The 65345-nt window shown below is 30.8% G+C and overlaps 5 protein-coding genes across 11 annotated transcripts; 4 read left to right on the plus strand and 1 right to left on the minus strand.

The window, feature by feature from the left end:
- Positions 1-2440: 2440 nt before the first annotated feature.
- LOC137829580 (protein REVEILLE 8-like) lies at positions 2441-8936 on the plus strand. 3 transcript variants are annotated; one of them, XM_068636410.1, is made up of 9 exons: positions 2441-2860; positions 3713-3770; positions 3867-3990; positions 4080-4238; positions 4346-4471; positions 4563-4672; positions 6121-6180; positions 8316-8442; positions 8524-8936. In XM_068636410.1, exons 1-8 carry the CDS (start codon positions 2712-2714, stop codon positions 8418-8420), a joined length of 891 nt encoding a protein of 296 aa, XP_068492511.1. In that variant the 5' UTR covers positions 2441-2711; the 3' UTR covers positions 8421-8442; positions 8524-8936. The 3 variants fall into 3 exon arrangements, with proteins under 3 accessions (XP_068492511.1, XP_068492512.1, XP_068492513.1); XM_068636411.1 differs by having other exon boundaries at positions 8528-8936; XM_068636412.1 differs by lacking the exons at positions 8316-8442; positions 8524-8936 and adding an exon at positions 6900-7181.
- Positions 8937-11261: 2325 nt separating this feature from the next.
- On the minus strand, positions 11262-13604 carry LOC137829579 (large ribosomal subunit protein uL4). The gene is made up of 2 exons (XM_068636408.1): positions 12409-13604; positions 11262-11512 (listed from the first exon to the last, which is right to left on the minus strand). The coding sequence occupies exons 1-2, from the start codon at positions 13510-13512 to the stop codon at positions 11399-11401; spliced, it is 1218 nt and encodes a 405-aa protein (XP_068492509.1). The 5' UTR covers positions 13513-13604; the 3' UTR covers positions 11262-11398.
- Positions 13605-24809: 11205 nt separating this feature from the next.
- LOC137829581 (probable LRR receptor-like serine/threonine-protein kinase At1g67720) lies at positions 24810-31657 on the plus strand. The gene is made up of 15 exons (XM_068636413.1): positions 24810-25211; positions 26154-26682; positions 27114-27619; positions 27773-27905; positions 28086-28157; positions 28241-28309; positions 28391-28462; positions 28639-28707; positions 29392-29549; positions 29643-29881; positions 30113-30239; positions 30312-30380; positions 30519-30705; positions 30803-30938; positions 31137-31657. The coding sequence occupies exons 1-15, from the start codon at positions 25121-25123 to the stop codon at positions 31452-31454; spliced, it is 2775 nt and encodes a 924-aa protein (XP_068492514.1). The 5' UTR covers positions 24810-25120; the 3' UTR covers positions 31455-31657.
- Positions 31658-33022: 1365 nt separating this feature from the next.
- Positions 33023-36046, plus strand: LOC137829582 (nuclear transcription factor Y subunit B-1-like). The gene is made up of 7 exons (XM_068636414.1): positions 33023-33189; positions 33328-33558; positions 33641-33770; positions 33924-33929; positions 34039-34113; positions 34228-34278; positions 35700-36046. Exons 2-7 carry the CDS (start codon positions 33341-33343, stop codon positions 35742-35744), a joined length of 525 nt encoding a protein of 174 aa, XP_068492515.1. The 5' UTR covers positions 33023-33189; positions 33328-33340; the 3' UTR covers positions 35745-36046.
- A 10795-nt stretch (positions 36047-46841) lies between these two features.
- Positions 46842-55571, plus strand: LOC137829583 (E3 ubiquitin-protein ligase UPL4). Of its 5 annotated transcripts, none has more exons than XM_068636416.1 (19): positions 46842-46892; positions 47006-47165; positions 47738-48396; positions 48480-48590; positions 48713-48829; positions 48945-49103; positions 49198-49359; positions 49876-50028; positions 50107-50228; positions 50312-51428; positions 51534-51617; positions 51965-53191; positions 53315-53548; positions 53642-53746; positions 54426-54506; positions 54608-54676; positions 54779-54907; positions 55002-55085; positions 55206-55571. In XM_068636416.1, the coding sequence occupies exons 3-19, from the start codon at positions 47770-47772 to the stop codon at positions 55269-55271; spliced, it is 4647 nt and encodes a 1548-aa protein (XP_068492517.1). In that variant the 5' UTR covers positions 46842-46892; positions 47006-47165; positions 47738-47769; the 3' UTR covers positions 55272-55571. The 5 variants fall into 5 exon arrangements, with proteins under 5 accessions (XP_068492517.1, XP_068492519.1, XP_068492520.1 ...); XM_068636418.1 differs by having other exon boundaries at positions 46846-46892; positions 47761-48396; XM_068636419.1 differs by having other exon boundaries at positions 46854-46892; positions 55017-55085.
- The last annotated feature ends 9774 nt before the right edge of the window (positions 55572-65345 follow it).

Raw genomic sequence — 65345 nt, forward strand, 5'->3', positions numbered from 1 at the left:
ACTATATATCTGTCTAGTTAGTATCTGGTGAAGTTTTATTTAGCTTGGTGTTCCAACATCATGGCTAACTAATCGTGCATCAACTTTATTTTCTCCAATAGTGCATACATTTGATTCAAGTAAGTATGATGTTGTTACATTATGTCTTTCGGTGGTTGTATTAACCCTTTTAGTTGTTTCTTTGACAAAATCTTTTAGTCTCAACCAATTGTTATTGCGTTTATCAGTAGTATGACTTAATGTTAACAGTTGTGTAAACAATGACAAATCTATTGACGTTTGATCTGAATTGTTAATAAAAAAATCTTTTACAACTTAATAAATATCAAAATTAGTAATGATGTTAAAGAAATGAAAGTGTTGGAAAACTCTTCACCTAAATGTACATGAACAATCATAAGGTAACATTGAATTTTTATCAAAACCAAATAATTGATGAGTTGATTTATAACCAATAACACAATACCTATATTTTTGTTTTCAATTTTATCAAGTTTTCTTTCATATATCTTTAATTTTCATAAAAATGAAATTTCAATTACTTTTAGTAAATATTTAAATCTATTTACATTTAAATATTTCATCATGAAATCTTATTTTATAAATTTCTTAAATAATTTTTTTCAAATATTATTAGTTAAGTTTATTATTTTATAAACTTCTTCTATAATTTGTGCTCAGATATTAAATGTTCACCATCAAATATTATTTTCAACTATTTATTTATTATAAATAATTTTTTTAAATATTTTAATTTTTAAATAGTAAATAGTTATAATTGTAATATATTTAAATATTTTTAAATAGTACATTTCTAATTAACACTAAATTTATAATTATACTCAATTAAAAAATTAATGATAATTCAATTATAAAATTTAAATAAATTAATTATATATTCACCTTAATTATTGTTAATTTTTTACTCTATAATTTATTTTAACAAAATTTATTTTGTTTCTTAAAAAAATTCAAAATAACGGTTCAGAATTTGATTTCAAATACCGAAGGTTGGCAGCTTTTCCGTTGCAATATATAAACAATTATTTCATAGTAAAAAATTTGATTTAACACAAAAGTATAAAAGCTTAATTTTTAAATTTTTAACAAAATAATTTTTCTTATAATTTTAGTATTTTAGAAAATATAAATAAACTTTCTAATAACTAAATAAAATTAAATCAAAATTTATTATATAAATATTTTAACAAAATTCATTTTATATTTGTTAAAAATTCAAAATACCATGCTGATATTCAGATACTAGTAAACTGATTACTAACAGAATTTTCTGTAAATTTTGCAAACATAAAAAGTTATAGTTTTTAATCAACAACAAAATTACAAAACCTTAATTTACAATTTTTTTAATCTTTTTAAATATAAATAAATTTACTAATGCTTAAAATAATTTCAATTTTTTTTTTTGGAATTATGTTTTGTTTCAAAAAGATGTCAGACCAAAAATTAATTTCCAAAAAAGAAAAATAAATTGTAGTTGGCTTGAATTAAATTGTAGACAGGCTAAACAGGATAACTAACGCGAATGTAACTTTTTATCAAATTAATTATTTTGTTAATATGCTTTTTTTTTCTTTTACGCTATTAAATTTTTTTTGATCCGTGAGTCAAACTTTAGATTTTTTTTACTTGCACTAAAGAAATTATTATAATGTAAATTTTGTTTTTTATTTAATCCAAATTCTATATCTTCAGTTATTACTTATTTATAATAAAGAAAGTATTAAAACAAAATCATTATTAATATTTTTTCTGTTGCCATAATAAATAAATTTATAACATTAATTATATTATAATAATATAACATTTTGTGATGAATCAACATAAAATAATTTACATTCAAAATTCGTTTTTTACTTAAAAACTCACTCATTCAAATATTTTTTCAATAAATATTTAAAAAGTCTAAGATTTAGACTAGTCATCAAAATCAATTTTAAATAATATATATATATATATTTAATCTTGAATTAATTTATAGATTATTCCAAATTTGTTATAGTACCAAACAAATTGAGTTGAAAAAATGTAATAAGAATTGTGGTACAGCAGACAGTCGGCAGCATACCCAAAAAGGCAGTGGATAGGATGGTTCCACGTGTCGCGACACAGTTGGAGACAAAAAGGTTGCGTAGTTGATGGGTAACAAATAAAACGAGAAGTGTTTGGGTTGTGAAAGAAGGACCACCACAAATAAAAATAAATAAAAATGTCAAATTATTTGGAGCCGCAAGATCCTTGTGGGCCCACTCTGCGACTCCCACCATTTTCCACGCTCCCACTCTCCTTCACCAAACTACTACTACGAACTCCATCCGATGGGTCCCACAATCATATTTTTTCACTCCATAATACAATTTTATTATTAGATTGTGAAAAAACACTGCACATTAAGTAGTAGTTTTAGTTCAATGAAATTGAGAAAATTAAGAATAATAAATAACATTGTGATTTAAAAGTGAAAGAAAATGAGAAAGATGAAGGTATTGTGTCCCGATGGGACCGGACAAGGGACGATGAAATGAGTTTAGTGGAAGTTGTGTTGTGTTGGGACAATTGGTGGCTCTCAAATTCTGCACCGCACATAGATACCCACCCTGCCTTCTCTCTCTCTTTCTATCTCTATCTCTTGCTTTCTATCTCCAAGCACTTGGCTGTAGAGACTGAGTCTATGTTATTTGTGGCGGACCATGAACTCCAACACTTCCATTTCTCAGTCATTGACGGCGGCGGCCAGTGATGCGTCGGGGAAGAAGGTCAGAAAGCCTTACACCATAACCAAGTCAAGGGAGAGTTGGACTGAGGAAGAGCACGACAAATTTCTCGAAGCTCTTCAACTGTGAGTCCATTACCTTCTTCCCCTCATAACTTCACTTCCTCTTTTATTCCTTTCATTCAATATCACTGCGTTTGAGGTTGCTATCGTTAATTGAGTTCTTTATTTATTTATTTGAATTTTCCACATTTCCATAGCATTAGGCTAGAGTTCCTAATTAGTTTTGGTCTCTGCTAAAACCCATTTGATGCTGCATGAGTCCTGAAGTGGACTATTCCAACAGAATTCCTGTGATCTGCAAGGACTCTAACGCTCACATTTGGTTATCTTTGTGTTTCTGACGTGAGGTCGCTTGGGAAATGCCTCTGTAGACAAATCTTAATAGAATTGCTACTTCTAACAAATTCTTGGCCATGATTCCGTGCTTTTCATCAGTTTGGAGGTTCTTCTAGCGCTACAAGGTTATATATATATGTGTGCCCTTCTGTGACCTAGTTATTGGATGTTGGTTATTGAGCCTGTGCATTGGATGAATTTGCTAGACTGAATCTATATTCTTCAAAGAGTGATCCAGAACAAATGTTAAGACCTGTAGGTTGAATAAAACCTATAAGAGAAAGGAATGAATGGATAGAGGATGGGGAGACAGAAAAACTGCACAGTTAAGAGTAGTAGATGGGAAGTTTCAAAGTTGGAAACTTGAAGATTAATTTGATGCTTCGATTGTATGGTATAGAAGAATTAGGAGAGGGTAGAAATAAAATGTACTCATCTTCTTCAGTGTAAGCTGTAATTTTGGCTGAAACTGCATTCAGTGTGTTTCTGCTCTATTTCCAATCTTCTCAACTTTACAATTACTTTAAAACAAGTGAAGTGCTCTGCAATCCAGCCATTGATTTGTTGTGGATTATTCAGATTTGACAGGGATTGGAAAAAAATTGAAGATTTTGTAGGTTCAAAAACAGTTATTCAGGTTTGAAGACTGTTTTTCAGCTCTATGTTCATATTTTCTTTTTCATGTCTATATTCTACTGGGCATTATTTGTGACTAACTCATGAATTTTGTTAGATTCGAAGCCATGCTCAGAAATACTTCTTGAAAGTTCAAAAGAATGGGACTGTGGCACACGTGCCTCCTCCCCGTCCTAAGCGCAAAGCTGCTCATCCTTACCCACAAAAAGCATCAAAAAATGGTTTGCTTCCATTTGAGAGTGATATTCTCTGCTCCTAAAGGCACAACATTTAATGCATCCTCCTGACATGCTACTTTCCGGTTTTCTAGTTTTGGTGCCATTGCCAGCTTCCATTGGTTATGCTTCTTCAACAAATATGCTTGCACACGGGTTTGCCGCATGGGATGAAACCTCCTTGCTGATGAATATAGGAGCTAGTAAATCCTTGACCTGTCAGGATGAACCCAACAATCTTTGTGGAAATGAAGGCATGCATATTTCTTTGTTGTTGTTTGTTTGAAGTCGATAGTGTATGTTTGTTATATTAATTGGAACTGTCCATCACTTATTATGTTATATGACGTTACTGATTCAGCTGATATTGGATCAAAGGGGACAACACAGATTACCAACAGCACTCTTAGTGGTGTTAGAAATTCTACTAGATCGCTACCGACTTCTGAGATACCAAAGCAAGGGAAACAAGCTCCAGTTCTTCATGGTAATTTTCTGATATACTGATTTTTTTTGCATTCATTTTCAGACTGAATTTAGTAACGGTTGATCATTTCACATTTGACCATATTTCTCAGGTTTGCCAGATTTTGCTGAAGTTTACAGTTTCATTGGAAGTGTATTTGATCCAGATACAAATGACCATATCCAAAGGCTGAAGGAAATGGATCCTATAAATTTTGAAACTGTAAGTTGAATGCTTTATTGGAACTTTATCATCGTTTAATTAGATTATATGATACCCCTCCCCTGCGATAGAATTAATTGCAGTGGTGAAACTTTTCTGTAGAATCAGATAGATATCGATTCACTTAAAAAACAATTTGGCATTATGAAAGACCAAATAACTTACAGGATGCATGATAAACATTTGTTCACCCTCCCTAAGCAGAATTAGGAAATTTGATTAGGCCATTTGAGGTTATATATTTACCATGTGAGCATAAAATGATATAGCCTTTCTGTTTGACTGTACTACTGGAAGTGTCCTGATCCTACTGGCTCAGAATAAAGTCACTAAATCATATTTTTCAAGGGAAGAAGGAATTCTATGATAACATTTTTTACTGATTGAGTGTGTCAAAACATGATTTGAAAGGAAAAAAGACATGATCATATCAAAGTGGACAGAATTGAAATCAACTAAATCATTTTAAATGTCCTCTATTTTGCATCTGTTCATATGAGTTTAGCAGACTAAGAACTTTGTTGCTGGAATTTGTCAGTCTTGAATGTACTCTTGACATTCTGAGACATGTTGAAATTTTCCTTTAAGTTGAAACTTACTATTCATATGCCTTCACCTATTAGCATTGAGGGTGGGTTGGCTTGTGCTTTGGGGAAAAAACCTAAGGATAATGGCCTATGTTTAGGGGCATATTTTTCTTTATATAATTTGGCTAATTGATGCTTGGACAAGAACATCCCTCCAATGTTAGGTTCCAAACCTCCTACAAAGCAATCCAGTAATACTTCTTGAGTAATTCCTTGCACACGATTAGCAAGTGCTGTAAATTGCACATAATAATCTTGAGCAGAGCTAATTTGAGTGAGTAAGTTTTGTTGGAATCCCAAATCATCGACTAGAGATAAGTATATTTCACAGTATATAAGAGGGTGCAAATCTATCTTATTAGCTTATCTTATTAGCTGATTTTGTAAGATTAAATTAGACTTAAAGTCCACTTTTTTACTCGGCTGGAAAGCTCTGTGAAAATTTGATAAAGACTTGACTTTTGTGTTTAAAACTGGAAAAACTGTTTGACCAAATTGACATTTAACGAATTTTTTAATTTGCTACCAACATAATAATCATCATAACATGCAAGCTAGATATTTTTTATATATATTTCATCACTTCTAATAATGCATGGAATGGTATGTCTTTATGAATGAAAATATGAGATACTTATTTCAAGGTCAAAAGGCTAATGAATTTACCTCTCCCAAACATTCTTCCAAGTTCCACTTCTGTCTGCATAAATTCATGAACTCGAATTCCCTCATCTCATCTCTTTTCTGCATGCACCAGAAAAGCATAACTGACCTCCCCCAGCCCAGAAAAAAAGACTCTTTCAAACTTTTATTTTTAAGTTATTGGTTACTGACTTCCGTATATTTGCTGTTCTTTTGCAGGTTTTATTGTTAATGAGAAACCTCACTGTCAACTTGTCTAGCCCTGACTTTGAACCCATCGTAAGTTTCGAATCGATATCAATCCAAAGATGACTACATAGTTTTTCCACATAAGTGCAAAATAAAGTTAATATGTTTTAATATGTAAATGAGTTAATATGTTACTATGGTTCAATGAAGGTAAAATGCCAAATCCAAAGATAATACTTTGACTTTTTATATGTAGGTGCACGTCTCCTTGATGTTTTATCTGTGTGAGAAAATTAAACAAGAGCATGTTAATCCTGCTAGGAGTATAAATGTATAATTAAAACCATTTGTGTTTTAACTTAATAGCTTAATCATTTAGGATTCTTGGTTTCTGACATGAAATCTAGAGTTCAATCCTTGTCTTCCCCATTCTTCCGATACAATAGTTCCATTTCACAGAAGGTGGCATTCTTCAAGCTTTAAGCCGAAAATTGAGAGAGGCCATGTTAGAAATATAATATAAAACCATTCAAGTGTCTTTTCCTAATCTTGTTGATGACAAAACCATGCATCTGGGGGTGTCTTAGATATATAATATAAAACCATTCATGTATCTTCACCTAACCAATTGTTGGTTCATGAGAAATCCTTGTTTATGCTTTTGAATTTGAACCTTAATTTTTCTGGATTGTCACATTTTTTGTCATTATTACTACAAAATTGAGTTGCTTATTAGGAGATAGGCCAAAACAGGGAGAAATTCAAAGAGTAGCTTATTCTCACTTTTTCCTTTTCTTTTTGACTAAAAGTGATAGAAAGGGGAAGCACCCCAATATTACTGGGCAAGGCACCAATGGCATGCTGGCCTACCCAGAGGATTACTGCACAGACATAAACGGCAAATAATTTTATCTGTCACAACACAACTACTCAACTAGCCCTTAAATGCAAGGGAATCTTGGAGGCCTCAACATCTTCTCACTTTCTCATTACATGTAATAGGATTTCCATGTTATAGATATAGGCTCTTGTATTAATTTATGATTATCCCCTAATTACTTGAAAAATTAAAGTAGTTTTTAGATTAATAAGTTTGTGTAAATTTTATAGGTGTTTAGTCTGCTAAAACTATGCCAACAAAATCAGGTTTTTATAAAAAAAAAGTACAAACAAACTAAAAGTAATACTCAAATCCTCTCTCTATAAAAATTAGAGTAATATCTTGTGTGTGAGTGTCTTTATTATTTTTTTTAAAAATTGAAAATATCTATCATGTGCATTACATAGACTAAAATATGTGTTTAATAAAATTAATATTTTTAATTATAAATATTTTTATTTGAATATCTTGACTTTCGTACTCAATACTAGTTTTAAGATCTGTACCTAATCCCATATTAGCCCCTTCCACGGGGGTCTAAATACCTTTCTTCATCAAAAGACAAAAAGATGAAGATAATATGAAAATATTTCTTTTTAAAACAAAATTTGCACATGTGGGAAGTGATTGCTCCATGTCAACATAACCAGGGGTGTGGACAAATCTTACATAGCTCAGCACTTGAAGTTTAGGTTTGGCTTATGAGAAAATTGTTCAAGTTTGGTTCATTTATTTGAACGAGTCTTAAAAAAGCTTGAATTTGACTTGTTTAGCTAATTTAAAACTTAATTGTTTTTGTTTTTATGAATATTTTTCTGAAATTACTTTTATTTAATACTAAATGATAATCACATACTGAAATGTGTGCTTAACATGCAGGTACGTGGAATTCAAATATTCTAGATTATTACATTCCCATAAAAGAATTATAACTTTACTGTGAAAGAAAACTTCAAAAACAAAGTTTTAAGTATCTCCATATATAAATTAAAAAACTAGAAAAAAAAAACCTTCATCAATTTAAATAAATGAGTTATTTATGAGTAGCTAATATCGAGCATTATCTTGACCCATTTAAAACTCAATCTCAAATTTATATATTTAATTGAATAAACGAACTTGACCAAACATTTGTTCAGTTGAGCTGGAATTGTTGATGAACAGATCAACTCATTTACATCCCTAATAACAACAACTAAAGAGGTTAAATGAATAATATAACAAGACAACATCAAACTTCACCTCAGTGATGCTTAATCATTGTTACAAGGAATGAACTAGAATGAGAACTTTGTGAGTTTCTGAATATGAAATTTGACTGGTTTTTCATTACCCTTTTGTTCAGAAGAAGGCATTGTCATCAAATGATGTGAATGGAATGGAAGTAGGAGTTGCTGCAGGAATTGATGTGAAGAAGCACACAAATGATCTATCATGTCAAACTGCTTAACCTCTAGCAATTTGTTGATATGGTATGTGTCTTTCTTCTTCTCATATTTTCTGAACTTCTCTTTTCCTTTCCATGCATGTTTTTGTTGTAACATGATCTACAGTTAGGTAGGTCAAATTTGGATGGAAGACAGAAGTTTTGGTCGGCCAGAAGTAGGGCATGGGAATATCTTGCACTCGCTACAAAGCCTGTAAATGTAACCATAGTCCTTTGTAACACAGCCAAAAGTAGTACTAGTATGTGTTAGAAAGCTGAGCAGCACAACATATTTTTCTGTGAATTCAAACATCTATAACATTTGTTGTATTGCAGTGGTTTTGTTGCCTTCAAGTAGAGAATTAGGTTTATAAGATATTCTTACTGATACAAATGTGTCAGCAGAAATTAGAAAAAGGGTTACTGTCTAGTATTATTATCAAAGTGGCCTTTCGTTCCAAAAAAATTGTTTGTAAAGTCACACTTTGGCATACTTCATTTTCGTGTTTCAGTCTTTTGCATCCTGCTTTGTTACTTCAATGACTGTCTTCGTTTGATTAGTTTGATATTTTCAATGTAAAGTACGTCTCAATATCTAAAAAATATTATTACTTTGTCAAATCTGCATTTTGTTTCTTTTGAATTAGCAATTTCAATTTAAATGCATGTAATTAATTATATCAAGAAGTTCTTCCAATAGTTTAGCAAATTAAGGATCAAGTAGAAATGACTTAGGTTTAGGTCACAACAGTGTATGTCAAAGAAACTTGTAAACTAACTAAACTAACTTGTAAACTTTTTAATTTAATAACCTTCAAGTTTATAAGTTAGCTTATCAATCACATTCATATTATTACAATGGGCTGGTTGAGTTAAAACTTGAATGCCTTTCTTCTCACCCTGCTTTACTAAGTTCACCCCAACCTTTAAATATTTTTTAAACAATACACCTTCCAATATATATATTCATTGGTGAATGAAAGTATTCTTTGATAGATTATAATTTCAAAACATACAAGTTGAACCTTATCAACATATCTATGTTGTGTTGCTCCATTTCTTCAACATAAGCCATCCACAACAGTTGTTCTTCACTCTCCACTTGACTTTCTACAAAATTTGTCACTCCTTGGGTGGATTCCCACTAAATATGCCCAAGCTAATGGCACACATAACATTTCTCCGTTACTTTGTCAAAGCTTTGTTTGTTTTTTCGATGACATCTACCTCCAAAACTCCTATTTCCTTTTCCTTATCAAACATATTGGTTTCCATGAGTCACCTTCAGAGCATGTTCTTAATGGACAATGTTACTTGAGTTGTCCATGCACAGGCAGACTGCTTTACAGCTCGTCAATTGACAACAACATATTCATATCTTTAGATTCTTCAATTGAACTCGTCAATTAAAATTTGGTATGATTAAAATCTCTCAAATTTTCACCATTTGTTTTCATCTTGTGGTTGACGACAAGAACACAAGCAATTTATTCGTTCACATATAATTCTCCTTGATGTAAGCAATTTCATACTCCTTTCTCATATAATACTCCTTGATGTGAGCATTCTACTCGTGTTGTTCTCTAATATTTCTGCTTTATAAAGTCTCAAATATTCTTTGACGTGTCTTTGTTAATGATCGTCTCCAAAATAGAATTACGTAACTCTCCTTCGTTAAAAAACACCAATGTTGTTAAAATCACTAAGAAGGCTTCTCTGCGTCATGAATATAGAAGGAATTTAAGGTCATATTACCAATTAGATTACACAAACAATACAATAACTGCACATATGTCGTAAATTATTACATTATACGTGTAATCAACAATTTAGTAATACTGGTTAGAAAATTGTCGCCATCAACTAGATTTTTCAATTCATCGATGCATTGTTCTATCATTGTTCCTAGACTTCTTTACACAGATTAATTACGATGCGTCTTTTGTCTTTGTTCAAAAATCCAAGATCTACTTGATTTCACGTGCTTTTAGGCTATGATTTGTTTTTCTTCTCCCTGAGAAAATTTAGCTAAATGCAAAATGGGAAAATCCATATGAAAGCATGTTCTTTAACACGAAATACAAGATTGATAAATCAAAAATCATCCAAATTTGATATTAAGGTAGGTTCTTAAACTAGAATAAAAGATCAATAAATGCCCTAAATCGTAAGGGGAAGCCAAAATAGTAATAAGAACTATCAAAATGATGTACTTTAAGCCATGCTCGGCTTTTGTGATATACCAAATAAACCTCAGAAAATGCTTACTTGTGCTTTGATTAGGTTTAGATATGTACAATATAAATGACAAGAAAAAAATTTCAAACACAACAGACAGCATTTAAAGATAAATGCAAAATATTGATCAATTATATAGGAAAGGGCAGGCTCTAGTGAAATTGGTGAACATAACCAAAACATGCATAACCAACCACAAGCTGTCGAAAAGAGAAAACAAAGGTGAAAATATGGCATTCAATACTTTTGGAGCACTGCACTTTAATGATCTCTGAAAATAGATGATAAGAAAATCAACGCATCGGCATCGTCCCTTTCAGGGCCAAGGAGAAAGCAATTAAGGGGATGTGAACTAGCAAAAGGTTATAAAATTAATCAAAAGGTTAAAAAATATTAATTAAAATTCGTCCATCATGTCATGAGATGAAGTTGTATTAGGTGAACTGGCATCCCTCTATATGAACATCACCGGTAAAGTAGTGACGACTTTAATTCACGTCAAACAATAAATTTTATCAACCGTCTTTCCCATGAAACACAACATATAACCAAATTAAGAAAGACATACACAGATTAGTAGAAAAACAGAATATAATCGGCGATTGTAAATAAAAGACAACCAGAATGTGCACTAAAATCCAACAATCAAAATTTCGATCTTGTCTTCATAATTATGATAACCTTAACCCGCAAAACAAAAAAAAAACAAAGATATTTAGTTCGAATAAGCATACAAAACAAAAATCTAATGCCAAAATATAAGTTTACTGTGAAACACCCAACCACTTAGAAAAGTTATCGAATTCTGTATAATCAGAATCTGAGACCATGGTGTGATACCATGCCTTTCCTGCAGCTCTAATTGTAGAAGCCTCCTCCTGAAAAGAAGAACGTAACGTCAACTTCCAACAGGGATCAAAATATGAACAATAATAGAAAAGCTAGTCAAATATAGAAGAGAGAATTTGAAATAGGGATCAAAATATACGCTAGTGACACATACCAGAGTAAAATTGAAACAGGGTTCATAATGTAGAAATACAAAGAACATGGATCCAAGAACGGTATAACAATAACATATATTTCATGAAAAAACAATTGAAAATGAAATACAGAAAAAAGTTCTCTGAATCAAGTGCAGTATGATCTTCTAGGATAAGTACTTAATTAAGCTGTTCAAAAGAAATGGACCATTGAATATAATATATCAAAGTAGACCAAGACACCAACAAATTATCCTAAAGCACACGCAAAATGCGGATGGCAATAAGCATACAAATACTTTCTAGTACAACACCGAATAATGCTAATTTAAAAAACTCTAAAGCTTATACACAGGTAACTTCAAGAAATCCTTGGTCAGTAGTAACTAAGGCTTAGTAATTATAAAGAGAGATCATAGCATAATATCGTAGCAGCTCATTACTAACTAAAAATTATTCAAAAAAACACGACCACATTGGTATATTATTACAAAACGCATAACCCAAATAATCAACTTATATTAACAAATCAAACTGGTTCCAATAACATATAATATGCAACTAACATTGAGGAAAGCCAAATAGGAACAAAGTGCACACAGCATACACAATCGAATTCCATAAAAGATCAATAGTAAGAATTAGCATTTAAACAAACAACTTGCCACTAAAAAATTATTCAAATTAACCAATTAAACCTCAAATCATCAATCTTATTGAAAAATAAAAATCAGCAAACAACAACATAAATCGCAAGATATCACATGTAATAAAAATATATAATTGCGTACCTTAGATACAGTCTTCCTCTTCTTGTCGAGCTTCTCCTTCTTGGCCTTAACACGCTGGGCCTCGGCAAGCAAAGCCATCCTCTTAGCAGTCTTGGCATAGGGATTGAGCTTGAGCATGACATTGAGATTCTTAAGAGGGTTCTTCTTGAGAGTAGCCCGAGTCACGTCCTTCTTGGTGGGTCTTACGACGGACTGAACCTCATCAGAATTAATAATTCTGGAGATGTCTGAGTTGACCATCTTGGACCTGGGAAGCACGTAACCCTTCTTCTTCTCACTGGGCTTATCAAACGAGCCATAAATGGAGTCCAATTTCTCAAAAGCAGACTTAGTCCAAATCACAAACCGCCCAAGGTGACCACCGGGAGCGAGCTTAAGAAGGTTGAGTCTCTCAACATTGGCGACCTCAACACCAGGGACGTTACGGAAAGCTTTAACAGCTTTAGCTCCTTCTGTTCCGTACACGATGAGTGGACCCCTTCGAGAGATGTAGCGGCGGTTGCGCATTTTTCCCTTACCAGGGCGAATGCCGCGGCTGTCTTTTGCTTTCTCAGCGTCAGCGAAAGCACCGATCTGTTTCAGGACTTTGATTGCTTCCTTAGTTTTCTCGACGCCTTCAGCAGAGTCACTGACGACGAGGGGGAGTTCGGGGACGGTCTCGATGCGGTGGCCACGAGCAAGGACGAGGGATGGGACAGCGGAGGCGGCGATGGCAGAGACGACAGCGTATCGCTTCTGGTTGACGTTGATCTTGCGGTGCCAGCGGCGCCAGATCTTGGTCGGGGCAAACATGCGTCCACCACGGCACATGTTGCCGAAGGCTCCCTGTCCGGCGCGGTGAGTTCCTCCACCGGGCACACGAGGGATACGGGAGACGGCGCGACCTGTTCCCCAGGACTCGGCGGATGTCTGGTGTCCGGCGCGGCGGCTGACGGCGTAGGGCTGACGGCTGTTCTTGGAAATGTTGGAGTGGACGAAGTTGACGATGTCGGGGCGGATGGAAGTCTTCATGACATCGGGAATGGGGACGGTGGCGGCGGCGTCGGTTGCCATGTCACCCTCGAGGGACTGGACGGTGACGAGGGGGCGGGCAGCTGCGGCCATTGCGAAATGAGGGAGGGAGAGCTACCTAGGGTTTTTGGATTCGAGTGAGTGACGGATTTTATTTATGAGATCAATATATAGTGCCCTTAGAATTCTTAGGGTTTCCCATGGTTCGGGCCTAATATGTTTGGGCTTTAGTTTCTAAAGTCGTACCTCATCAAAATGAGTGTTTCTTCCTGCACCTCCATATTTTTTTGTCATCCCATATTAAATGTGAAAATATTTTTTATCCATATATAATTTAGAATATATTTTTGAATTTGAAAATGTTCTCCATATTTATGAAATATGGAAACAATTTAAAAAAATTTATTCCAAATTATATAATCCAAAATTTTAATCTTAAATCTGAAAATAACTTTCGGATTATGTAATTCAAAATATATTTAAAAAAATGATATTGTAGAATGCATAATTCGGACGTCTTTTCTGAATTTTAAAGGAACTTATTTTGGATTACATAATTTAGAAATTAATCTCATATCAAAAACGGTTTTTCAGATTATGTAATTCGAAAACTAATCACAAATCTAAAAAAGAATTTCAAATTACATAATTTAGAAGTTAATTATGAGTGTGAAAAAAGTTTTCTTAATTATATATCCGAAATATAAAATAAAATTTTATCTTTTTTATATAAAGACCTTTTTGAAATATAAAATTTATGAGAATGGCACAATAATATATGGTCTCCTTTCCCTTTTATTTCTCTTCACACATCCCATCTTTCTTTTTTAAAAATCCTACTATACCCTCTTTATTTTGTTTGGAAATCAAGAAGACGACAACAAGCCATATAACAAGGAACAACAATTGTATTCGATCTTACTTTGGGCCTGTAAGAACATGTTGTAAGTAATATAACTGAAATTAACAAATAAAATTATAATAACATTAGTTCAAAACACTTTCTCCAAATTCACTACCCAAAATAAAACATACATTGCAAGTCTTTATAAATAGATATTAATTTGTCACTTATTATAGTTCACAATTAAAATTAATTTAAGATTTATAATTTTAAAAATACTTTTTCTATGTTATTCATCCCAGTGATAAATTCCACGGTCCACTATAATTTGAAAAATAAAACTGAGTAACGAGTATACTTAGAGACAATTTTTCTATTTTATTAATTTCAATGACTATTTTGATAAATAATTAAATGGGTTCTACTCCAACTAAAGTGATCCGCCTTAAAATAAACATACATCGTAATAAGCTGAATTATATTTAAATATAACTAATTATAAAGAATTAATTATATTTAATTACTGGGCAACATAAACGTGAAATCTTTTAAAATTATATATTATGATTCTATTAACTTTTTTTAATACAATTTCAATAATTAAATTAATTGATAGTTTATAATTTGAAAGATATTTAGTCATGTTATTTACCTTTGTTTTTGAGAATTTTAATATACTTAAATCTTAAGATACCCTTGTTTTAGAAACAACTCTTGCATAAAAGCATTTCCCTATGTTTCTAATTCCATGAGAAGTTCTAAAGCCAAAGTGAAAAAGGGAAGGGCAATAGAAAAACCACCATGATTCTGTGATCTTTTCGAAAGTTAAAGGGCATGTTCATGCTCTCATCAATTTTTTTATTTTGATTTTAAAATTTATGTTGTGAATGAAAGAAAAAGGTGTGTTGGTGGTGCTTTTGAAAAAGGTGTTCCATTCACAATAGCAAAGTGAGTAAAGATGAGAGAAAGAGAAGTGGTATTCAAATTTTTGTTTCATCCTTCATACCAATCTTCTTCTACCAACCATATCCATCTACGTTTGCTATTCATTTTTTCCAATTATTATTTTTTAAATTACCATTGTTCCCAATCTTCTTAAATTTGCTAATATTCTCTTGTTCCCTAAATGGATTAAGTAAAGAGAATGCATTTAAATTATAATTCATTTTTTACGTCTATGCAACATGGTGCTTTTACTTTTATCTTAATTTTTATAGAGTGATTTGTTTTTATAAAAAAATTAAATGTCTTATAATGATTTGGATACAAAAGTTTAAAATAAATCTTTTTTTTAAGAACTAATTTTATCATTTCAAATTAAAAAAAAATAAAATTTTATCTAAAAAGTTAAAAATTCTATTTTTTTTTCTCTTACACTCACGTGTTCTCTCTTTATTTCCTATTTTTTTACTCATTCAGCATCCAATTCCAAATACACTCATAGGGTTTTTCATTTCAAAGTTCAAATTTCCTTCCTAAAATAAGTGTAACAATTTACATGAAACCAAACCCTACACTTATGCTTTCTTTTGATTAAGGTGATGATTTGAAAGTGTAGATTTTAGAGGAAAGTGGGAAAATATAGAGTTGTTTAAATTAAGGTTAATAGAATGAAAAATAAAAAATAAAAATTTATGAAAGTTGGTGAACAATGTGCTAGAAAAATATTTTTTTTTTATTTATAATTATTTTAATTATCTTATTATTATTATTTTATAAATTTATCATTAATATTCTTATTTTATTTTATATATTATTATTATTTTATTTTAATAATAATAATTATTTATATTATATAATTAACTATTTTTATTTTATTATGATATAAATATAAATATTAATGAAATAATAATATAACATATAATATATATTTAATATAATAAGTATAAACATATATATAATAAAACATATAATATATTTTAAAAAAACATAAATATAAATTAAAGTTAAAATAAATTTTAAATTAAAACAAAAACTATTATAAAACCTTAATAAATAAATAAATTTTAAAATAAAATTATATTATAATAAATCATTAAAATTTAATTAGTTTATTTAATTTATTAATTTAATATTTTTATTTTATTTATTTAACATAAAACATATATTAACGAAATATTAAATTTATTTTATTTTAATAATTATTTTAATATTTTTATTTTATTATAAATTTAATTATTATATATTTTAAAATAAAATATAATATTTGTTACATTTTATTTAATAATAATAAAGTAATGTCTAACTTGAATGTGATTCTGTCTTGATTTTTGGTACGTTTACTTGCTATGATTAATGTTTCGTTGATGTTTTGTAATCAATTGAATACTTTTCTTAATTATTGTTGGAAAATCATATTTTTCGTGAAGGGGATGGGTGTACTGATAAGTTGGCTAATTTATGATTTGTTCATAGAGAATCATTCACTACAAGAAAATCATGGAATAGAAACTAATTTTATAAACATAAAATAATTAGTTGATATAGTGACTAAATTATACACCATTTTATAAACTAACAAAAAAAATAGTTTATATTATTGTTAAATAGTTTATAAATTAGTATCTAATTAACTACCAAGATTTTAACTATCAATTATTTAAATTTTAAATTTGGTAGCAAAAACTTTGGTTTCTAATTAGATACCATTTTAGAAACCATTTAACAATAATATAAACTAATTTAAAAACTAAATTTTTTTTTAGTCTCTAAAATAGTATTTAATTTAGTCACTATAGCAATTAATTATTTTTTGTCTTTAAAATTGGTTTTTATTTCTTGATTTTCTTGTAGAGATTTCATTGGTATAATAGACTTCCATTCTAGTATGTTCTTAAAATTCTTTATGAATATGTATAGTTTACTTTTGTATCGTTTTTATTAACACATGAGTTTTGCTCTAGTTCCCATATTTTTGTATTTTTGTATTTTTTATTTTTTTTAATAATAATATATTTTTTTTCATGTGATGGCAGATGATTGTTTTTACTTGAGGTGTCAGCGTAGATGAGATGTTAAGTTGAATAGTGATGCCTAACATGAAAACTTTTATAAATTTTGTTTTTGAAAATAAACTTTCCTCAAATTGAGAAGGGAAAATTTGAGAATAAATTCTTTATTGTTTTGTGCAATTTTTCATTAGTTTTTCTAACTTTCAGCCATTTCATTGCTTTATATGTTTTCAGGACATTAATATCATTCATTGTCTATTTAAATAAAAGTCTCTATAGATGATATAAAACTAAAATAAAAATAAGTTTAAACTCAATAAAAAAAAAGTATGTAAACAACTTGTACAAATATTTCATCTACTATCAATAAAACACTTTTGAACAATCTTGAAAATATCAAATCGTAATTAATATATCAAGATTATCACACTTTTACATCTCCAAAACACCAAAGTACAATACATATCAAAATGTTATCTCTATATAAAATTTAAGATTGTGATAAAGTCACATTAAAAAAATGAAATATTTTAACTTAATATACTATAAAGGTTTAACTAATTTTCCTTATCTGACCATTTCAACTAGTCAGACCAAAATCCAACAAGTTATATTATTAAAAAAAAACTCAAATCTAGAGATTTATTTATCCAACAAATTTCATATACAAACACTTACTCATAGGTATACGATTATACAATAATTCCAAAAAAATTGACAAAGAGTAACTAGCTCAATAAAAATATGTATTTTAAATGAGTTTACCCAAACCCATTTTAATTTGTTATACTTTTTCTCATCTTAAACTTAACTTATTTTACTAGTTTTTTTGTTGATCCGTCGACCTCTTGTGATATACTTATATCCAAACAACTAATTAATTTTGAAATTAATAAACAGTAGTAAACAATTTTTTAAGTAGAAGAAAAATAACTTTAGTTAATTACTGTAAGTTTTTATAACAATAAACGTTGTCAAAATTGAATAAGATGAAAAAAATAATTATAAATATGTTTTTTATACATATAATTTTTTATTTTAGTCTTTATAAATACATTACTTCTTTTATTTAGTTTTTAATAATATTGTACGTTGACATGACAATTTTTATGACATTATTATTAAGTTGACGGTTTTGTTAATATATTATATAATGATATTATCAGTCTCATCATTATTTTATTAGTTTTCACATCATGTCTTAGAATGGAAACTTTTTTGACTAAGTTGACAATTATTTTAACATATTATGTGGTGATATTATCCTTATCATCATTATTTTATTAGTTTTCACGTCATGCCTTAGAATGATACCTATTTTTATGATGAAAACAAAGTTGAGTTGATAATTTTGTTAATGTATCATGTAATGATTAAGATTAAAAAATTAAGATGGACACAAATTAAATTAAAAATAATTAAAATATCTCATTTATAGGATAGAAATTTTATTAGGATTGTTTATCTTAATTTTTATATTGATGTGAAATAAATAAAATAAAATTATATGTTTTTTCTGGAATAATTATCAATATCCAACACATTTTGAAGTAAAGTTAGGAGATTGAAAGAAAGAAAATAGAAAAAGTGATATTTTCTCTTTTAATCAATTATCGTAATTAGTATATATATTGTAAAAAAATATGGACGAAGCTCCCAACCCATAACCTAAATCCAACCATGTATGTGAAGATACATTGGTATATAATAAATAAGAATAGAAAAGGTTTATATAATAAAGTATATAAATAGCCACGGTAAAAGATTAATGCTGATTAAATATAAATATGCGAGGTTATTTAAGCTTTTAGACATACAAATTGTTTAAATTATTAAAAGTAAATATAAGTCATAATGGTGGGATCCATTTTAAAATCCAAGAGTATTTTAAAAACACAAGTTAAGGAGACGTGGAAGTAATCTATATTTTTATTATACCATCATACACGTGAAGAATATTAATGAACTTTATCAGAAAAGTTAACTACTACTTTTAATGATTTTTTATTTATAATATTTGAATTTGAAACATTTATATTTCAGTTTTATTATATACACAAATTTCAAAAAAGAAATTGACTTATAATTAACAAAAAAAATTAATATATATATATGACAAAGTAACTTTAGATTATATATACAATCTTGTAGAATCCCAAATGTGAGTGTGATACATTAATTAAATGTTTTTCTCTTTGTAATATGCAGGTGCTAAAGATAGATTAGAGAGGATTTTTTTCGCTATATGTAATATTTCTTTGTATAACTTGTATCTAGAAGGAGAATATATAAAGTGAAAAAAGTACATAAAGATTAGACAATTATGATGCTAATTATATGTTAATAATTATATGATCATATAAAAAGTCAGGTATTTATGAGATTGATTTTAATATTCTATTTTTCTTTGAAATAATGATAACCTTTCATGATTTTTTTTTATAAATAATATCAATATTTGTTTTTCACTCTTTTGATGAAATTTCTCTCACTTTATACGTCTCATGTTTGAACAGAAATTATGATATGATTGAAACCAAGACATTGTCATGATTTTGATTAATTTTTGTTTGTATTCATATGGTAACATGACTTAGATTGTGATGGCGTACCAACATAATAACTTAATGTAATTAGAATGTAATATTTTAAGGGTTAAATATGTATTTTTATTATATTATAATTTTTTTTTTAATTTATAATTTAGAGAATTTTGTACGTAACAACCTGAATTGTATTATAATATTATATATTATATTATAACATTTAAGTTAACGAGTAACCATGAAATATTTTAACATTTTAAATTACATTAAAAATTTGTTTGTTATATATAAAAAAAAAAAATTGACCATGACTCATTCTAACAATTTTCTTATTACAAGAATATAAGAGGTCTAAAGTTCTAAAATTTAAACTTAAAACAAACAAGTTTAAGAGTATAAAAATAAAAAATATATTTAACTTTTTTTTTAAACCACAATCATCTTTTCTCGATGATAACTCTCAAGGTCTATTTATTTGACATAATTATAAACTTAAGATCATTCATATTTAAGATTATTGGTTAATCTGAAATAGATTTCTCTTGATGCTGATCATTTTGTAATCTGGTTTTTTGAAAGCTAAGCCAATAAAAAAAATGAAGGAAAGTTGGATACACATGCATGCATGCATGTTCTTTACCTTCTGAAGATGCAGTGATTATTGAAAATGAAGCAATGTTGCACAAAGACAGTACCTGCAATTGCCAACCTGGGAGTTTGAAGTTCAATTCTGGAACTTTATGAATTCACCTTTAGCATCTCTTTACAATTCAACCATATCATTTTTTAACAACACCAGATATGTGAACTCAGAAAAGCTGCATGATTCAGAAATTTCACAACCCAGTTGAAATAAAATACACATAATAAAGTATAAATAAAGTTAATTAATAAAAGCTGTTTCTTTATAATTTTTAATTAAAACCAACGGTTGTGTATGTGAGGTTTGAGATTTATATGATATTTCAAAAAAATGTTTTTAAAAAGTTTGACATTACATCTTTTATTTTTGATAAAATGTATACTAATTGTATGAAATGATTTTTAACTGTAGTTGAGTCTTGTTTTATGAGAATTATGTAAAATTTATCTGTTGATGAATATTAAAAGTGTACACTACTGTTTTGTCTTTACCTTAAATTTCATATTGGAGGATGGTGATCAATCATTGAAAAGTTTTTTGGACTATCTCATATTCCATTTTGTTAGACATTTTATTTCCCTTCTTCAAAACTCTGATTATTATTTAGTGAGTAACTCTCAGTTTTTTTTGGAAGTATTCGGAAAAGGAAAAAACCTTATATTTCATATGAAATTTATGAGATCTTGAAGCTTAAATTTTTTTATGAGATGCGTATGCACAACACTGCCAATAGTAGGACAAGAGAGAAAAAACAAAGAGCATAACAAATACAATCATCTCTTGTTAATAGGCGTGGGAAATAGACAAATAGAAAAATAAAAGAAGAAAGAAAAGAAGTGAGAAATTTTGTAAGAAGGGGAGAAGACAAGCAAAACAAAATCTCTTGTAAAACATATAAAAGAAAAAAAAGGAATAAAGCTAAAGAGTTAGCTTATTTTAGGAAAAGAAAACAAAAAAGTCAGAAATGTAAGGTTTTAGTTAAATATGTGTAAGTGTAAAAGTGAATTAAAGGATATGAGGTTTTGGTATTTTATTAGTTAAGTTATAAAATTTATAAATAAAAAGTTTAAGGTTTAATTTAGTTTGAAGTCCCTTATAAATTTAAATATTTTTAATTAAATCTTTATTGAGTGCTTTTTTATTTATTTATAAATTATATATTTTTTAATCAAATTTTGATTACGTGACGTGATTATTATCTTGTTTCATCATTTTGTTTATTTGCCTCCACTTGTTAAGAAACGTAAAGTTTTGTGTTAATATAAAATGATATTGTGATTAATGTAAGATGACTGGTGACTTTTATTCTTTTCAATTTTGTTAAAGTTGCTCGTAAATCTAATATCATTTTCTCTCATTTAATTTATTTGTTTTGTTTTGTTTTGGTGGTTTATGTTAAAGGATGTTGGGAGATATTTTGAATAAAATGTAACCATCTCATTTCACACTCCCTTACCTTTCTATCTTCCTTTTTTTTTTCTTTCTCCAACTTCTTTATAAGTTTTATTTTTCATATCCCATCTCTTTCAAAAATTGACCGCATCTTACAATTGTTGAGGAACCATGAAACATCTCTGTTATATTATATGTTCAAACAGAATTCCTAGAATTTGACTAGTTTTATTATTTGGATATGAAAATTGGCTTTGAAGATAGATATTACAGGTAAGAGAAGTTGTTTATATTTTTTTTATAGAACCTTAGGATGGATTTTGATGTGAAGGTGACTTCGTCATTAGATTTTGGTTTTTATGTCGGGATTGTAGTTGGTTGAAAATTGTTTAAATATTTTGAACTTGAATATTGTTGAGTTTGAAATAATAAATGATTGCTTTAAAATGTTTGGAATTGGATATTCTTATTGAGAAGTTGATCTAATGATTAAATTAGACATGTTAAGGTATACAATTTTCTATATGATTTAGATAAGTAAAGTTAATTTATACAACTTTCCTTATGTTATTTTACAAGTTTGATGTGAATATATATACATATACATACTTTAAGTTTGAAGGACAAAGGTTGAATTGGAATTACTGAATGATGATGTTTGAACAAATCATGGTTTGGATTGATATTTTGAATTGTTTAGAAATTGTATTGAGAAAGATATTTGAAAATTGGTTTGATTTTGCTGTTGAGATTGATTTTTCTTATATTTTTTTTTGAAGCGAATGTTGGAGTGTTGGAGATCCCACATCGACTAGAGATTAGAGCCTTTCATTGTATATAAGTGGGTGCAAACCTCAATCCTACGAGTCGGTTTTATGGGGTTGAGTTAGGCTTAAAGTCCACTTCGTAATAGCGAAAAAATTTCACTTAAGTGAAAATATAACAAAAATTCAAGCCTAGCTCTCAGGTTATATTTTTGCTAAAGCAAAGAAAATTTCGCTTAAGCAACACAACCCAATTTTTGCTCAAACAAAGAATATGAGTGTTTTGATAAATGAAAAATGAATATAAGTTTTTATATTTGATTGGTTTGTCGTCTTGTTTAAATGAATTATATATTGTATGACGATGTTTACTGAGATTGATAGAATTTGTGAAGGTACATTTGGAATGATGTGTGAATCATTATTTGTTTTGTGTATTAAGTATTAACACATGTATTGTAACATATATCTCATTGTTTTAATGATGGTCTAAGTAACATAGATTGAGATATCAGGTGGTGAGAAGTTAATGGGAAGTTCTTATACATCGTGGTATGGGTAGATGTGTAAACTTAAATTGTAATGAGCTTACATTGATCCATTATTCTTAGGTTCACTTGTAAATTTAAGTTTTGGTTTAGATAAGATGTTAGTATCTGATAAAACATACTTAATATTAATATAAAAGACTTTTATCGATATTTTATTTGTTAAATATTATTTTATATATAGATCCTTGTGTGTTCTTTATGGTTATTGTGTGTTTATGTTGGATTGTTAATAACTTTTTTTTTTTAATATACATTATCTTATATTAAAAATTTATTCTCATAACTTATACTTTTTATTTGTTGTTTGTGTAGTGACCTACATGAACAATACATGAACAAATAGAGAGACATGTGTAAAAACAACATCTACGAATAATAAAAACTTTATTTTTAACTTTCTTTATATATATAAATTGTTTTCTTAAATTGTATTCTAAAATAACTTTATGTTTTTGAATACCCCGTCTCTTAAATTTACACTACAATGAATTTTTGTTTGGTAATATATAAAAAAAACTTAGACAACGTTATTTTAATCCTTTTAAAACTAAATTTTAACATAATCTCAATTATAAATATACCACAACTATCTTGAAATCACTAAAATGTAATAAACACAATTAATGAACATTTTACTTTAATAATTTGATATTAACTTTATTTTAATAACTGAATAATGATTACCTTGGATGACAAAATTTTAATGTTAGGTCCGAGATTAATCTCTCTTATTTTCTATAATTAAGAAACCAATTTGATCACCTTTTATAAATAGAGTTGCATGGATTGGTAGATTTAACTTGATTGTTCATCATGCAACTTGATTTATTGTCATTAATCACTAACCAGGGCAAACGAAAATAAAGAGCAACAATGATGCAAAATACTATCAGAACTAACCCATCATATTCAGTAACATACAATTATGCATCATAGACCATATATATTAATTAAATTAATGTTGCAAAGTGTTATGTAACATCACGAAATATTATGTAAAATGATTTAAAGATAAGGCCAATTAAATCAATGTTGTAAAGTTCAAGCCGAACTTATGGTATAATTACTTTTTATACACTTTCTTTCTCTTAAGAATTTTTTTTTTCTTTAACAACATAATAATTCTTAATAACCAAACATCCGTTTTGTGAACAAAATAATTATATAAGATCTTCCACGTTTTTATTATATCAAAATTAATTATTTAAAATAAAAAATGTAATTAACAATAGGAATACCACAAAACCTATTTAATATTTTTTTAGAATTGCACTATTAAAGAATAAAATGACTTAAATTTTAGAGAAAATAATAATAATATATCTTTGTAAAACTCATAAAAAGTATTTTTTAACAATTGCAGTAAGTATAATGAATACGGGTAAATTTCTTAGAACATATTTCTATAAACTTTGACTGTTAAATGGATAAAAATTAAACCATGTTATGTTATGTATTTTCAGGATATTGTATAATTGTCAAATATATATTTTTTCTGAATGATATTATTTTTTAATTTTGTTCCACCAAATGTATGTTTGGTTACTAAAAATTATAACGTTGTTAAAGAAAAATGGTTATAGTGGTAACTTTATGTGGGCCCTCACAAGACCCTCTGTCGTCTAGTCATAGGTCACAGGTCACAGGTCCCACTTTCCGTAGGTTCTGAAACTTCTATCTCCTCGCACATGCAGAATCTGAACTTCTCACTTTACTGCTCCAATATTTTTATTTATTCATTATTCCTGTTATTCCCACTTGAATTTAATGTTAACAGAGTTTTATCTGATCTTGGTTTCATATTTTGTATACTCTTTAAAAGAATAGCAAAATATGGTGGCAGGTATATATTTGTTGTTTCAGCATCTGGCTTGGTTTATTTTTCAGTGAGGCAAACAAACTCAAGCTTCTATTTTGGTATCCTTTGAGGTCGCTTTCTCAGTTGAATTTGCTTCATCCATTTATTGTTTATGGTGTTGTACTCTCTTTAGAAACCTTCTTGGAGAAGAAATGGAGAATAGGGTACCCTTCTTCATCTTCCTGTCCTCTTTCTCACTCACGCTGCTACTTCTCTTGCAACTTTCTTCTGCTCAGATGCCAGGTACCCTCTTCTCTGCTTTTGCTTATTTCAGACTTCCTTCTCTACCCTTCCATTCGTTTCCACAAAGATAAAGTCTTTTTCTGCTCTAGCACCGGTTTCTGCAATAAAATGAAAAGAGTGTCCTTGGTTCTTTTGACACTTTTTTTCCCTGTTTTTTCTCTTAATGTTTACTTCTTGTGCCCTTTAGTCCTTTGCTGCTCTTTGCTTTGGATGGCGACCTCAAATTTGAGAACTGTTTTGGCAGTTCACCCGCCTTTCAGTTCTAAAACTAAATCTTTTTTAGTGCAACGATTTCGCATGGATATAATGTTGCATAATCAAATACATAAACTGAGTAATGGGAGGAAGTGATCTACTTCTAACGGTTTTGAGTAATGTGTTTTATAGTTTTACTTGGATGGCTCTTGCTGCCACTAATTATGGGTCATATATGGCCCTTCCTTACAATTTTCAATATTCGAGTGTGTTTTTCCTTAATCCTTTGTTTTTGGTGCAATGGTGCATGTTGAGTTCCGTAAATCTTGTTTCTAGCGGTGTTACAATAGTAGCTGACAAGATGTGCGTAGTTTAATTAACAGTGATTAAATGGACACTGTGTTGTCAATCAGTGATTAATCATCAGTTAACATAAGCAATTCTTCGAGATTGAAGATTGTTTGGTTCTTGGAACCTGTTGTGGTTGTGCAGATCATAGGATTGTTATTATCTATTTTTATGAGATGGATCTTTATATAATTGCTATCATTATTTTGCAAACTTCTCTTCAACTTTCACTGTGTGATTAGATTTTTCATTTATCTCAATTCTTAATTGACTATTGTCTGATATTAACTTGATTTGATTTCCTGAGTAAAATTTGGATACTAGATCTAAAATTGACCGTGCACCTAATTCAATTCACCTATGCTGTTATTTGGTGACAAAATATATCATGTTTTGCAGGTTTTGTAAGTTTGGACTGTGGTGGTAAAGAAAATTTCACTGACAAAATTGGTCTTACATGGACCCCTGATGAACTTAGGTACGGAGAAATAAGCATTATATCAGTTGCAAATGAGACACGGAAGCAATACACAACACTACGGCATTTCCCTGCTGATTCTAGAAAATACTGCTACTCACTTGATGTTGTCAGTAGGACAAGGTACTTACTGAGGGCGTCGTTCTTGTATGGGAACTTTGATGCAAACAATGTTTATCCAAAATTTGACATTTTTATTGGTGCTACTCATTGGTCGACTATAGTTATATCTGATGCCAACACTATAGAAATGAGAGAGCTCATATTTCTGGCTTTAAGTCCTACAGTTAGTGTATGTTTATCAAATGCAACAACTGGAAAGCCATTCATATCAACGCTTGAACTCCGGCAATTCAATGGTTCAGTTTATTATACATACACTGAGGAACACTTTTACCTCAGTGTCTCCGCAAGGATAAATTTTGGCGCAGATAGTGATGCCCCAATCAGGTATTAGGTCAACTCTGTCTGTTGCATAGGTTGCTCTAATTAATCTTCTAAAGACTCATTTTCTTAAGTATATCAAAACATGTACGTAGTATTTTGAAGTCAGTCATTTGAAATCAGATAATGTTTCCAAGAACTCCTGAATCTGCAAGGAAACCTTTTCATTTGGCAAACTATGATACTTTAGGGCGTGTGCATGTGTTAGTATACACAGACAAACACATGCATTCGGACATCTTTTGCATATATTTTACTGTTGTTTTCACTAGATAAATCACAAATATTAGAATTTTGTAACTGCCTTTGTAGGAAACAGCTACTTCACACATAGATTATATCTCTAATGGTATTATGTTTACTGGATGGTTAGTGTTGGCTCTTGTGGTTTTGAAGAAGTCTCTTTTCATTCATTGTGTGTATTTCTGCCATATCAGGTATCCTGATGACCCATTTGATAGAATTTGGGAGTCAGATTCTATCAAGAAAGCAAACTATCTTGTTGATGTTGCTGCCGGAACTAGGAAAATTTCTACCAACAAATCAATTGAAGTTAGCACTGATGAAATGCCACCAATGAAAGTAATGCAGACTGCTGTAGTGGGCACAAACGGATCTCTAACTTACAGGTTGAACTTGGATGGTTTTCCTGGTTTTGCATGGGCAGTCACCTATTTCGCTGAGATTGAAGACTTGGCTGAAAATGAATCCAGGAAATTCAGGCTAGTACTTCCTGGTAATGCGGAAATTAGTAAGCCTGTGGTAAATATTGAAGAAAATGCTCCAGGAAAATATCGCCTTTATGAACCAGGATATACGAATTTATCCTTACCCTTTGTTTTGTCCTTTAAATTTGCCAAAACATCTGATTCTGCCAGGGGCCCTCTTCTAAATGCCATGGAGATTAATGAGTATTTAGAGAAAAATGACGGCTCTCCTGATGGTAAGTCCGTACTACATGATATGTTGTTTGTTTAACTTGAGACCGTCGTGTAAGTGTGTATATTGCAATGCTAAATGTTATGTAAGTTAAAACCTCTTTGAAAAGCATCCTAATATATTTTCTGTGCTTGATTTGATGGTTTGCTCTTTGCAGGAGAAGTTATATCTGGTGTACTTTCACACTACTCCTCAGAAGAATGGGCACAAGAAGGTGGTGACCCATGTCTACCTGTACCATGGTCATGGGTCCGCTGTAGCTCAGATCAACAGCCAAAAGTAGTTTCAATGTAATAGTCTATATGTTTCAAGGTTTATATAGAAAAAGAAAAAGAACAGAAAAAGAGAAGGAAAGAAAAACCAGCTAGCTTTTGCTAATGAGTGCTTAAAAACTGTAACTAGAGAAAAACCAGCTAGCTTTTTCTAATGAGTGCTTAATAACAGTTGCTTTCTATTGGTGGTGATGGCAGTTTGTTGTCCAGTAAAAACTTGACGGGCAATATTCCTCTGGACATAACCAAACTGACTGGTCTGGTTGAACTGTAAGTTCTGTATTGTTTTCTTATTTTGCTTCAAATCTTTCAAACTTGTGGCTGGTGGCACAGTGATTTGATTCATGGTGCAGATGGCTTGATGGTAATATGTTGACTGGCCCAATACCAGATTTCACAGGATGCATGGACTTAAAGATCATGTAATGGCCGATAAGTTCTTCCTATATTAATTATTTTTCTTTGTAGTTTTTTAACTAAACCAGAACCTCTTCCTCTTGCAGTCATCTTGAGAACAATCAGTTGACAGGTGCGCTCCCAACCTCTTTGGTGAACCTTCCAAACTTGAGGGAATTGTAAGCAATCTTGAACTTAGTATCAGTTATTCGATCAAATTGGAAACTAGATATACTTTTGGTAAATCCAAATATCACTTACGAGCTTAGCAACAGTCACTGCAATAATACTATGCAGCACTTATAATACTCGGTTTATTTTGACACAATTTTTGTGACACTTGTAATTGTTGTAGGTATGTCCAAAATAATATGTTATTCGGAACTGTACCATCGGATCTTCTGAAGAAAGTTTCTTTTTTAAAGTGAGTACCTTGCTTATTTGAACTTAAATATTATGGCAGCATTACACTTGCAGAAGTGGAGGAAATTATTGGCATGTTGCATCTAGGAGAACTAGTGAAATATATACTCAAGATTTGGTGAATGCCTTTGCTCTGTTCAATTCAATTATTTTTTTCTGGATTTTAATCTTTGGAAATGGCTTGTCTATTATGCTAGTGTCTGTTACACCGAAATAAAATGTTTACTTTATAGCAAGAGGAACCAACATTTTTGGTGTTATCATTTAAAGTAGAAAGCTAATTTTGTAGAAAAGTAAGATATTTAACTTTTTTTTTTGTTTGGATTTTGTCTATAGTAATTGTATCTTCTACAACAATGTTGCAGTGCTCCCCTTTCCCAGATTCCTTTTGTTCTTTCTTTACATGCTTATCCTCCCCTCTCTTTTAGATGTTTTTGCTTAATCTTTCGGTTTCTGAATTCTGATCATGTAGCTTTGATTGATTAAATAAATGTAGTATGTGTCGGCTAATATGACAGTCCTTCAGTATATCTTAAATTCTGGAATTTTTCCTTGAAATGCTAATACTTCCAAGTGATCAGTATATTTGTTCTAGGTTCCTTCTTATCCCTTTTGTCCAGATTTTCTAATGCACTCATTACCATTTTCACATTATGACCACTACTTTTACTTTGCTCCTCAACAGCTACTCTGGAAACACTAATCTTCGGAAAGATAGCAGAAAAAAGACCCCCTTGTATGTGATTATTGGTTCAACAGTTGGGGCTGCTGTTCTGCTTTTGGCCACTATTATATCATGCTTGTTTAAGCATAATAAAGGAAAAGGCAGATATTTCGAACAAAGTAGGACTCTGAATCAAAATTATATACCATTTACCATTTATTTCTGAGATTTTTCAGATGGCAGAATGTGATATTTGTTTACACTGTTTATAGAGAGCCTTGTTTCCCACCCTTCTCAAAGTATGGATTCAACTAAAAGCATTGGTCCTGCAGAAGCTGCACACTGCTACAGCTTATCTGAAATTGAAAAATCTACAAATAATTTTGCCAAAAAAATTGGTTCTGGTGGTTTTGGAGTTGTTTACTATGGAAAACTGAATGATGGAAAAGAGATAGCAGTTAAAGTTCTAAACAGTAATTCCTACCAGGGCAAGCGAGAGTTCTCCAATGAGGTAACCTGCACTTCATAAACCACTTCGATAATCAAACATTGCAGACATCTCAGCTTAATTGACTTAGTTAAATTTTCATATCTTGATCTATAGTATATTTCTTTGTTCATCTTGTTTGCTTTTGTCTCCCTCCTGATTTGGTTTCGAAGAAATACAATTTCAACATTCTTACTAAACTCTGTTGGCATTGAATAGATATTCATATCCTAGTTATGTTTTTGTTTGATCCAGGTGACTCTTCTCTCAAGAATACATCATAGAAACTTGGTACAGCTTCTTGGCTATTGTCGAGAAGAAGGAAATAGCATGCTTATTTATGAGTTCATGCATAATGGAACTCTCAAGGAACATCTGTACGGTATGTAAGCCTACATGATTTGAATGAAGAAATCTGAAATCCATATACTCAACCATTCCTAATTTCCTGTAGCCCCATTAACACACGGACGGAGTATCGATTGGAAGAAGCGCCTAGAGATTGCAGAAGACGCTGCAAAAGGTTTATAGTACATCACTTATGTATATGGTTTAAGATGAATGCACTAGTACTTTTTTCCTCCAATTTTCTGATGGAATGGCCCTTCCCCCTGACTATAGATCACATTGTTATTAATTGTGTTATCTCATGCTTGTTCAGGGATTGAGTATCTTCACACAGGCTGTGTTCCTGCAGTCATCCACAGAGACTTAAAAAGCAGCAACATTCTTCTTGACCGACACATGAAAGCCAAGGTTTCAGATTTTGGTCTTTCAAAACTTGCTGTGGATGGGGCCTCCCATGTTTCTAGCATAGTTCGAGGGACAGTAGGATATTTGGATCCTGAGTAAGGCCTTCACTATTTTCCATGAATTTGGTGTCTATTCTTTGTTGGGTGCCTACCTCTGATTAACCACAAAGTTTATCATTGTAACCTTCTACAGGTACTATATTTCTCAGCAGCTTACGGACAAGAGTGATATTTATAGTTTTGGAGTAATTCTTCTTGAACTCATATCCGGTCAAGAAGCAATATCTAATGACAGCTTTGGTGCTAATTGCCGAAACATAGTCCAGTGGGTGAGTTTTAATTTCCCAGCAAAACATAGAATTTTGAAGCATAAATATAGCATGAGTTGATTTATATACAATATAAAAGAGTAGAATTTGACTGTTTTACTACATTATGTTCATCAATCAATACTTTCATGTGAAATAGATTTGAAGAACTTGTATGTAGTATTGAGTTACATTTATCTAAAGTATATTGTTTAACAGGCAAAATTACACATTGAGAGTGGAGACATACAAGGTATTATTGATCCTGTGCTACAGAAGAAGTATGACCTGCAATCAATGTGGAAAATAGCAGAGAAAGCATTGATGTGTGTTCAGCCACATGGACACATGAGGCCATCAATTTCAGAAGTTGTGAAGGAGATACAAGATGCAATTGCCATTGAGAGAGGAGCCGAAGGAAATTCAGATGAGCCAAGAAACTCGGTTCATTCTTCAGTCAACATGGATATGGCTGCTCCTGAGAGCTTCCTTTCAGTTGATGATTCCATTGCCCAACAACAACCTACTGCACGATAGAGTAAACATAAATATACACATGCACCATTTTTTTCTATTTTTTAAATTTTGGCATAGCCATCAAGATTGAATTTCTCCTAGATCTAGGTTTGAAAAATTGTATGGCAAATCTACAGTGTGCTTCGACCTGCACATTAGTGATTGTGTGGGGAATATTGATTTTTTTACGATGAAGTTTAAACGTTAGCCACTATTTAGAAAAATCCAAATTTCATATCGATTAAAAATAAATTACAAATATATAGAAATATTTTCAAGTTACCACATTATCAATGATATTAAATGATTACAAGTCAGTAGTTGAAAATAGGCAAATATCAATGTTATTTGGTATATATATTTAAGTGATTCAAAGTAAATAATTAAAATATTGGATGAATGTTATAAATAACTAAAATATTGGATCAAAGTTATTAGAAATTAAATTATCATATCAAATTTAATTTATGTATATAATTAATTCATTCAAAGTAAATGAATAAAACATATTTGGTACATTCAACTAAGTAGTTCAAAGTATACAACTAAGCATCATATCAGAGACGGTTAAATTATTAGATCAATGTTATTCAATGTATATAACTAAGTTGTTCAAAGTAAACAACTAAAAGATTGCATAAAAGTTATTAGTTGGGAAAAGTTACTAAATCATGATATCAAAATTATTGTGCGTAGAGAGTTAGTATACAATTAAGCATCATATCAAAGGTACTTATGTACAACTAAAATCGTTTAAAGTAAATGATTAAACATCGAATTAAAGATATTAGATATATTCAACTAAAGTTCAGTGAAAATAAACTACTAAACTTCAAATCAGAGATATTTGTTTAGACTAATGACTGAAAAAAAGTAAATTGATCAAAAGTAATAAGATACAACAAAAATGTTAGACCAAAAGAATCCATTCAACATAAAAAAAATTAACTAGATAAGATTGATCTATAATTTATTAATATAATAAAATTCATTCATCATCAATTCAGTTACGTAATCACATTTATAGATTTTAAGTTTGGTGGACTTATATACCCATCTTACCTAAGATATTCAGAAATATAATCATAATTAAATTGCAAAATATTTAACTATATTTAAATAACTCAATTATATCCAAATAACTCAAATAAAAATTGATAATTATCTATGATTAATATTCATAACTAGCAACTAAACGAATACTAAACTATTGTTTAAGTAGTTATAGAAAATAATTATATTTCTAGGGATTCGAAAACTTATAAATAGCTAATAATATCATAGGTGAGTGTCCCCACTCAATATTTTGAATCAATATCCATATAGTTAAAAATGTAGTTTAAAAAATGTCTTTATCTTGGTGATGAGCTTGGTTGGTGTGCATATCCGATAATATCATACTCAATTTTGAAGATATTATATTCTTCTTACTTTAAAAGAGAAACACTTCCTTCCCATTAATATACTTTAACCATATTTCTCAGTGAATAATATACTTTATACATAATATTGAGTGACACAAAAATAAAAATAAAAAATATATTAAAGAGAAGGAGATGATAATGTAATAATATTACAAGAATTATTTTAGTGATTTATTGGGAAGTATAAAAGGAGTGGGAGAAGCGGAAGGAAGGAGAAAGAAAAACGAACGGTGGCGATAGAAAGGCAGAGTCTGATCTCCATCGTCTCCTGACTCCTCTCTTTTCCAGCGTCCATTTCCCGCGCCAATAACAAATCACATCACATCACTCAGGTACCAACACCTCACCACCACTTCTCCTTCTTTTCTTTTCCTTTACTTTTTTTTATTTTCTTCTCTCTCTCCTATTATCCCTCTCTAGGGTTTTCCCTTCCTCCAATTTCACCATGTTTTTCCACCGCCTCCGGTTAGGGTTCCGCCGACCATGGCCGATGCTCCCGCGAGTCCAGGCGGCGGAGGTAGCCACGAGAGCGGCGAGCACAGTCCCCGCTCCAATTTCCGCGAGCAGGACCGCTTCCTCCCCATCGCCAACATCAGCCGCATCATGAAGAAAGCGCTTCCCGCCAACGGCAAAATCGCCAAGGACGCCAAGGAAACCGTGCAAGAATGTGTATCCGAGTTCATCAGCTTCATCACCAGCGAGTACGCTGCTTCTAAATATCTCACTCGCGCTTTCTTTTTTGTTATTTCAATTGAATGACTGAATCGAGCTAATGTTTCTCAGAGCTAGCGATAAGTGCCAGAGAGAGAAGAGAAAGACCATTAACGGCGACGATTTACTTTGGGCTATGGCCACTTTAGGTTTCGAGGAGTATGTTGATCCGCTTAAGATTTACCTCGCCTCTTACAGAGAGGTAATTTTAGTTTGCATTTATTTACTTGTGTTTACTTTTTTGTTTTCAATTAGTCTCCGCCGACAAGCCTGTAATATGTAAACACTGCTTTTCACTGATTTTTTTTATTTTTATTTTTTGTGGTTTCGCGTGGGCGGATTCTGAATGCTGCAGATTGAGGTAATTTTAATCTTTGATAAATAGTTATTACGCTGTGTCATTTTCTTTTCCATTTTGTGTGTTTGTACACATTATGTTTTTTTATTTATAAGGTTTTTTTTTGAGCCAGGGTGATTCAAAGGGTTCGGCCAAGGGTGGAGAGACATCTTCTAAGAGAGATGTTTATCCCAATCCTAATGTCCAGGTGGAGAATGTAAATACATGCGCTCCTACTACTCGTTGTGTTGCTGGAAATATTCTTTGAATACTTAATGACATTGGCATCTAATGTTGCATTGTTTTGTTGTGGAATTGACAGCTTGCCCATCAAGGTTCTTTCTCACAAGGTGTTAACTACACGAATTCTCAGGTAATTGATTACTCTCTCTGATTCAATGTATGCTGTTTTTCCTGAGCTTGAGGCGTAGCATTGATAAATGAGGATGCTGATATTTCTGTTTAATCTGATATGAGTGGAATGTTAGTATGAGATGTTGATGCTTCATTCACAAGAAATACTATTTCTATTCTGTTTTCCTCCTGAAAGCTTTGTTACTTGGAGCTCAATTTATTAAGTTTCTCGTTATGTTGGCTCTAGTACCATTTTTTATATGTTATTTGGAAATTTGAAGACTTGTAGCTAAAGAGGGATCCCTCTTAATGGTTGATAACTTGATTATGAATTTGTTACATTTGGTCGTTAGGAAATATACACGCGCTCATCGAAGTCTCTGATGAAATATTTCATGACTGACCAGTTGGTGTTCTGTTCAATTATCTATCTCTCCTTTTTTGACTCTTTGAGCCTTTTGATTTATGGGTTGTTCAATTCAATATGTGGCCTATCTTAGAATGTTCTTTTTTTGCTAAAAACATGACAATGTAAACTTTTGGACGTTGGAAACTACTAAACAAGTCTTGTTAGAATTTTCCCATCTTTAAGAAATTGTACACCTGCTAATTATTGAATACATTAAAGCTGCTAGGGCCCCTGTAGTATTTGAATTTTTGTTTGCAATTTTTGCATTGGGGTTGAATTAGGTCTTTTGGGGTCTTGTATTGTTGATAGGGTGGTCGTTTCTTTAGTGATTTCCGATCCCAAGTGTGATCAATTTCCGACCCGAAGGTTTGTGGGGTGGTAGTTTCACTTGGCTTTCTTTAATAAATCACGTACATCTTTTCCAAGGTAGTGCTGAAACATTGTGCAGTTTACCTTGGTTATTCCTTAATAAATGTAGTGCATGGCAAAATTATGCCCTAATTTTAAAAAATTCTGGGGGTGAATGATGGGTATAGATGAAATATCTTTAACTAAGTTACAAGGTTACCTTTTCTCCCTAGAAGTGAGATATATGAGAATGGCTACCTTGTAGCAACGATTTAAACTGAATTTTGAAACTATATTTGGATTTCTAAGTTAAATGATCCTTCCTTGTCTTCAGAGAATCATGGGAAATCATTTTGTATCTGTTGGAAATTACAAATTGCACTGGTCTTTTTCCCTTTTATCATTGTGTTCGACACCATTTTTTCCTTAAGTACTCTAGCCTCTAGGACCATTTTATCATTACTCTTTGCATGAATTTTATTAACTAATATTTAAGGTCAAAGCAGGAATGTCCAGTTCTTGAAATAAAAAAACTGAAGGCAAGTTTTGTGCAATTAATAAAGCGTTAATCGGGACATTATATGGATGATTTTTCTCTGGTTTATAAGTTATATATTAGTTTGTGGAATGTTAGCTCAAGCAACATGTTTATGGTATTGAATTCTCTCTCTTGTAATTTTCAGCCCCAGGGTCCACATATGATAGTTCCGATGCAAGGCCAAGAGTAGACCTTGATCCTCCTCAAACATGTGCGATCTGAATGTCGGTGAAGCTTTATATGTACCCCTTGGCATATTGAATGCATTGTCTTATCTCGATAATGACATAAGGGGATGTTGGTTCTTGAGACCAGATAATATTTATTAAGGCTTGCATTTATCTTTGGAAAAGAATCATTATTCATAAGTTCTATTGTAAATTATGGATCAGTCCTTGTTTTATTCCATCAACAAGCGCCCTCGCAAAAACTGAAGATTTTATGTAACTGATTGGAAGCATAAATTGGTACATTCTTTCCCTTTTTCTTTTATCCATCCGATGAAGATGCTTAAAACCCTTAGTAGTAGATTTAATCGGATCATGATTTAGCTGAGCTTTAGTTTCTCCTATCAATTTACCTGAAACGTATATTTTCACTGACCAAGGAGTTCTGTGAGTTGGACAAAAAATGATTGTGTTAAATCCAAGTTCGAATAATTCTTGAACTGTCCGAGTTTTGATGTTTGGTGGAATTAGTTTTCAGATTTTATTAATCTTTTCAACGGACTACTGTAATTTTTCTCCTGCTTTTAGCAAGTAAATCAAATTAAGTCATTATGCAATGTAGAATACTCAAGGTTTTTTTTTAAAAAAAAAACCATTTTGATAGGTTGCATATAAAATTAGGAAGAATATGGACAAAAACAAGAAATTACATTAAAATGTAAGGTGGGATTATTGTGAAATTGACAGAGAGAAAAAAGCGGTCGAGATGTTTTTGATATTAAATAAACATGTTCCGTAGTTTCTTAGTGGATTTTAAGAGAGTAATTTACTTTTTAGAAAAATTATAATGTTTTATAGTAAAATATGATATTTTGTTAAGAAATTTTGGAAGAGATTCAAATTCTGAAATTTTAATAGAATAATTGGATTATTTAAAATTAACTAATTTTAACTTCACCTAAAAACATTACGAATTTAAAATTTTGCATTCTCAAATTTATATTTTAGTTTTTTATCATTAGATTATCCTAGGTCTATGTTCATTTGGTTAGATTGTTTGAGTTTGGGTGAACTTGACTTTATTTGAAATCGATTCAATTTAGTTTCAATTTAGTTTGACACGAATGTTTTGATATAAAAGGTTTATTTCGAGTTAGTTAAATTTAACTCAATTTGTTTTGGTCTTACTTGGGTCTAATTTGATTTGGATCTGACTCTAATTGAATTTGATTAAACTTGACTTAACATAAGTTGAAAGTGATTCAATCTTGACTTGATTTGATTTGGATTTAATTGATTTGACTCGCCTTATCCAACTTGGTTTGACTTGGGTTTAGATAGACTCGACTCAATCAGGTATGAACCAACTTGTCTCGACCTGGACTCAACTTGACTTAGTCTTGATCAAGTTATGTCGATTTAATCTTGATAGGATTTGGACTCACTTGAGTTTAGCCCAACTCAACTGAATGTGAGTTAATTCTGACTTTGATGAATAAAAACTTGTCTTGATTTTGCTTGACTTGACTCGGCTTGACTTAGGTCTAGGGATATTTAACTTGATTTAGATCGAACCTACTCAGCTTAACCTGAGTTTAGAGTGATTCAAATAAACTTGATTTGACTCTAACCCTACTAACTCGACTTGATCTTGCATAAGTGTAATTTGGTGTTATCTTACTTAGATATGATAAATCTAATATTTAGATATGATGAGTTAATAATATATATTTGATTAACCTATATGGAACAAGTTTTACAAATAATATTTTTTTTTGAATAATTTTGAAAAAAAATAACATTAATCAAGATTTAACACAGAAGATTTAGTATTGATATTTTAAATTTTTAACAGTTATTTAATATTTAAATAGTTTTTAAATTTGAAATAATTGAAATAGTTTATCAATATTCTTTTTACTATATTTGAATTACGTTATTGAAACAAAATAATTTAAAATAAAATTCATTCAAATTTAATATATCTGAATATCTTATAAACTACGAAATTTCTTACCAAACACGAAATTAAGGTTACTAAATCGAATTATCTTTCAACACTAGCTCAGGCTCCTAGCTCGTGCCCCACCAGCTCGCAAGGTCGCCACCACCATTTATATGACCAAAGAAATAATTTTCCATCCGAAAAGGTACCATATTTATTAATTATTATTTTAATATTTATCTTATTCTATAGAAATTATAGGTTATATTAACGATGATAAATTTTATTACTTAGTAGTTGGAGTTAGGTTATTAGTCTAAGTTTATTCACAGGTTAAATTTGATTAAATTTAGTTTTATTTAAGTTTAGTTTAGTTTTAGATTTTTTTTATTAAATTTAGAGATTAAATTCGGATAGATTTAATTATAGGTTAATTATTTTTAGTTTAACCAATAGTATATTCAGTTAAGTTTTATTACTTAGAATGACAACTTGGTTATGTTATTTTGTCCAATCTTTAATTATTATTTTTAATTAGAATAACAGTCTAGGATGTTATTTAGTTGTGTATATATGTTAGAAATTATAGGTTAAAAATTTGTATATGCATTTTTTAAAATTTTTTTGGATCTGTTTGTGATATGTTGAATGTATTAATATTGAATTCAAGAAGAGAGATTAATAACAATAATTATATTTAATGTTGAATTATTCGGTTTGATAATTTGAAAAAATAAAATATTTTCTATATTTTATTAGTACATATATTTATTTTAATTAAATTGTATATATTTCATGAAATTTTGGTTAATTACATGTTATTCTTTTTGTTGCATATTTGACTGGTTTTATGTTATTACTTTCATTTCATATTTCGTGTTACTTAAATATTAATATGAAATGCTGTTTCGTTATGAATGTATACAATATTTTAGATAATAAATTCACTTTGTCATCACATAGTGTGTGTTGGATTTCACTACAATTATTGTAGTGATGTTTATGTTTATAAACATAAAGATACTTAGTTAAAATTGATATATTAGTGCAATAATCAACAAATTAACTTTGAGTATAACAACAATATTATGCACTGGATGTAGATAATAGCTTGTGTGAGTATTCAAAATTATTAACAAACTTCAATTTTTTATCTAATAACCCATTTTGGTTTTAATATTTATTATAATAGAAAAATAATATCAATTGTGTATGTTGCAACCTTTTTTCAATGTGGAATCATTTAGACACATCAATAGAAAAAAATCTTCATGAGCGAGAAAATAATTTTTACACATTAGAAATTAGTAGTAGTTTAGATATCTTTTAAGGTTTTTAGTTAATTTTAGATGAATATACATTTTGTTATGTGATGTAGTATGAGGCTTTTCACTTTCACACAAAAAATATCTATTTATTATGACAAACCAATGTGAAAAATATCTATTTATTATAGTCATGCAAAGACATATAACATCAATTATATGAAGACTTGATGTTATATGAGATCTTCCACATCAATTAACACTTAATGTAGAAATTTCTTCACTTTTCACATGGATATGATCTAATCCAGTTACAACCGATGAACAATACTCAAAATAATTGATAAAAAGTCTATTTTCTACTAGTGAAAGTTGAATCTTCATGAAATACATTCATAATTAACTTTGACTCAAGATTCAATTCACAACAATTAAAAGAAGAATAATAACAACACGAGAACATATAAACTTGAATAAGAACAAGAATTAAACTAGTTATGGATGAATGAATTAAAAAATAAAAAACAATGAGAAGACTTAATAATGGATGAAGAATGGTGCACCAATTCAAGTGTTAAATCCCCACTTAACTCTGAAGAATCAATATAAAATTCTAAGAATAGTTTTTGATACATACAATCTGCATAAAATGCTCAATTTCAATAAATTAAGAAATTAATAAACTATTTTTGTGAGCAAGAACATTTTCTTTTATTATACTTGGTATTTTTATTATGATTATGTGTTTATAATTTTTTATTTTATTTTTATTCACTACAAAAAATAGTTATTTAGAGTCGGTTAAAAGCTCATATTAATAAGTAAAAGTCGATGTTGATAAGTAAAGGTCGATGTTGATTAATCAACAACGTTAAACATGTGTGTGATTCTAAAATTGTTTATGTTAATTCATTAGCAGTTGACTATTGAAGACTAACTTAAGTGACGTTGGCTTAATCGACGCTAATTTATCACTAATTTTTAAATTAAATTTTTAATTAAAGTAATTTATCATTGACATTGTTGACACTAATGTATTTTATTTAATTTAGCATTGGCTTAACAAACACTAATTTTTTTTATTTTAAAAAATCTTTAATTTAATGTCCAGTTGACCACATTAATGTTTTTATTTTAAATTTATTTAATTTAATGTCTATGGACCCATGTTAATAATTTTATTTTAAAATTTATTTAATTTAGCATCTATTCATTAATGTTTTTTATTTTAAAATTTATTTAATTTAATGTTCAGTTAGTCCACACTAATATTTTTTTTTAATTTTAAAATTTAGTGTTAGTCAACTTTTTGACTTAAAAAAAAACTTGTGTCGTGGTTTTTTGACCAGTTGTCTTTTTTTTTTTTACCAAAATGGGACTGCTTTAAAAAAATTTACAAATTTAGGGTAAGTCGTGCCAATTTGGCACGACTTCATATGAAGAAGTCGTGCTAAGTTGACATGACTTCAGCCACGCCAACCTAAAGTCATGCCAACTCGATACGACTTTTGCGACATTATATTTTTTTTTTTATAAATTTTCTTGTTTATATATTGAGTAGTAAGTAATATAATGTTTAAAATTAATTTGGTACATAACTTTTCTAAAAGTGTTAGTTTTAAGCAACAAAAAATTGGATAACCGTGTATGGATAATGTTTGATGGTAATGCAATATATTAAGTTGGTTATTGATTAATAAAAAATATGAAGAAAATTGTTATTGCATTTCGAAATAAATAGAGAACTGAAGGTCACAATAGAAACAATTGTCCGCCCAGACAAACTTGATAATAAAATTCAATTTCAAGTTTGATTATTAATTTTCTCATTTTCTTTACCTATGTATTTATTCTTTCATAAAAAATTTATTTATTAAATTAATTTCAAATATTACATGACTTACAATTTTAATTATAATTAAATAATTATAATATATTTGTTTAAAAACAATTTTTTTTAAATATGATGTGGACAAAGTTGGGCCAAGTTGGTATGACTTCAGGTTAACGTGATACAAGTGTGTTAAGTTGACACGACTTTAGGTTGAGGTGACAAAGTCATGTCAATTTGGCACGATTTCTTCATCTAAAGTCATGCCACCTTGACACGACTTACACTAAATTTGTATTTTTTTTAAAACAGTCCCACTTTGGTAAAAAACAAAAGAAAAAGACTTCATGCTGATAAAAAAAAATCTTATGTCGCATTAGAGTTGGTGAGTCGACTAAGTCGACTCTGTTAATGTCCAACATTAAGTAAACTATATTAATATGAATTAAGCTAACTCTAACACAAATATAATTAACTTTGTGTATTGCTACTAGAGTTGATTTAACTGTCACAATTTGAGTTATACTAATATTTAAAAACTAATTTGATGTTTTATTGTGCCTTTCATCAAATTTTGATTAAGGTCATTTTTTTTATCAGCAGGTCATCCTTGTTGACCTCACATTGGAGAGATTCGGATTCTTTTCCTCAGCTGTTCTTTGTACATTCATCAACTATATGCCTTTTTGCTTGTGCCGACTTCATGAGTTGATCATTTATGCTTAAGGAATGAATGAATGAATAAGTGATTATTGGAAAGAAAAATAATAAAATAATTATTGTATCTTAGATGCTTTCACTTTCCAACATATCTTAGTTTTATCTGAATTTCTTAGGTAGGTTCCTTAGTAAGAAAGAGTGGTTGTCCACTCAATTGTTATAGTGGAACACAAGGCTATTGCCATTATAACTTTTCTATCATGTAATCTATCCATTTTCATCTATTCATTTTAGGATCTTTTTCATTATTTCTATTATTTTTGTGTATCAATTCTTCTTCTTATATTTTATCAAAATATAGTTTTATAGTTTATGTTTTTTACAACATTACATTGAACTCTTCTATTAGGGAAATAAATATGATGTTTTTAAAATTTAAGGAGGTATAAAAAGAGTGATAATGTAATATTTAAAAAAAAAAATGATATTTCTCTCAAATAAAAAAAAAAGATCTCAATGAAACTTTAGAGAATATTATATTATAGATAGAAGGTAACTAGTTGAGAAGGGAATAAAAAATATATATAAATAATAAATAAACATAAAATGTTGGGTTTGTGTCTCAGATTTCAGGCCCAAAACTACCTTACAAGAAGGTCATGACCATGGAACCAGATGCTTATCCTTGAGCAAGGAAATACTAATGCCTCATTTTTTTTAGCACCTTCAAGTTTGGAATCTGTTTAATTTTAACTTATAATCACAAAATTAATAAATATAAGAAATTTTTAGATTGATTTAATTTTCTGGAATCTATATCCAAATCCATCCAATTAACATGAGATTAATTGTTTCACTGTTTTTTAAAACAATATCATTATTTTTAAACACAAAACACTTATATAGACACTCTACCATCAATAATAAGCAACATACCAAGTTAATAATGTTTTTTTTTTATATAAAAAACTTCATCTTTTGTTAATTTATTTAAAGTGATAACTGTGAAAGAAATATTTTAAAAAACTCTAAATAGTTTATTATACCTTCACCATAATTAACTATCTACTTACCATTATTTATCAATTTCAAATATTTCAAGATTATAAATGATATAAATCACAAGTGTTCACAATATATATATATATATATATATATATATATATATATAATTCATGCAACCTCCTTAAGATGTATTATCTTTATGCATGTAACAGAAACAATCAATCATGAAAATAATAACATCCATTTAAATAACTTTTATATAATCAAAATAATTATTTCTAATTTCTGAACAGCTTTGTAACCAACAAAATAAAGAAAACTCAGAATCATTAAACCACACATGAGTAAATAGATAAAGGAGTTTAGAATCATAATTAAGGTTTATTTCTCACACAGTGGTTGTATTCATGATTTACATTTCTGTTAAGAGTACATTAATTTAACACACAAGTATATTTTAATTCTTTTTTCAATAAGATACTTGTAAAGAAAAGGATAATCATGCTTGTTTTGGTGTATCTAATTTTTAAAAAGATTTAACTATGATTTTAGTTTATGAAGATTGAGTATATTTGTTTTCTCAAATTGATTTTTTTTTTCCATTTTTAATTTAAAAAAATATGTTATACTTTTCAAGTCATATACAGTTAACAAAGTGATAAAAAAACAACTTTACCACACAAAACTGATGAAAACATTTAACATACGTGTGATTGTACAACATCATGTTACAACTTTTGTTATAATCTCACTCCAAAAAGATAAAAAAAAAAAAATTCTTCAATTTTTTTATGAGATCCTTAATGTTATTTTTTTAGTTTGAAAGAAAATAATAAATTTATTTTAAATTTTAGAAACGAAAAATATAGTTAATTTTTTTAAAATAAAGCAAGATTTTGATTTATCATTATACCATAACTTACTATTTTACGGAAGATACCTAAAGCAAATACTAAAAATATTATTATTTTTATCTAATTTTAAGAAGTAATTAAATGTAGAATAAATTTGGAGGATCATATATTGAATTACAGGTAAATTTAAGAAGATGACTTAGTAGACTTCAAAACTTATCGCAAAATAAAGATTAGACTCTAAATAGTCTAATGAATTAATGTTTATGTTTTTAAAAGACTTTAAATAAAATATTTTTCATGTAAAGATTTATTAGGATAGACACTATACACCTATAATAAAGTTGTAGAGAAAATAATGCTATACCTTAATTAGGGTTTTATTCCTTCAATAAACTCTTAAAAAAAATCATTATAATTTAACTTGATTTAAATAATTTTTTTTATCTTATTTTTTGCCTATACAAGTATGCAATGTTATTGCACACACTATTAATCTCTTCTTAAACTTAACATTATATGTATTCTTTTATATTGTAGATAAATATATAATGAATTATTGTCGATTAAAATTATAATTTCAATAGGTGAAAAATAAAAGATGATCACACCACTATTGTTTGGATAATTTCAGGAATGATCTTACTACTTATAAAATTTTTGTCTTGTTCAGTTGATGTTCTTTGTTTTTTTATAGGCTTCAAAAATAAAAATATGCATGTTGTAAGATATTTGAGTTCTCATATGATATTCATATTCTTGTAAAAGGTTATTTTGAATATTTTGTATTATTTTTCGTTATTCTAAATGTATATTTTTTGATTTGTCAATATCTATTGTGCATATATAATGTATTTCATATATATTGTATTTTATATGTGATATTATTTTTAAGTAGTTATTGACAAATATTTTTCGTATATCTCATGTATATTAACTAAAGTTCTTCCTTTTGTCTTCAACCAATTATATCAACATCTCTTATAAAGATTATAATAGAATAAAAATTAGAAGCCTCTTCACTACTTTGACTCATTGATTTAAAAATAATAATTAATCATGATGTATTTATTTATTAATTACTATTTTAATAATTCATAAGAATAAAATTTATATAAAAAATTATTATTTACAATACATAAACATTTTTAATGTATAATTTTTATAATTAAAATTTATAACAAATATTTTTTATTGTATAAACTATATTTTAGATTTATAATAAAAAGTTATAATATGATAAAATGTAACACCCCGGAAAATACATATAACTATTACAATAAAAGTTCTACCAGTTTCTATACAAACTTGGAGTTTTTCAAAAACATTCCTAATACATGATTAGGATTTATAGAAATACAATTTACATATCCACAACTCAAAATAAGACTCTGAACCCTCTAAGGCTCTCCTGCACCTGTATGGTCATCTGCTCGTGTACATAGTACAGTCATTGCAGTTCAAACACAACAAGAAAAGCAAGGGTAAGCTAGTGAAAATAGAATTTTATAATATACACAATTAAATCAAAAGAGAAAACCAAGTTACATGATCAATTTCTCAAATTATTCAATCTTCTTCAAATCTCAACAATAAAACAATCACATAGATCTCACATGGATCTACACATTCAAGATATTCAACAAACAACGTCTTCCGGAAGACCCGTATTAAGTAAGTCCTACCAGAGACTAACACCTGATCCAAAGATTACCAGCGAATCCAACAGAAAGGATCAGGGTAAGTTCAATACAACCCAAGCCGTGCATCTCATATGTCACGGTGTGCATGAACTCCCCCATCAGCTTCTCACCACCTGATATCTTAGTCTATGTGACTTAGATCATCAGTGAAGCTCGGAGATCTCTGTTACCACATAGGCATCAATACTTAATACACAGCAAACATCAGTCCATACATTATCCCGACATCAATACTTAATACACAACAAACATCAGTCCATACATTATCCCAAATGTATGAATTCAATTTCATACCATTTCGTCATACAATATCATTCAAAAAGTTATCCACAATATTCAAAAGTTTATTTGACATAAAAAAATACACTTTAATACTAAATCATCAAAACCCAATATTTCCACAAATTTAAATAATATATAAACAAACAACCCAATATAAATAAACACACAACATCCCTGCAAGAGAAATTGAATATTGGGACCACGTCCCTTCCGCATTCAGATCTTCTATCCTAGGGTGCTATTAAAAATTAAATTTAGCTTCCCTTACCTCAATTGCTTGCTTTCCAAGCAACTTTTAGAATTTTATTCCCCACAGTTTGGATAAGCTTCAAGATTTACGGGCCTAATGCAAATTATCCAAACAGAACAAAATTTCAGTATATAATATAATAAGTTGAGAGGATTAAACTTCTCAACTGACCCCACCAAGATTGATGACTAAATCCTAAGGAAAAACAGAGAACAAAGGATATTTAGAGTAAAAATGAACTTACTCTGTTTGAAAATCTGATCGGGTAGAAATGTTCCTTAACTCCTCTGCTACAGCGTGGTATGATCAGATTCTAAAATAGATGAAGTTTGGGAGAGAAATTAAGAGAGAGGGAGAGAAGAGAATTGGAGAGAGAGAGAAAAAGAAGAAAATGAAAGACACTGGTGGTGGGGGGCAAAGCTTCTGTTGGTGTTTTTTTTTAAAAAAACACGCTGTTACATAAAAGGTTATTTTAACTACTAATATTAAAACATAATATTTTATTAAAAATAAATATAAAAATTATAGGTTAGAAAAAATTCCTAAAGGTTTTATCTTTAAAAATTCCTAATAAAATTATTGATTAATACTAAATACTAATAAAAACTCTTAAAAGTCTCTCACCCTTGATAATCGTTTTGATAATAATAATAATAATAATAATAATAATAATAATAATAATAATAATAATAATAATAATAATAGTAGTAGTAGGAATAATGTGATGATATATAATTATTTCACTACTAATTGTTATTTTATTGTATAAGTTAAATAGAAGAAACAAATTTCTCCCAAAAAAATCATAATTGTTACATTGATCAAAATTAATTGAAAGCAAATAAGTAACAATTATTAACCTAACCTATTCATTATTGTTCATTATAAAGAAAAAAATATTTTATTGAGATTTATAATTTATAATATAGGTGAGGATTAGTTTTGTGGTTAAGATATCCTGAATCAAATACCTATAAAAATGATATATTTTACTTTTCAATTCCCTTAATTTTCTAATGTTCAGTTTGATTTGATAATTTAAAATATTATCATTTAGATTTTTATCATGATTTGTTTTATATTCTTTTTATAAAGTGTTATCTGTTTAAATCTAAAAGAACAAAATCCACATTGTATTCTCAGGGTGATTTTATATATATAATTTTTTTTTAATTTCTAAATGTAACCCAAAGCTCCAACAACCACTGATACAGGTGGCAACGGTGGTTGATTCAGAGGTGCATCAAGTTTCATAGACCTCATCAGCAGAGTATCTATTCCAATTAGGCTAATGGTAATTAACACCAATAATCATCCACATAAATATTTACATTATCACCCCTATGTTGTTATGTTTTTCCAAGTTGCAAGCCTTGGTGTGTAATCACCCTTCCTTTCTCTGGTTTTCTTCAATTTTTATTTTTCTCTCTCTTTTTTTCATCAATTGCTTAATCCTTTTATATCAATTCATTCTCTTATTCCCTATCAGATTAAACAATTCGGTGAAGAAGTAAACCAAAGAGAAAGAAGAAGAAAAAAAAAATTAGCCTTGCTTTAAAATTCACGGTGGTGGTAGCATCGTTCATCTTGTTGATACAACAAAACTGGGTCTTCGATCAAGTCGAAGACCGATTAAGAACTGCGACTAGGTAGATAACCATTGAAATTATTGTTGTTTTGAGTCTCCAACTTCCCCTGATCTTTTTTTCACTGATCCTGTTCTTTTTTGCTGTCATTGTGTGTTTGTGTTTGTTTCTTCATTATTGTATTTTTTTCCTATTTTTTTAATGCAATATTATCTGTTTGGAATTTGTGGTGTTTGATTTGTTCAGTCTGAGGTTAAGGTTGTTGGGTTTTAAATTGATTTAATTTTTTTTCGTTTTAATGGTTTGATGTTGTGAAAATACATCATCGGCGCAACCACAGCAACACTGTCACTTTTTTATTCTTTTTTGGGAATAAGTTTCTGATGGCCAATTAACTGGGATGATAATGAAAAATAAGAATAACAACTTGGTGTGCTTATTGTATTTGAAGAAAACTTTGTATAAAGGGGAGAGTTGATTGTTTTGGATTGGAGTTAACTTACCTTTTTTTTTCAATTCAAAAGAAAAAAAAACAAGAATGTCAGTGTTTTGCTCATAATTCAGAGTTGTTTAACTTATATTTGGTTAAAGATTTATGGTGATGAACGAAAACTGACAAAGTTTAGAACTGACAGGGGTCTGTTTCCATTGGGTGTAGAAGCAATTAATGGAAAGTAGAGGCCAAAAGCGTCCTGACATGGTGGATGAACTGCCTGCTGATAAGCGCCCGTGCAGTTCATTGGATTTCAGACCAAGTTCTTCAAATTCATCAGTTCAAACACACATGAATTCAATAGTGGAGACACATGATCACGACATGGATACTTCATCGTCTGCTTCAGCTTCAAGTCAATCAGAGGGAGATCCGGAGAAGGATTCCACTTATGGTTCTTGTGATTCAGATGACACGGAGCAGCAGCATAATAGCACCCTTTATGAGTATCATAGACGGAGACTATCCAGTGATCATGGAAAATTTAAGAATATCATATGTAGCTTGAGTGAACAGATTGAACCCTCTTGTCAATTAGCTGTACTCACTGAACTTTGTGAAGTTTTGTCATTTTGTACAGAGGGTTCATTATCCAGCATGACTTCTGACTTGTTATCACCATTACTTGTAAAGCTTGCAAAGGATGAGAAGAACCCAGATATCATGTTGTTTTCTATAAGGGCTATAACTTATATATGTGATTTGTATCCTAGATCAGCTGGTTTTCTGGTTCAACATGATGCTGTTCCTACCTTATGTCAACGATTATTTGCTATTGAGTATCAAGATGTAGCAGAACAGGTAATTCTTTGTTTTTTGTTTGTCCATGTTATATTCTTTGTACAATAAAAGGGATATAAATTATTGATGTTGAAACCATGAAGTGTCTCCAAGCATTGGAAAAGATATCGCGAGAGCAACCCCTTGCTTGCTTAGAGGCTGGGGCAATTATGGCTGTTCTCAATTATATTGACTTCTTCTCAACAAGCATCCAGGTAAGGTTCTAACACAGTACAGTGTCATCTTCATGAGTAATGACCATTTTTTCTTGTTATCCTTAAAAACTTTATTTTATTAAAAGAGTGATTTTTTATTGGTTTATGATCCCTTTTACCAGAGAGTAGCTCTTTCTACTGTGGTGAACATATGTAAGAAGCTTCCTTCTGAAAGCCCTTCACTTTTTATGGAGGCTGTTCCTATATTATGCAAGCTTCTTCAGTATGAGGATCGGCAGGTACTAAAGAATAGATTTAAAATGATTGGAAACCAACCAGATTGTATCTTTCATGCTGTTGTGGGTTCATCTACCCTTTAGTAATATCTACTGACCTGCAACTGATCTTCTGCAGCTTGTCGAAAATGTTGCTACCTGCTTAATCAAAATTGTAGAGCGAGTTGTGCAGTCATCAGAAATGTTGGACGAGCTTTGTAAGCACGGCTTGATTCAACAAGTCACACATCTTTTAAGTTCAAATGGTCAGACTGCCCTATCTCAATTAATTTACAATGTAAGCAATCTTTTTTCTGTCATATTCATATAACACTTTTCCTTTTTTCTAATGAGTTGTGAAGTTGATATAAATCTATTATTTCGTTTGTCAGGGATTGATAGGATTACTTGTCAAACTTTCATCTGGATCACTCGTAGCCTTCAGGACTTTATATGAACTTAATATAAGCAGCATATTGAGGGAAATATTATCTACATTTGACCTCTCTCATGGAGTATCAACGTCACAGCTCGTTGGCGGACACTGTAATCGGGTATTTAGCCTAGGACCCTGTTGTCTTTAACTGGTTTCCTATTTTCAAATTGGAAATATAAGTATCTTTATTTGTTTGTGAGGAATTTTTTTTATTGGTATTCTTTTATAATAACTGACTATTTTTATGTGAATGTGAAACAACTTTTTTAGAAGTTATTTTTTTGACAGTTTTAAAGTAAAACACAAACAATTATTTTTCTTCAAAAATATAAATAATTTGTATATTATTATAAATACCTAAAGTCTATCTTTGATAGCAGACCCCAATCTTTAAAAAGAAAATGATTTTCTTACAAAAATTGAAGAAATCATATATGAACAATACTATGCCCATGCATAAAAAACATTCATTGTTAAATTTACTGTTCTTGATATGTTGGTTGAAATCTGTTATCTGTATAATTTCATTCATAAATGCACACCTTTTCTAATGAAAACAAGGGTGCTTGATTGAGAAATATCTTATAAATAAGCTGTGTGAAACATATGTCATATTTTTTGCTGATTTATTTAGGTGTATGAAGCACTCAAACTGCTAAATGAACTTCTCCCTGATCGGACTAAAGATCAGAATGATCAACTGGTGCTAGACAAAGATTCTTTTCTAGATAAGCACCCAGATCTCCTGCAAAGGCTTGGAATTGATGTGTTTCCCATGTTAATCCAGGTTGGCTGATTTTCTTGTAATTAACTAAATGATATTCCTTTTCTATTACATTATAATACCTACCTCATCCTTGTACAGGTGTTCAATTCTGGTGCGAGTTTATTTGTTTGCCATGGATGTCTCTCTGTTATGTACAAGATAGTTAGTTCAAGCAAATCTGATATGCTTGTTGAATTGCTAAAAAATGCCAATATTTCAAGGTGAAGCAGATCTTCTTATACTCAGCAAATAACGTTGATTTTTTAAATATATTAATGTTCATTTTATCTGGTTAACATGACAGTTTTTTGGCTGGAGTTTTCACTCGAAAGGATCACCACATGCTATTGTTAGCATTACAAATAGCTGAGATAATCCTTCACAATTTTTCAGATAATTTCTTAAAGTTGTTTATAAAGGAAGGAGTCTTTTTTGCCATTGATGCACTACTAATGCCAGAAAGATCTTCAAAATTGATGTACCCAGTGTTTAGTGGCTTTCAGCTGTCATTGGACTCTAGTCAAAAGTTTTCCTCAAGAGAGACCCTCAAGTGCTTATGTTATGCATTTTCAACTGGCCAATCTCCTACATCATCAGAAGCCAGAAATTGCAAACTTGATAAAGACTCTGTTTATAATCTAGCGGAGCATATAAAGACAAAATATTTAGCTCCAGAATTATTTGATTCTGAGAAAGGATTGACTGATATTTTACAGAATCTTAGAGCACTCTCTAATGATTTGTTGAGCATGTCTACAGACAATGGTGCTCTTGCCGTGCATGAAGAGAAAATCAATAATATATTGTATGAAATTATGGACAAGCTTACTGGCAAGGAACAAGTTTCTACTTTTGAATTTATTGAAAGTGGAGTTGTGAAATCACTTGGTAGTTATTTATCTCTGGGTCAGTACATGAGGGAAAACAAAGGAGTACAGGGTGTTTGTAAGTATAATGCTGTCATAGAAAAACGATTTGAGACTTTTGCCAGTGTATGTGCTTCTCAGCATCTCTCTAGTGAAACACCCATTTCTATATTAATCAGGAACTTGCAGACTGCACTAACTTCATTGGAAGCTTTCCCTATTATTCTGAGCAGTGGACCAAAACTGAGAAATTCATTTGCAACTGTTCCTAATAGGTGTTCCATTCCTTACCCTTGTCTGAAAATACGTTTTGTCAGGGGGGAGGGAGAGACTTTCCTAAACGACTACACTGAGGATTTTCATACCGTTGATCCTTTTTCTTGTATGCGTTCTATTGAAGCATATCTATGGCCAAAGGTCAGTTCAAAAAGCACAGAGCATTCTAAATCATCATCCATCCAAGCAGTGTTGCAACTCGAAAGTCCTCCAATTCAATCATCACATGCAATTTCAGTTCCAGTTGACATGATGATGACAGATTTCCCTGATACACAGGTGATATTTGTAACTATGGTTATTGAGTTACAGAAGTATCTGCCTTTTTTGTTTGTTTTTTAGTTGTTAACTTATCTTATTTTTTCTCCAACTGTCATTTTGTAGAAGGATGAACAAAAGTTGTGGCAGCCCAGAACTGATCAAGTAGTCATTATGAATGCTGGGGAATCCTCCTCCTCTATAAATCAGGTTATAAAGATCATGTGGAACAGTTTTGCTTGTTATTTTTTTATGTGTGTCAAATTAAATTTTAACTGCACATACTTGTTCTTGACATTTAAGTTTGACTCTTTTTTAAAAAAACTGTCATTTAATAGTTTTAAACATTTTGTGCAATCAAGGTTATATATTTTCGGATTACTCACATATAATTCTCTATTGGTTTATTGTGATTTTATGCTTTTTTTTTTTTTTATATTTATGTATGTCATTTGCACAAGAACTTTCACTAATTTCATTAAATTTTCTGTTACCTTACTAGCGAATAGTGTGTTTAAATTCCTGAATGTATTTGACTTTTTTGTAATTGTTGTCAGGGTTATGCAGTTCAAGAATTGCAAATGAATGCAGAACCAAACCCGAAACTAGAAAAACAGGATCCTTCATTTTGTAGCAATGAAGCTTCTCAAAAGCTTGTCTTTTACATTGAAGAACAATGTCTGGATCAAAAATTGACTCTATATCAGGCAATTCTTCGCCATGTAATAAAACAAAATGATTCTTTTTCTGGTGCAAAACTGTGGACTCATGTGCATACAATAACCTATAGAAGGGCTGTAGAATCTGAGGACGGAATACCTCCGCAATATCATTTTTCACCTCAGGATATACCCGATGATAAAGTTTTAGCTTATTATCAGCATATTCCATTTTTCACAGATATATTCTCTTGTGAACTTGTTTCTGATCTGGAGAAGTTAAGTCCAACTTATGATATCTTGTTTCTTCTTAAAAGCTTGGAAAGCATGAATAGAATTATATCTCACCTTATGTCTCGTGAAAGGATTTGTGCTTTTGCCAAAGGGAAAGTTGACGACTTGGATAGTCTAAAAATAACAGTTTCTTCTGTCCCACAAAATGAGTTTGTAAGCAGTAAATTGACAGAGAAGTTGGAGCAACAGATGAGGGACTCTTTGGCCGTCTCCGTTGGTGGTATGCCACTGTGGTGTAATCAATTAATGGAGTCATGTCCTTTCTTATTTAGTTTTGAGGCAAGATGCAAGTACTTTAAATTGAAAGCATTTGGTCAGCCACAAGTTCCACCTCACTTGTCTCACAATGGCTCAGAGGCAGGGAGTGATAGGCGGCTGGGTTCTGGTGGATTGCCTAAAAAGAAATTTTTAGTTCATCGCGACCGGATTTTGGAATCTGCTGCACGAATGATGGAGCTCCATGCCAGTCACAAAGTTGTTCTTGAAGTGGAATATGATGAAGAAGTGGGAACTGGTCTTGGTCCAACTTTAGAATTTTATACCTTGGTGTGCCATGAGTTCCAGAAATCTGGTTTGGACATGTGGAGAGAAGATGTTTCTTCGTTCATCCTTAAGTCAAATTTGCAGGCTGAGGAAATGAGAATCCATTCCTTTTATGGACTCTTTCCTCGTCCATGGTCAACAATGCAAGATACATCTGGTGACAAACAATTATCTGAAGTAACAAAGAGATTTTTCCTTCTAGGTCAAGTTGTTGCTAAAGCACTTCAAGACGGAAGGATCTTAGATCTCCACTTCTCTAAAGCTTTCTATAAACTTATTCTTGGAAAGGTAATAAATTTTCAGTGCAATCAATGAATATCGCATGAGCTTGCAACCAAGTATGGAAGATTTATAATGGTGGTCCTTATAACTGGATGAATTACTCTTTTTGTTTGTACCATGTCTCTTTAGGAACTTTCTCTCTACGACATACTATCCTTTGATCATGGGCTTGGTAGGGTGCTGCAAGAGTTTCAAGCACTAATTATCAGGAAAGGAGTTATGGAATCTGTCAATGGAGGGAATTCTGAGTTGCAGCAATGTGGACTAACTTTTCGAGATACGAGAATTGAAGATCTTTGTCTTGATTTTACTCTTCCTGGGTATCCTGATATTGTTCTTGCTTCAGGGACTGATAATTCCATGGTAGGTGTCATTGCTGGATAATTTGTCGTTCTATCTGCACTTTAGTGCCTTCAATAGTTGAATATAAACTTCACATATTTATACTTTATGTAGGTAAATATGGGAAATCTAGAGGATTATGTTTCACTTATTGTTGAAGCAACTGTGAGGTCTGGAATTTCAAAACAAGTGGAAGCTTTTAAATCTGGCTTTAACCAGGTCTCTCACTATGTCTTGATGATTTGATTTACTTAGTTATTATGGTTTATCATATACACTTTCTCTTCTCTTTTGTGTCAAATTCTCTAAATCAATTTAATTGATCGGGTGTCTAAGTTTCTATATATTTTAAATTAGTTTAAATATGATTGTCAGAGGTTTAACTATTGTTGCCAATAGTCCATGAGGACATGGCTAACCTCTCATTTAGTCATCATGTCTGATTTTGGCATCAACATTTTTTTGCACTTCTTTTGCCCCTTATTTTCATTATCCTTATAAATACTAAAATGTCTAGCAAATTTGAACTGGATACCCAGGTACATCCAACATCTCAATTTTGTTTCATCATAAAACTTGGGAAAATGGGGTGAGGAAGGGGGCTTGGGTGGTGAAGGAGAGAAGTCTGATGCTCAAGATTCTTGAACCAAATATTTGGACTATTACAAGTCTTACATGTGATTCCTCAGTGTAATAATAATATATCATCAAAACTAGGTTGTCTTGACCCTCCGCATCGATTTTTATTTTGTATTTTTATGGTAGCACCTTAAGATCAGTAACTGACTGTATAGTGAATATAAAGTTTTCCTTTTACAATACTGTTCATGAATTTCTGCTATATCTAGTTGTGATTCTTATATGTATTTTTCTTTCCAAAATTGTTTTCTACTTTTAGGTTTTCTCCATTGAACATCTTCAGATTTTCAATGAAGAAGAACTTGAACGAATGCTTTGTGGAGAGTATGACTCTTGGGCTGTAAGTACAATTTCATTATTATCACCATTTTGTATATATGTCCTTTTCTTTTCGAGAATAGAGGATAAACAGTTAAACATAATTGTTCCTTGTTAAAACAGATTAACGAGCTTGGAGATAACATTAAGTTTGATCATGGTTACACTGCTAGCAGTCCTCCCATTGTTAATGTAAGCATTCACGTAGATTTAGATACTCTTAATCTCACTCAAACATTTTTTTTTTAACCTGAATCTCATGATTTTATGAATCATCTACTGCTGTGGATTCAGTTGTTGGAGATTGTCCGAGAGTTTGATCATGAACAGCGACGAGCATTTTTGCAGTTTGTGACTGGTGCACCTCGACTTCCTCCAGGAGGGTTGGCATCTCTTAATCCAAAGTTAACTATTGTCCGAAAGGTTTACAGTTTAAATGCTTACATTTTCAGTTCAGTTTTTAAGGCTTAACAATTACATATTTTGTGTTAATCTACTTATACTCGTGACTTAACAGCATTGTAACAACCAGGCAGACACAGATCTACCTAGCGTGATGACTTGTGCTAATTATCTCAAGCTACCTCCGTACTCATCAAAAGTAACTTACCAATTTATTCATACCATTTCAAACTTTCTTAGCATAACACCTAAGGAGTTTTAGAAACTGTTTTTCTTACCTTTGAGCCTAAATATTGTTTGGCACTATATTTAATTTCAGGAGAGGATGAAAGAAAAGTTGTTGTATGCCATAACAGAGGGTCAAGGATCTTTCCACCTTTCGTAATTTCACTATCCTGCATGGTCCGTATTTGAGTTATGAAAATGTAATTATTAGGGTAGTAGTGTAGATAAGGGTGCTGGGAGTGGTCTCAAGGAGTTTATTGCAGTGGTAGATGAAGGTACTGTTTTCACTGACTACATTTGTTGGGGGTGTGTACATAGCATGCTGATAGTTTAGTTGATTGACTAGTATCAGCTGTACAGAAACGGAGGAGGACACTTTCAAGGGTCACGCATGATATTTGATGTACAGTATTTGTACAGGAACCTTGATCATTAATATTTTAGTCTATTACATGCAGAATGATGTTAGTTCTATTGCATTACTATTTTTTTTTCCTTGTAGTTGCGCACAACTTTTTCATTTTTAAACTTACATTCACAGTTTTACACTTTTTAATGAAAAAAACTCAAGTCTTTAATCTGAAGGCCAGAGGTTGTAAGCTCTACATTGGCTTTGTTTTAGGGCAGGGTGTTACTTTTGTAACAAAACTTGTGGATAGCCTATTTTGAGTGCTGAAGTTTCGTGAAATTATACAAATACTTGTCTTTTTCTGTCTCTACATTTACATGAATTACATGTTTTATATATTAAACTAACTCTTTTAATCATTTGATAAATATTGCAGTGTGGACCTTTTAAGATAAGTCTTTGGAAAGTTTTAAAAAACGGAAAATGTTTGTATAATCCGATGAAATTTGATGAGTGATTAATGTATTTATCATACATTTTCTGCACATGCATAATTGGTTAATGAATTCTTTTATTGAGTTATGAGAGGGTCGTTTCTTCTTACACCTCCATACTAAAAATATTTTTTATTTTATTGATACTTTTTATTTTGCAATGTGTATTATGAAAAAATTTCGGATTATAGGTATTTTTGGATTACAAAATTTAGAAAACATTTTTAGATTCTGCAATCATCGTCATCCTACAAGGAAGATCTTGTAGTTGGTATGTGAAGATAAGTTGTTAGTATTTTTTTTTGATAAAAAACAATAATTTGGAATTGTATAATTCAAAAGGATGTTTCACTAAAAATATTTTTTTTGGATTATATAATATGGGAGGTGTAAATAGAAAAAAAAAATTTGAAATATATTTTTAAAGACAAAATGATTTTTTCTTAACCTATGGGATGCCAAAAGAAGGTATGTAGTTGCAGAAAAAATAACCTCTATAAGAGGTCACTATAAATTAATAAGGGTAGGTAAAAAATCAAATCCAATTCATAATTATCCAAATCCATTTTATTTTTAATTCATTTAAATGGATTTATCTCAAAACCAAATTCATATTTTTGGATTTTAAGTTCAATCCATTTAATTGGATATGGATTAGATATAGATTGGATACATTTTTGGATTATCTAAAATGAATTTTGGGTTGGATTTTCACTTGGCCCCTACCTAGGTTGAGTCGAGTCAATCCGGGCCCAGGTCAAGCAAAGTCAGCCCGAGTCCATGTCGAGCCGAGTTGGTCTGGGCCAAAGTCGAGCAGAGTCGGTTAACGCAAAAGTCGAGCAGAGTCAGCCCAAGCCAAAGTCAAGCAAAGTTAGCCCAAGCCAAAGTCGAGTTGAGTGGGTCAGAGCCCAAGTTGAGTCAAGACCATGCCCATGTCACGTTAGGTCGACCTGGGCCCATGTCAAGCTGATTCAACCTAGGCACATGTCGATATAAGTCGACTCGGGTCCATGTTGAGTCAAAATGGCCCACCTCCCCATCGAGCCGAGTCAACACGGGCCGAAGTCCAACCAAAGTCAAGTCGAGTATGTCCGGGCCGAAGTCCAACCGAAATCGAGTTGAGTCGATCCGGGTCGAAGTCCAGCTAAAGTCGAGCCAAGTTGGCCCGACCGATGTCGAGCCGAGGCTGCTCAGGCTGATGTCGAGCCGAGGCAGCCCGGGCTGAGTCGGTCTGGGCTGAAATCGAGCTGAGTCTGTCCAAGACGATGTCGAGCCAAGTCGACCCGAGCCCATGTCCAACCGAGCCGGTCTGAGCTGATGACGAGCCATTGTTGAGCTGAGTCAGTCCGAGACGATGTTGAGTCGAGTCGGCCCAAGCCAAATTCGAGCTTAGTTTGTCTGGGCCATGTCAAGTCATCTTGGGCCCATGTCGAGCCGAGTCGGCCCAGGCCCATGTCGAGCCTTTGACTAGTCGAGTCTGTTTGGGTCGAAGTCGAGTCGAGTAAGCCCGAGCCCATGTCGAGCCTAGTCTGTTCTTGCTGATGTTAAGCCGAGTCAGTCCTAGTCGATGTCAAGTGGAGTTGGTCTGGGCTGATGTCGAACCGAGTTGGCCCGACCAATGTCGAGCCTAGTCGGCCCGAGTCCACGTAGAGCAGAATCGGTCCAGTCCATGTCGAGTGGAGTCGACCTGGGTCCAAGTCAACCTAGTTCAACCAGGTCTAAGTCTAGTTGATTCGACTCGAATCTAAGTATAGTCGAGTGGACCCGGGTATAGATCTAACCGAGTCAGGTTAGGTCCAGGTTAACGCGTGATGGAGATCCCTAGTGAAATTGAAAGGGAAATAGTGGCTCATCATCCTCTTTTCTTATCCATCCCTAGAACTCTTAAAGTAGAATCACTTGTTGATAGTCCTCATTGCTTGGAAAATTGGGTAGAAGAGTTTCAAGATCCTCCAAAAGGACTTCCACCTTTGAGAGGGATTGAGCATCAAATTGATTTGATATCGGGCTCTTCTTTACCAAACCGTCCAGCATATATGACCAATCCAAGTGAAACCAAGGAAATTCGCCAACAAGTTGAGGCTTTGATTGAGAAAGGGTGGGTTCAAGATAGCATGAGTCCTTGTGCTATGCCTATCATCTTAGTGCCAAAAAAGGATGGCACATGGCGAATGTGTTTGGATTGTAGGGCCATCAATAACATTACCATTAAGTATAGGCATCCCATACCTAGATTAGATGATTTGTTGGATGAATTACATGGTTCAAAAATCTTTTCAAAGATTGATCTTAAAAGCGGCTACAATCAAATCCGTATCAAACCGGGTGATGAATAGAAGACGGCTTTTAAGACCAACTTTGGTTTATATGAGTGGTTAGTTATGCCCTTTGGTTTAACTAATGCACTAAGTACCTTCATGCGCCTCATGCATCATTGGTAAGTTTGTTGTTGTTTACTTTGATGACATTCTCATTTATAGCTTATCTTTGGATGACCATAGGTTGCATGTTAGGCAAGTTTTAGAAACCCTTAGGAAGGAACATTTGTATGCTAATCTTGCTAAATGTATGTTTGCTCTTGATCATATAGAATTCCTAGGGTTTGTTGTGAGTTGCAAAGGGGTCCATGTGGACAAAACAAAGGTGATGGCCATTCAAAATTGGCCTACACCGAAAACCTTGAATGAAGTCCGAAGTTTCCATGGACTTGCTTCTTTCTATAGAAGATTTGTCCCAAACTTTGGCACCATTGCCGCACCTCTCAATGACATAGTGAAAAAGGATGTGGTCTTTCAATGGGGAGAAGCACAACAAAAGGCTTTTGAAACTTTGAAAGAAAAATTGACTAATGCTCCCATCTTGGCCCTTCCTAATTTCACTAAGACATTTGAGATTGAGTGTGATGCTTCAAGCATAGGTATTGGGGCTGTTCTCCTTCAAGAGGGCCACGCCATAGCCTATTTTAGTGAGAAATTGAAGGGAAGTCATCTCAATTATTCCACTTATGATAAAGAATTATATGCACTTGTTAGGGCTTTGTTTACTTGGCAACACTATCTTTTTCCCAAAGAGTTTGTGATACATAGTGATCATGAATCTCTTAAGTATTTGAAAAGCCAAAACAAACTTAACAAGAGGCATGCTAAGTGGGTGGAATTCATTGAGCAATTTCCTTATGTGATCAAACACAAGCAAGGCAAAGTGAACATTGTGGCGGATGCACTTTCTAGAAGATACACTTTGCTAAATCTTTTAAGCTCTCAATATCTTGGTTTTGATCACATTAAGGAACTTTATCATGATGACCTTGATTTTTCTCTCATCTATCAAGAGTGTGTTAAGGGAGGACACAAAGACTTTTTTATACAAGATGGTTTTCTTTTTAAAGGAAAACGTCTTTGTGTTCCTCAATGCTCTATTAGATTATCTCTTGTTAGAGAAGCTCATGAGGGGGGTTTAATGGGTCACTTTGGGGTTGCTAAAACTTTGGATGTGTTGCATGAACATTTCTTTTGGCCTCATATGCATAAACATGTTCATAGTTTGTGTGATAAATGCATAGCTTGCCGCAAAGCTAAGTCTAAGATGCATCCCCATGGTTTATATACTCCTCTTCCTATCCCTTCAATGCCTTGGGTTGATATATCTATGGATTTCATCTTAGGATTACCCAAGACATCAAAGGGAAATGACTCCATTTTTGTGGTAGTGGATCGTTTTTCAAAGATGGCTCACTTTATTCCTTGCCACAAAGTGGATGATGCATGCCACATTGCAAACCTTTTCTTCCAAGAAGTGGTTCGTTTGCATGGGATCCCTAGATCTATAGTGTCCGATAGAGATCCCAAGTTCTTGAGTCACTTTTGGAAGACCTTGTGGGGCAAGCTTGGAACTAAGCTTTTATTTTCTACCACTTGCCACCCACAAACTGATGGTCAAACCAAGGTGGTGAATAGAACCTTAGGACAACTATTAAGATGTTTTATTTCGGGGAATCCTAGAGTGTGGGAGAATTTACTACCCCATGTTGAGTTTACATATAATCGTGTAGTAAATTCTACCACCTCACATTCTCCTTTTAAGGTTGTCTATGGGTTTAACCCCTTAACACCTCTTGATCTTCTTCTTATTCCCCTTCTTGGAGATGTCTTGTGCAAAGATGGGGATGAAAAAGCTTCTTTTGTGAAAACTTTGCATAAAGACATCAAGAAGAGAATTGAGAAGAAGGTTGGCAAGTATGTTGAACTTGCCAATAAAAGGAGAAAATCATTGTTGTTTGATGAGGGAGATTGAGTTTGGCTTTACTTGAGGAAGGATCGTTTTCCTACTCAAAGGAAGTCCAAACTAATGCCTCGTGGGGATGGACCTTTCCAAGTCCTCAAGAGGATTAATGACAATGCTTATGAGTTAGATATGCCTGATACATTCTTAGGTAGTCATACTTTTAATGTCAGCGATCTAACTCCTTTTTCTATAGGTCTCCAGAATTCGTGGTCGAATTCTCTCCAACTCAGGGAGTATGATGGAGATCAAGCTCAAGTGGACATGGAGGCCAATCATCAAGAGCAAGAAGAGGTTGAGGCTCAAATGGAGGACGCCCATGGAGGTCAAAGCCCACCTCAAAGGCTTACAAGAAGCATGTTCAAAGCTTTAGGAGCTAATGGACGATTATTTTCTCTCTTTGTAATTTCTTTGTGTGAAGGTGCTTAAGAGGGAAACATTAGAAACCTCTTTTGTTAAAGCATCTTTAGGTCCTTAGTTAGGAGTATTAGGGGGGTGCGTTAGTAGATAGGTGTAGGAGTAACTAGGGAGGTGCCAAAGTGAGAGAGAAGGTCACACCTTCTTCATGACCATAGTTGGCGCCACTTGCATTTGAATTTGGGGGGAATTTTGAATTCTTTTAGCTTTGCATTTCAGCACCTCTAGGCTATAAATTAAGGTGCTGCCCTTGTACATTTGAGATTTGAATTTTAATTAGAGAAACTATACTCAATTTTTGAGAGAGCATTGAAGAGCTTTGTGCCTTCTTCACTAGTCTTATCTTGATGGTTCAATGGTTACCTCAAGTGGCGGCTTGCACACTTATCTTGGAGTCTCCATCCTCCTAGTGGCGTGATCATCCAACCATACCTCCATCTTCATGAGTTTTCTCTACTCCTTCCTTCCTTCTCTTTTTATGTTCATTCCATGGCTTGTTTCCTTTGAAATTTTGTTCGGTTCCTTTGGTGTTCTTGCTGTTTTTGTTTCGGTTTTATGTTTCTGCCGATTCATTCTTACTTCTTTTTCATTTTCTAGCTTTTATGTTCGATACATTTCAATTCTAAGCCATTTTGTTCGGTGCATTTGCTTTTCTTTCCAATTTTAATCGGTTCAATTTGACAATAATTGGAACTTCCATATGAGTTTGTGTTTTGGCACTAGTTTTGGTGAGTTCTTGTTCATAGAACCTTGATCCAATTCTATGATAAAGTGCCTATCTCATAACCAACTCAAGATGATTCCTAAGAATATCAAGAATGATTCTAATTGTGTTAGTGGAATCACATCAACACGTGTCCAATTCGAAATGTATTTAATCTAATTAAAAAAGTTGATTTAATCTAGATTTAATCCACTTTAAATTGATTTAAAAAAATCTAAATAGATTTAATCTAGTTAAAAGGATTTTAAACCCAATCCATTTATTTGGATTTAGATTGGATCATTGGATTTAAAAAAATCTAATGACGATCCCTATAAATTAATATAAATTAATAGTGGAAAGGCGATGTTTATTTTTTGTGATTTTTATTACATCTTTTAATTTTACATTATTTTAATTTATTAATTTAATATTTAATTGTTACTATATTTTTTTATTACATTACATAGTAGTGTGTATGTGAATTTTAATTTTAATATATATATTTGTTTATGAAATTTATTAGTTTTATATAATTTTGTTTAAATTTGATACATTGTTTAATAGATTTAAATTTAAGAACATAGAAATTTGAAACTATCAATTAGAGAAAAAAAATAATAAGAGAAAAGTTATAAATACGTTATTCAGAAAGATAACAAGGAAAGCAACAAAGTGGTTACGTTAATTACGTGGTATCCTTAAAAGTAAACAAAAATGTTAATTCAAAAGAAAATAATTTCATTTATACACTTGGAAAAATTTAAACTTGCAATAGAAGGATTTAGGGATTGAAATATGAAGAAAATAATAAAGATAAATATTTGTATAATATCCTCACAAAACTTGTGTATTTCATTATTTCATTATAAACCTAATGAAAACCCAATGTAAGACATATACAAAACATTCGTTTTAAAATATAACTTCATAATAACAAAATATACATAAATACAAATTAATACAAAAAAAAGTTTAAATAGATCTCATAATTGTTTTTGATATTGCTCTTGTACTTTTGTCTTGCTCATGTACACAATACTGCACAAATAACACATAAATATTTTAATTAGAAATTTATAAACAATTCATTTTCATCAAACACAAACATACAAATGAAATATAGATCACACATGTATCTATACATTAAAGAATATTCAATAAAATGAATATCAATTTATGACTTTTGGAAGATTTGTAAATATGTCCTACCAAATACTAACATTTGATTTAATATAACACTTAGATTAACAAGCAACCTAAAGAGTAATAGATTATAAGTTCATTACAACCTAAGTCACACGTCTACATATATCACGGTATGCAAGAAACTCTTTCTCTCTCATATTCTCATATCTTAGTTTATGTGACTTAGACTATTAGTGAAAAAAGATTTTTGTTATAACATTTATATCTTTACTCAATACACAACTCAAACAGTGGTTCACATATCATCCCATATTTGTGACCCAAATTCATACAATTATAATAATTATCAACAGTTATTCTCATACAACATAACTCATTTAAACAAAACCACAAATCAATTAAATATAAAAATTAATATTAATTTTACATTTATATTAAACATTCACATTCAATCCATAAAGAGACAAAAAGAAAAAAAATTTAGCTTGGGTGAAACTAGCTTGAGTGAAAATCTAGTTCAGAATAAAGGTTGAGTTTCAATTATATTTTCAATTTTGACTTGAGTAAAAAATCATTCGCTTGAGCGAGAATACGACCAATAGCAAAGGTTGAATTTTTACTCTATTTTTGCTAGAGAGAAAATATTAGAGAATAAGCTTCATGCAACAGAACCAAAATTATTTTCAAAAATTGTATATTCAAAAATCACTTTAACCAACACAACTTTTCAAACAAACTTAAAATGACCAATACAACCATAATTTGTTGAAACACCATCCTTCACTCATTTATAATTCAACCTTGATTATTCTAATTCAATATATATTTCCATTTAGACCAAACTCATAAACTAATATATGAAAAACTATAGGAAACTAACTATACTCAACTAAACCATATTCAAAACTTGATTTAAGAAATTTTATACTTTAACATGCATAATGTAGCCACTATATCAACATCTCAACAAGAGTATCAAATTCAAAGCATTATAAAACAATAATTTATTAACAACAAACTCAAATAATATTCTCACGTAATTTCAAACATCTAAATTATTTTCAAACCAAAACATGATCCCTGCATAAAAGTCAAGATATTCTGACCAAGTCGCGTTTACATCCAGATCATCTATCTTAAGGTTCTATAGAAAATATAAATAACTTCCCTGGCCTATAATTCCTTACTCCAAAATAACTTTCAACTCAAGCATGAAAACTACTCAAAATCTAGAGATCTAGATCAAACTATCTAAACATAGAAAAATTTGAGTATAACTTAAACAAATTAAGAGGATCACTTTTCTCAACTAACACCACCGAGATTGGTGACAAATTCAAAAGAAAAGTAAGAAAATAAAAATCTTTAGAACAAACAAGAACTTGCTTTGATTGAAAAAATGATAATTTGAAAACAGTCCTTAGCTTCCCAACCATTGCAAGGTGATCAATTTGTGAAAGATATAAGGTTTGGAGGAATGAAATTAGAGAGAAGTTAGACACATATTTAGAGAAAGAGATGACTACTTACATGGTGGAGAGATAGAAAAGAATGAGGCGAATGGGGAGGAAGTGAGCAATAAGTTTTACAATTTGTGAAAGATAGTAAAAAAATAGTACATGCATAATAGATGAAGCAAATAAACTTAATTTTTATATTGGTTCAACCTAATACTAGGTTACATTTAATTCTCTTTTACAAACTATGAAATGATCCCACTAATCAAATAATGATTACAAGTATTCTTGATGTCATTTTTGACTTTCCTTTTATCTCTCCATAAGATAAAGAATACAAATATTTTTTTTATTTACCACTTAAGGATTTCTCATGTATGTTCTAATTGTCACTTTTAACTATAATTAAATAATTTTTTAAGATACAAGGATGACTATCTAGAGAGAGGACTACAAGAAAATCATTAAATAGAAATCAATTTTAGAGACAAAAAAATAATAATTAGTTTTATATTGACTAAATTAGATATTATTTTAGAGACTACAAAAATTATTAGTATCTAAATTAGTTTCTATTGTTGATAATTAGTTTATATATTGGTATATCTTAGATACAAACTTTAGAATCTAAATGATTGGTAATTAGAACATAGGTAGTTAATTATATGCCAATTTAGAAACTATTTATCAATAATAGAAATTAATTTAGATACCAATAATTTTTTTAGTATATAAAAGAGTATCTAATTTAGTCAATATAACTAATTATTTTTTTGTCTCTAAAATTAATTTCTATTTAATGATTTTCTAGTAGTAGTGGAGGATATACAAGTAAATTCTCCTTGACGAGAGATAGTTTCACAAAGTGAAGGTTTTGCAAATACAAAACATTCTCCATATTATCTATAAGATGTTCTATGATCTAGTATTTAAAAACTTGGGGTAGTAGCACATGCAAAACACATTGATATTCTCAGGAGGATTGCTAGTTAATTTTGCATGGTGAACCTTTTATTTATAGGCATGTTAAATAAGATTATTATCAGTTTTGTGCAAATATTATATTCTATGTCATAGTTTTGAAAATCCTTTTCTTATACTAACAACATCATTTTTAGCATATAATATGAAATTGATCGATTGTGTCAAAACCTTTTTAAGGATTTGTGACATGTTGATGACTTTTTAAAACGGTCTAACAAATTCAAATTGATTTTGTGCCTTTTTTTTATTGAGTTTTGTCTCAAGTCTTTTGACTTCTATTATCCGAGTTTTTGAAAAACATCCTCTTAAATCTTATATGGAAAAATTACTAGGAAACATTTAAGCTTCTTATCAAATGAAGGTTTTGCAATTTTTCATGATTAACATCCTTAAAGTACAA

The sequence above is a fragment of the Phaseolus vulgaris genome, chromosome 7, assembly GCF_000499845.2.
Source record: "Phaseolus vulgaris cultivar G19833 chromosome 7, P. vulgaris v2.0, whole genome shotgun sequence".
Lineage (NCBI taxonomy): Eukaryota > Viridiplantae > Streptophyta > Magnoliopsida > Fabales > Fabaceae > Phaseolus > Phaseolus vulgaris.

Excerpts from the sequence above, each read along its gene's own strand:
- LOC137829583 (XM_068636416.1), top strand. The coding sequence starts at position 47,770 with ATGGAAAGTAGAGGCCAAAAGCGTCCTGACATGGTGGATGAACTGCCT. Across the intron at positions 49,360-49,875 it reads TTGGCGGACACTGTAATCGG|GTGTATGAAGCACTCAAACT; the intron begins GTATTTAGCCTA and ends TGATTTATTTAG. Across the intron at positions 53,747-54,425 it reads TTAAATCTGGCTTTAACCAG|GTTTTCTCCATTGAACATCT; the intron begins GTCTCTCACTAT and ends TTCTACTTTTAG.
- LOC137829581 (XM_068636413.1), top strand. The coding sequence starts at position 25,121 with ATGGAGAATAGGGTACCCTTCTTCATCTTCCTGTCCTCTTTCTCACTC. Across the intron at positions 29,550-29,642 it reads AGGCAGATATTTCGAACAAA|AGAGCCTTGTTTCCCACCCT; the intron begins GTAGGACTCTGA and ends CACTGTTTATAG. Across the intron at positions 29,882-30,112 it reads AGCGAGAGTTCTCCAATGAG|GTGACTCTTCTCTCAAGAAT; the intron begins GTAACCTGCACT and ends TGTTTGATCCAG.
- LOC137829582 (XM_068636414.1), top strand. The coding sequence starts at position 33,341 with ATGGCCGATGCTCCCGCGAGTCCAGGCGGCGGAGGTAGCCACGAGAGC. Across the intron at positions 34,114-34,227 it reads ATCCCAATCCTAATGTCCAG|CTTGCCCATCAAGGTTCTTT; the intron begins GTGGAGAATGTA and ends TGGAATTGACAG. Across the intron at positions 34,279-35,699 it reads TTAACTACACGAATTCTCAG|CCCCAGGGTCCACATATGAT; the intron begins GTAATTGATTAC and ends TGTAATTTTCAG.
- LOC137829580 (XM_068636410.1), top strand. The coding sequence starts at position 2,712 with ATGAACTCCAACACTTCCATTTCTCAGTCATTGACGGCGGCGGCCAGT. Across the intron at positions 4,673-6,120 it reads ATCCTATAAATTTTGAAACT|GTTTTATTGTTAATGAGAAA; the intron begins GTAAGTTGAATG and ends GTTCTTTTGCAG. Across the intron at positions 6,181-8,315 it reads GCCCTGACTTTGAACCCATC|AAGAAGGCATTGTCATCAAA; the intron begins GTAAGTTTCGAA and ends CCTTTTGTTCAG.
- LOC137829579 (XM_068636408.1), bottom strand. The coding sequence starts at position 13,512 with ATGGCCGCAGCTGCCCGCCCCCTCGTCACCGTCCAGTCCCTCGAGGGT. Across the intron at positions 11,513-12,408 it reads AGAGGAAGACTGTATCTAAG|GAGGAGGCTTCTACAATTAG; the intron begins GTACGCAATTAT and ends TCTTCTTTTCAG.